Consider the following 72,089-nt stretch of genomic DNA (forward strand, 5'->3'; position numbering starts at 1 on the left):
GGCCTGGTGGAGAGGTTTAATGGAACTTTGGGGGCTATGATATGTAAATTCATAAATGAACACTCCAATGATTGGGACCTAGTATTGCAGCAGTTGCTTTTTTCCTACAGGGCTGTACCACATCCCAGTTTAGGGTTTTCACCATTCGAACTTGTGTATGGCCACGAGGTTAAGGGGCCATTACAGTTGGTGAAGCAGCAATGGGAGGGGTTTACGCCTTCTCCAGGAACTGACATTCCAGACTTTGTAAGCAACCTACAAAGCACCCTCCGACACTCTTTAGCCCTTGCTAAAGAAAACCTAAAGGACGCTCAGGAAGAGCAAAAGGCCTGGTATGATAAACATACCAGAGAGCATTCCTTCAAAGTAGGGGACCGGGTTATGGTCTTAAAGGCATAACTAGGAAGGAAAAAGTGATGGTGGCGTGGAAGAGGTGAATCTCTCCATGACCCGTGGACATCTGCAGCGACAGCAGATCAAGAAGCTGTGCACTAGCTTCGCACCAATGTTCTCAGCCACCCCAGGATGGACTGAACAGGCATACCACTCCATTGACGCAGGTAATGCTCACCCAATTAGAACACCACCCTACTGGGTGTCTCCTCATGCCCAAGCTGCTATAGAACGGGAGATCCAAAGCATGCTACAGATGGGTATAATCCGCCCCTTTACCAGTGCATGGGCATCTCCAGTGGTTCTAGTTCCCAAACCAGATGGGGAAATATGCTTTTGCGTGGACTACCGTAAGCTAAATGCTGTAACTCGTCCCGACAACTATCCAATGCCATGCACCGATGAGCTATTGGAGAAATTAGGACGTGCCCAGTTCATTTCTACATTATACTTAACTAAGGGGTACTGGCAAGTACCGCTAGATGAACCCGCCAAGGAAAGGTCAGCCTTCATCACCCATGCAGGGGTGTATGAATTTAATATGCTTCCTTTCGGGCTGCAAAATGCACCCGCCACCTTACAAAGACTTGTAGATGGTGTCCTAGCAGGATTGGGAGAATCTGCGGTTGCCTACCTCGATGATGTGGCCATTTTTTCTGATTCATGGGCAGAACACCTGGAGCACCTGGAAAAAGTCCTTGAGTGCATCAGGCAGGCAGGACTAACTGTTCAGGCTAAAAAGTGTCAAATAGGCCAAAACAGAGTGACTTACCTTGGACACCAGGTGGGTCAAGGAATAATAAATCCCCTACAGGCCAAGGTGGATGCTATCCAAAAGTGGCCTGTCCCAAGGTCAAAGAAACAGGTCCAATCCTTCTTAGGCTTGGCCGGATATTACAGGCCATTTGTACCACACTACAGCCAGATCGCTGCCCCACTAACAGACCTGACCAGAAAGACACAGCCAAATGTAGTTAAGTGGACTGATGAGTTTCAGAAGGCCTTTAACCAGCTTAAGGCGACACTCATGTCTGACCCTGTGCTAAGGGCCCCAGATTTTGACAAACCATTCCTAGTAACCACAGATGCATCTGAGCATGGTGTAGGAGCACTTTTAATGCAGGAAGGACCGGATCAAGAATTCCATCCTGTCATGTTTCTCAGCAAGAAACTGTCTGAGAGGGAAAGCCACTGGTCAATCAGTGAAAAAGTATCCCCTGGAAAAGCTATGCCCATACGTTTGGGGACGGCGTTTCCAGCTACAAACCGACCATGCTGCGCTGAAGTGGCTTCATACTGCCAAGGGAACATGCACCCGTATGCTGTCTTCATAGATCTGACAAAGGCATTTGATACCATCAACAAGGAAGCCCTTTGGACCATTCTAACATGACTTGGCTGCCCAAGAAAATTTGTCCAGATTATACGCCTTTCTCATGACAGCATGACAGGCGAAGTATTGTCTGATGGAGCCACATCAGCCCCCTTCAACATCACCAACAGCATGAAACAAGGATGTGTTCTCGCTCCTGTCCTATTTAACCTGTTCTTTGCATGTGTCCTTAACCATGCAATGAAAGATCTGGACCGAGGTATATACTTGAAATACCGGCACGGTGGTTCACTTTTTGACCTCCGTCGCCTGAATGCAAAGACTAAGACAGTACAGAAACTCCTTCTTGAGGCACTCTTTGCTGATGACTGTGCCCTCATGGCTCATACTGAAAATGATCTTCAGCACATTGTCAACAAGTTTGCTGAGGCCTCGCAACTTTTTGGACTAACTATCAGCCTTCGAAAAACAGAAGTTCTCCATCAACCTGCACCTGGATCAAATGCTTCTGTCCTGAGTATCTCCATTGACAGCACTCAGCTTAAAGTAGTGGAGAACTTTAAATACCTGGGTAGTGTCATATCCAGTGATGTATCACTGGATAATGAGATCAACGCACAAATATTCAAAGCAAGCAGGCACTTGCTTTGAACCACCACAACATCTGGATGTCAGCAAAACTGCTTGTGTACAGAGATGTTGTTCTTTCATCTCTTTTGTATGGGTGCGAAACATGGACACTATATAGGTGCCACATCAAGCAGCTTGAAGCATTCCACATGCGCTGCCTCCGCAACATCATGAAGATCCGCTGGCAAGACAAAGTGCCCAATATCGAGGTCCTCGAGAGATCCCAGATGACAAGCATCTAAATGATGATCATGAAGTCACAGCTATGTTGGACCGGTCATGTCAGCCGCATGGATGCCAACAGAATCCCCCGCCAGCTTCTGTATGGTGAGCTCTCTCAGGGCATCCGGCATATAGGTTGTCCACAGAAACGTTGCAAGGACACCATCAAAGCCAATCTGCAGTACAGCAGTATCAAACCTAGGGACCTTGAGGACAACGCAAGTGACAGAACACAGTGGTGTGCAACAATCAGGAATACCTGCATCGCCTTTGAGGAAGACCGCTGCCGGCGTCTACAAGAGGCATGCAAATGACATCACAGAGCATCAGCAGCGCACAATCCACTGACCGCGAACTTCCCATGCACCATCTGCAGCAAAATGTGCACCTCTAGAATTGGCTTTTACAGTCATCAGAGGGCACACCATGAGACCAACACTAGATGATCTGCACAGATTTGTCATCATTGGATCGAAGGACTACCAAGATACAGCACAGATGGGGACATAAGCCTGGAAAATCTGCCACCCCTGAAATTGTGATTATTGCCATCAAATCCCTCTGCAACCCCACCTTCACTGCACTCACACAGGCTGGATTCAAGCAGCCAGGCCCCAGCAGTGACCTCTGGACACTTCACCAGGAACAGCTTCATAGCTCTTATCTGGGCTAAAACCGGGTGGGACCAGCTCTGACAAAGCACGAGCCCCAGGCTCACAGGGCGCTTGGAGGCTGGGAGGTTGGGCACACAAAGAGCTAGACTCACAAGTCAGGGGCACCAATACTGTCCAGACACAGCTGGGGGGTTTCCAGGGCACATGTAGAACTGAGGCCATTCCTGGGGTTGCGTCTGTCAAACAGGCACCAAGGAGGGATTCGGCATGTGAACCTGCAGGGCAGAAGCTGCTTTGGTGCTGCCAGCTGCACAGAACAGTTCAAAGGGAGGGGACCTGTTACAATGAGTGTCCCTAAAACTGATTGCACTGAGTGCACGTCCCGAGAGGGCTAGTTCTCAGGACATGATGTCCAGACAGCACAGATGCCTTAGACAGCTCTGCTCCATTGAGGGCCCTCACCTCAGGGTGTGACGCAACCTATGGCGAGAGGAAGCGACTATAACCTACCAATGGGCAGAACTCCTGTGATGTCAAAATGGCAGTGCTGGATCAGTCACTGGGAGCATGTCAGGGCTTGGCCAGAGGCAGAGGAGCTGGGCACCAGTGAGAACTGTAGGACTTGAGCCCTGCAGAAACTGTTTTCCAGAATTAGGCACCCAAATCCCTTTGAAATGGGAGTTGGATGCTTAACTCTCTTAGATGCCTCTGAGAATCTCAGCTTCAAGAGTCAATTGGATTCTATCATGGAAGGTTCTGTCATTAAATACTTTTTGGCTGTGTGTGTGTGTGTGTGTGTGTTGTGTTGTCTCCACTCTGCACAGTCTCGGGCTCTCTCTAATACAGGTTCAATCTATGCATTTCCATTGGAAACAGACCCCACAGCAAATTAAATACACTGGATGGATGGGAAACCCCTGCTAAACCTTTGAGAGCCACTGCTATTGTTGTATGTGCTTTTGTTGCCACTAATGTTGCAATCATGCTGTTGTACAGTTTTGTTCCCAGTGGCTCTAATTTGGAACAGCGCACACCTAGCAGTAGGTAAGAAATGTGGAAAGATGTGATTATGCTCTCTCAGGTCACTAGAGGGTAGAGGAATGGGAAAGGTGCAGCAATGCTACCAAGTGGATATCAGCCAAAGTGGAAGTCATGAAAGGAGAAGTGATGTTGCCAAATGGCCAGCAAACGGAAGTGGACAGAGGTAAAGCTGTATAATCCAGATTAGATGGCATCAGTGTAAATGGTGAGGAAATAATTTTGTGACTAAATGGACCTCTATGCTATGTAATGAACTGGAAATATCTTTAGAAACCAAAGTGAGGAATGTGAGTGAGCAATGTATAAATGAAGATATTGAGGAATTCTGAAGGCTTGTATATAAGGGAATCAGAGACAGACAGCCTAGCTAGTGCTAGGTTATCAACACTAGCTAAAGATAGGAAAAGTGTACCATGGTGGAACTAGGAATGTGAAATAGTAGCAGATGTTAAGGGACTAGTAATGGGTTGTTATACTGAATAATGATCAACGGAGACACAAGAGCATCAAGGATGGAAAGAGGCGGCTACAATATCCACAGTAGTTAATTCCAGAAGAGAGCAGAGGGTAAGAACAGAGCAATAGACTATTATGCTGTGTAATCGATCCTAGGGGCAGCAGATTGAAAGAAATGAGGAAAGGTCTGTGGTATTGGCCAATATATTTCAGAAGAGGATAGAGTCCTGTAATGTGAAAAGGAAAGGTCAGTATTGCTGCAACTTGTCCACTAGAGGGCAGCACATTCAAAGCACTAGAAATTGGCAGCTATTTTCTGAAATGCCCAATAGGTGGCAGCAGATATAGGCTTAAAATTATTTATTATTCTATGGGCAGTTAACCGGCCATCACCTAGAGTTTCGTCATTATGTGAAGTATTTTCCCCTGTGCGATTTTTTTTCTCTTTTATAAGTGGAAGCAAGGTCTGCATGAATTCTCCCCTGACCACTAGTGATGAACTGGGGTAGAAGACTTCATGAACTGACCTCGTTTGCATACACACGGCTATTCTGCCTAGGCACAATGGAAATGCTTTTTCCAAATAATGACTTTTGGTGGTGTTGGATCACAAGTCACTTTGTTATTGGAGCAGGGGTAATAAAGGGTTGTGAATCCTTACTGTGGGAATCAAGGGTAGCAGAACTGTACTTGGCATACCCTGATGGAGGGACTCACCCTCAGCTAAACTGCATTTGGTAAGCAGGAGACAGAGGTGCCAACGCCCAGTGGAACTGAGAGAGGGTGGGGACAGGTAGTTTGTTGTATGGCCTTCTTTTTGACACTGTTTAATAATAAAGTTTAGTAAGACTCACTTGAAAGTCTTGTTGCAAACCAACAGAATTGAAATTGCTAATAATCAGCTCTAAGCATTAGACCTGTTTTGCAGCAGTGTCTCTGATGCCAGAGACTGTCAAGCCTGCACTAGTAGTTGGGCTTTCCCACTAGCAGCTGAAGTTACAGAGAGCTATGTTACGTTGTGGGCCCTCAAACCACTCCAGAGGATACAGGGAATGTCCAGCGGAGCAGCAGATGTCAGGGCAAGAACCTGGGCAGTGGAATTAGCAAGGTGACTTTTTCTCCCCCACCCCCTGGGTGGGAGGTGAACTCACGCAGATGCACTTCTGAACTCTGGGTCTTTACTGACCAAGGACAATAACAGTGCGTGGGGTGTGGAGAAGGGAGGAGCACCCTAAAGGAATTTTTCGTTGCTGGACTTAAGAAACTGAGGCACAAGGACACTTCCCAATGTACTCTGGGGTGGGTATTTTGCTCATGATTTTTTGTTATGAATCCTGCTTGCAGCATTTTCCCAAGTTAATGCCGGGTTACTTTCCCCCTTGTTAATAAAACTTTCTTTTCTGCACTCAGACTCTGTGCTTGTGAGAGGGGAACTGTTGCCTCTAGAGGTGCCCAAGGGGTGATGTGTAATTGTCTCAGGTTACTGGGTTGGGGCTGGAGCTGGTTTTGTGTTGTATTGTTGGAAAGGAGCCCCTAGATATTGAACCTGGTCCTTGTTGTTGCCAACTTCAACTGGCAGAAGGGTTATATAAGGAATCAATATGTCACACTGGGCAATGTTCGCAACAAAGATTTGGAGACACAAAATTAGTCAGGTGAAAGATAGGTTGAAGTGGGACCTTTATTAAAAAGTTCAAACACTATCAGCATAAAACCAAACCAACCAACCCCAAAATTGGTTGAGATGAATGTTTTCCCAATCTATTTTGCAACCAAACTAATAATAAATAAATCAAGTGGTTTGTTGCTGAAAAGATGAAACAATAATTTTATTTGGGTTCATATGAGAAAACTTGGATTAAAAAAATGAGAATGTCATGCTTATATACCAACTTCTGGAAAGGAGGTGCATGGAGACAATATAAATATATTATATGGAGACAATATAAAATTAATTTAAGGAAATGTCGGGGAGGAGGGGAGGACTGCCTTCTAGTGGATGGAGATAGATCCTGTCAAATTGCCCTCTTTGACTAGTATCTAATTCAAGTATTCCAGAACTCAGATACTGGTCTGTGCTTTGAGCAGAATGACCCCAGATTTACCTATTTTCTTTCCATAGGAACATAGGAATTTCCAGACTGGATCAGACACTAGGTCCATTTAGTCTAATATCCTGTCTGGCAGAGGCCATAACCAGATGTTTAAGAGGAAGGTGGAAGAATCCCATAGGAGGTAGAGGTGGGATAAGATGCCCCCCATATAGCTCTCACCTTGGTCTCTGTTACTTAGAGATTGGCTCAAGCCCTGAAGCAAGAGGTTTAATATCCCTTCCAGAATGTTGGTTGTCATTAATTATGATATCTCTGGACATTACTGATATCCATGTAAATATCTAGTCCCTGACATTGCAAATGGTGATGCTTTGCAGTTTAATAATAACCATGACATGCCCACAGGTTAGTGACCTTAGACCAACCCCTGTGCAGTTACTCTGTACTTAGGGTTGCTTTTCACCACCTCAGATATTTCAATAAGAATGTGAGTTCAAATACATTGTTTCTCTCCTTATCTCTTCAGTCAGTAAGACCAGGGATTGGGGAGACTAGTTAGGCATCCACCAAATGTCCAGGTTCCATTCTGTCACCAGGCAGGGGCTCAAAAAGAGTTGATTATAAAAGGATACATTTATTGAAAACCCTTTCCAATTGTCATCTCTACAATCTCTCCGACACTTTTGCAGGTACAGATTTGAGAACTCCTCAATGCCACTTGGGGTGAACATTGGCCAAATCAAAGAGATAAGAAAACCTAAGAAGTTTACTTTACAGCAGGGTTGCCCCCAGAAGTGGTCACTTTGCATAATCCCAGTAGCTTCAGGACAGAGAAGGCTGGACATTTCCTTTCCCATTTAAAACTATTTATTTTCTGTTCCTTTGGGAGAGGCAGGAACCTCTCAGAAATGAGTATCAGAGGGATAGCCGTGTTAGTCTGGATCTGTAAAAGCAGCAAAGAATCCTGTGGCACCTTATAGACTAACAGACGTTTTGCAGCATGAGCTTTCGTGGGTGAATACCCACTTCTTCGGATGAAACACGAAAAGTTAGTCTGGATCTGCTTTTACAGATCCAGACTAACACGGCTATCCCTCTGATACTTGACACCATGCAAGGCACTGCATTTAGCCGTATGCAGTGGAAATCCATCAACCTCATGAAGACACTTGCACAAATACAGACAGACATCATCTCAGAAATGAGAATCCAACAAACAGAATTTTCAGGCAACCCAAAGGGCACATACTAGGAACGACAATGGATTTATAGGGAAGTTATTGCAATTGTTATTAGGACACAGACCAGAGGGCTGTTGCATCAAAAATATGTAAACACATGATGCAACAGCATTAGAAAGAAGCACAGCAACACTTATCAGAGAGGTCATACAGAGAAGTACCCTGCCTTGCCCAGCTCCCACTCACTGGTAATGACCCAGCTTTCACCCTTAGTGTCCTAGACTGAAACTATTGTGTGGGGGGGGAAGGTCCTTGCACATTAGTCCTCCTCCTGACTTACGGTCTGATATCCCTAAAAGAGGGGAGACCCTGCTTGTTGTCTGTGGCCACCTGTTTTTCCAGGATTGGTATATATCGTGTAAACAAATGAGTTACACTAAGAGGCCACATCAGTGGATTCTTCTCCAATGGGAAACTGTGACAGTGTGTGTGGTTTCCCAGGTACAATCTGGAACTGTGAGACCTGCTCTGCCCCCTGAACACACTAGCCTGGGGTGTCTGCCACAGTGCTCTGCTAGTGACAAGAAGCAAACCCCTCCAGGTGCTGTTATCACTCAGTCCAGCAGCAGGTGGAGTTGCCTTCAATGGAACAACTGACATGACTAAAGATAACTGAGTAGAGTCAGTCTCTGCACTATCATACGCTCCATGGGCGCTGCATTAGATTTCAGCCATGCAGAGCTATGATCTCATACAGCAGAAAGGAAATTCCTCTGGGTGGGGGAGGTTGGTTGCATCGGGACAGTTGTTTGTACTGTCTGCACAATAAAAAAAAGCACTAACTCCCCAGGCTCAGCCCCTTCAGAGGAGGAATCAAGAGAGACGTAGCTTTCCGTGCAGAAGGATACAAGTATGAGGACACCCCTGCACTTTGTAAATAGAGAAGGAAGAGCATGTTCTAAAACAGATTGTGACAGTTGCTCGTCCATTCAAGGAGAGGCAGGTCTCTCTACTGAGCAAATCCAGCTTCTGCAGAAAGACAAAAGAGAAAAACCTCAGCTGAGGATCCTGAGTCCTGGCGGCCAAACACTGAAAAATAAGAACTCATCGCTTCAAGCTTGGGCTGTGCTGCGGTTACAGGTGAGCACTATCTTCCTGACTGCATTTCTATACCAACAGCAAACAGGGGAATCAATGTGCTTTGTGAGTATTAGAGGGACAAGATGGGTGAGGTAATATCTTTTATTGGATAAACTTCTGTTGGTGAACAAGAGAAGCTTTTGAGCTACACAGAGCTCTTCTTCAGGTGAATGTTTCCAGTTTTAGCCACTCCTTCCCACAACAGTGCCAGTCAGTGTTTATAGCACCATTTCACAGAGATGGAGCTTGAGATCCATGTCTTGTGACAGGTCCTCAATTGGGTATCTGCCCCACTAATACAAATGGAGATACCTTGATTTACACCAGTTGAGGATCTGGCTTAGTGTGTTCTCAAATGAGATGCCAAGTGGTGACAGAGTCTTACTAGCCGGGATCACACATGCCAGATTGTTTCTAGACTCTGAGTTCAAGGACAGCATCTTTTTTCTCCAACCCTCCAGTGCAGTTCTTGTTCTTGTATTTTCGTCACACAATCATTATGGAGTGCAGAGGTTCACTCCCCAGTTAGGGTTGCACATCAGCCTGGTTTTGACCCTTCCTAAGATCCACCCTCCAAAGAGCTGTATTTTATTACTGCTACATAGTCCACATCAGCAAACAGAAAAGGTGCTGCCAGTCCCTGACCACGTCACCATCACCACCACAGGAACTAACGGAGCATTTACTCCACTTCATAATTTACAATATAAACTGATCTCTTGTGAAGGGTTGGAAATTGTTCTTTTTCCTACAGGGCATTGAAATGCTGAATATACCAGGATATATGTTGTGAAATTATTGACACAAATTGTGACCGTATAGACTATTGTTGCAACCAAGATTCTGTAGTGGCACTAAATCTTGTACAAAGGAGGTTATGATTTGCTGGTTATGATTATGCTACCTGTTTGCATGTATCATGTTTATATTTAAAGTTAAAAGTATTGGCTCTGTTCTGTCTGTATTTCAAACTTGTGCTATGCTTCTGGGTGACACTTCACACAATTTGCATCAATCTGGCCTGCTGAATGACCCATTAAGGACCATCAGCTATACAACTGACCCATTGAGAGAAGGCAGATACAGCTTGTGACTCAGAAAGGCATACAGGGAAATGCCTATGGATAGAACTCTAAGGTTTTTCCATGCCATGTGCTGGGTAGCTTGTATTTGAGACAAAGGAAGCACAAGCCACATATCAAAAGGTTTATAAAAGGCAGGCTCATCATCTCCATTTTGTCTTCATTCCTGATTCTTAAATCTGGAAGAACTTTGCTACAAACTGGAGCTCTGAATGGAGGACTGAATGATGCATCCAAGCTGTGGATGTAGTCCAGAGACTTGATTTGAATCCACAGTTTATTCCATCACTGCTAAAATCCTGAACCGAGAACTTTGCCATTACTGTATGTAATTGATTCCACTTAACCAATTTTAGCTCTCATCTATATTTCTTTCTTTTTTATGAATAAACCTTTAGATTTTAGATTCTAAAGGTTTGGCAACAGTGTCATTTGTGGGTAAGATCTGATGTGTATATTGACCTGGGTCTGGGGCTTGGTCCTTTCGGACCGGGAGAACCTTTCTTCTTTTCCTGGGATATTGGTTTTCATAACCAGTCATCCCCATAAGGAGTGATGCTGGTGGTGATATTGGGAAACTGGAGTGTCTAAAGGAATTCCTTTTTTGACTTATGGCTAGCCAATGAGGTAAAACCAAAATCCTCTCTATTTGGCTGGTTTGACATCCCTTAATAGTAAAGGAACTCCGTCTTTGGGCTGTAACTGCCCTGCTCAGAGCAATCTTATCCTGAATTGATACTCTCAGTAGTGTCCTGCCAGAGGCTGCATCATTCCATATACTTAGATTAATGTCCATTAAATCTAACAAGAGATCAGTGTATATGGATACTAGACTGCAATGAAAAATCTGAGTCTAAGATTTGAGTTGATGTACTTATTGGTTTTGACTACTAAGACCTGGCATTATTCTGGCTATTGACAAAAGTGAAATATAGAACTTAAGCGTCATTGTTAAGCTCTGGTATGGCACGAGATGGGATATGATAGATCAGACCAATTCTCTAGCAGAGATATGGACTGTTATATTAGTCATTGCTCTGATATGGCAGAGGGAGGTCTACATGGGTACCAATGTTCTGTCCGTGGACTGACACTCCTGCCACTTTGCTCTAAAGTCTACTTTTAGCCTTAAAATTTCAGCCTGTAAACAGGAGAGGAAGGGAATATTCTGAATATTTATGGTATTAATTCACAAGACTTGATTAACTTTTAACTCTATGTTCTTCCAGTTCAATTGCCCAGCTTGTTTTTTTTGTTCCTAGACTCAAACCATGGCAGGCACAGATTGGAGAAACCAAACGACCGTCACAGAATTAATCCTTTTGGGATTCGGGGATCTACCTGACCTTCAAATTTTTCTCTTTCTAATGTTCCTAGTGATCTACATGGCAACCGTGGCTGGGAACACTCTCATTACAGTGCTTGTTATCACGGATCAGCACCTTCACACCCCCATGTACTTTTTTCTGGGCAACTTGTCCTACTTGGAGATCTGCTACATCTCCACCATCCTACCCAGGTTACTGGCCAGTCTGCTGACTGGGGACAGAACCATCTCAATCACTGGCTGCATGACACAACTGTATTTCTCTGCCTCTTTGGCAGCTTCAGAATGCTGTCTCCTAGCAGCAATGTCCTATGATCGGTATTTAGCGATATGTAAACCCCTCCACTATTTAACCCTAATGAATAACAGGTTTTGCCTCCAGTTGGCTGCTGGGTCATGGTTAAATGGTAACTTGGCCACTACCATCTTTTTATTACTCATATCACAGTTAATATTCTGTGGCCCAAATGAAATTGATCATTTCTATTGTGATCCCATACTACTGATAGAACTCTCCTGCAGTGACACACAACTGAGCAAATTGATGAATCACATATTAGTCTGCATATTCACCCTGCCTCCATTCCTACTAACCACGACGTCCTACGTGTGTATCAGCGCCACCATCCTAAGAATCCCTTCCACTACCGGGAGACAAAAGGCCTTTTCCATCTGCTCCTCTCACCTCACTGTGGTGACAATTTTCTATGGAACCATAATCATTGTCTACATGTTACCGAAACGTGATACACTCAGAGATCTGAAGAAAGTGCTCTCTCTTTGCTTCACGGTTCTAACTCCCCTGGTAAATCCCCTCATCTACAGCCTGAGAAACAGAGAGGTCAAGGAAGCCTTGAGCAAAGCAGTCAGTAAATGTGGCTTTCACAGAAACATGCAGAGACTATGAGATAATAATTTAGCCTGAAGATTTTAAAGCTCCCTGGGTGATTGAAGCAATGAGCCTGTGATGCACTGTACCTCACAGTAGCCCCCTGTAATCCCCATATCCATCTTTTTTTATGTGGTTGTGATTAAAAGCATGCCTTGTAAGGTACCATATGAAACATCATGATACGCTGAAACACATTGCTCTTGTATACGTCATTAGCAGATTTTGTTACATGGTTGTTACTGAATATGTTGGGAGTCTGGGAGTCACCCACAGTTAGTTCTCCATTGACAACAAAGGAGCTGACCCACACCCAGGCGGGCGTTAAATGACCATCACCAGCCATTGACCAGCAAGGGAATTGTAAACAAGACATTCACAATTCTGTAGGACAGGTGCACAAGCACCACGCAATGGGAATTGCTGAACTCTGACTCAGCAAGACCCACCAGAACATGTCTGGGCCAATATTTTTCAGGGACATGAACTGAGAGTATAAAATAAGGGACAGTGGCATCATGAGACCACCTCTCTCCTCCTCCACCTATTCTGGAGGCAACAAGAGAGCTGGGAAGACAAAGACTTTGAACTGGGGAGGCTGATCCCAGGCTGAGAGGGGAACTCAGCCTGTGTATTAAAAACTGTAACTTGGCTGCAGCATCCAGTGGGGTGAGAAAAGCTGGTTGAATCAAATCTTATGGAGTCTGATAAAACTTAGGATTTAGAATGTGTGTTTCTTTTTATTTCTTAGGCATAAGGGTCAGAGATAGTTACCTAACACGTATATCACTTAATCTAGCTTTCTGTAGTTTATAAACTTATTTTAATGTTTAATCTTAACCAGTGAGTTTGTGTAAAATGTTTGGGGAATCTGCTCAGATTACAAGGGCTGGTGCATGTCCACTCTCCTTTGATGAAGTGGTGAACTAATTAATGAGTTTGCATTGTTCAAGAGAAGGGCTTGAGCAGTGTAAGGTGGTACATTTCTGGGGGTGCAAGGCTGGGGGGATTTGGTGGTGTCTCTGTATAGTTCATCAGTAGCTTGGAGAGCATTCATGCAACTCCACTGAGCATCTCTGTATACTGGTGACTGAGTGATAACAGCAACTGGGGAGGGTGGGGATTGCTGCTTCTCACTGTTAAAGCATCATGAGAGATAGCCCAGGCTGGAGAAATAAGGGGGCATAGTAGTCCCACAGCTCCAGGTTGTACACCGGGGGGTCCCATTGCATAGCCCTATTAAAATTTAGATGAAAACTCCCAATGGCCATCTAAGTGGAAGGACCAGGGATGGAGGTGACCAAAACCATGTTCCCATCATGGAGTTTTCAACTGGCCACCAGGAGCTGTGCAGAAAATTTTAAACATTTTTTTTAATATTTGTAAAAAAAACCATTATTATCAAAATAAATGTTAGTATTTTTATTGTCCAAACACCTTCATTACACTCACACAGGCCAGATGCAAACAGCCAGGCCCCAGCAGTGACCTCTGGAAACTTCACCAGGAACAGCTTTATAGCTCTTATCTGAGCTAAACCTGGCTGTGGCCAACTCCAGCAAAGCAACAGCTCCAGGTTCACATTGCCTTTGGAGGTGGGGAGGTTGGGCAAACAAAGGGGTAGATTCACAAGCCAGGGCACCTCTAGAACTGAGGCCATTTCTGGGATTGAGTCTGTCAAATGGTCACCGATGAGGGACTCTGCATGCGGCTCTGCAGGGCATGAGCTGCTCTACTGCCACCAATTGCACAGAGCAGTCGAAATGGTGGGGACCTGTTACAATGAGTGTCCTCAAAACTCACTGCAATGACTTGATAGGGCTAGTTCTCAGAATACTGTGTCCAGCCTGCCCAAGGTGTCTTTTTGATCTCTGCTGCATGCATGCCCCCCTCCTCCAGGCATGACACAGCCTATGGTGAGAGAAAGTGGCTATGGCCTAGCAATTAGCAGAACTCCTGTGGTGCCAAACACACCAATGATGGCTCAGCCACTGTGAGCACGTCAGGATTTGGCAAGAGGCAGGGGTGCTGAGCACCAATGAGAACTGTAGCATTTCAGCACTGCGGAAAGGATTTTCTATGTGACTTAACAGAGTAAAGCATCCATCTCCCATTTCAAAAGGATTTAGGTGCCTAACTCACTTAGAGCCTCCTATAATCTCAGCCTGTTGAGAACCACTGGGCTGCTGTCACTGTAGCTTCTATCTATGTATTTTCACTGGAAACAGACTCCTCAGCAACAGAAATGCACTGAATTAATGTTAACCCCTGCTAAACCTTTGAGACCCACTAATCTTGAATGTGTAGTTGTGGTAACTAATGTTGCATGCTGTTGTGTGATTTGGTTCCCGATGGTTAAAATTTTGAATAGTGCACACCTAGCAATAGGTAAGAAATGAAGAACGATTCAGTTATGCTGTGTAGGACCACTAGAGGGAAGAGGAATGCAGCCCAATGGACAGCAGCTAAAGTGGAAGGTCAAGAAAGCAGAATTTATGTTGCCAAATGACCATCAGAGGGAAGTGGAAAGGGAAGTGAAGCTATAGAACACTGTATAAGTGGTGAGCAAAGAACATTGCAGAGAAAAGGAGCTCTGTGCTTTGCAATGAACCTGTTGGTGGAGGAGAGAAGCTTTTGAGCTACAAGTATCAGAGGGGTAGCCGTGTTAGTCTGGATCTGTAAAAGCAGCAAAGAATCCTGTGGCACCTTGCATCCGACAAAGAGGGTATTCACCCACGAAAGCTCATGCTGCAAAACATCTGTTAGTCTATAAGGTGCCACAGGATTCTTTTTTGAGCTACACAGAGCTCTTCTTCAGATGAATATCAGCAGTTTTAGCCTCACCTTCCCATCACAGTGCCAGTCAGCATTTATAGCACCATTTCACAGAGATGGAGCTTGAGATCCATGTCTTGTGATACGTCCTCAGTTGGGGATCTGCCCCACTGACATAAATGGAGCTACCTTGATTTACCATGAGCTGAGAATCTGGCTCTTGGTGCGACCCAACGGGGTGGAGAATGCTGATAAAGTCTTACTAGCCGGGATGACACATGCCAGATTGTTTCTAGACTCTGAGTTCAGGGACAGCATCTTCCCCCCAGTGTCTTCTTGTTCTTGTGTTGTTATCCCACAATCATTATGGCCTGGGGAGGGTCACTCCCCAGTTAGGGTTGCACATCAACCTGGTTTTGTCCGTGATTAAGATCCACTCTCCAAAGAGCTGTATTTTATTATCGCTACATAGTGAACATCAGTAAACAGAAAAGGCATTGCTAGTCTGTGACAGATTTTTGTTACCAATCTCCCTGCAGTGTCAGGTGATCAGGCTGAGGCCACAGGATCTTTTGCAGAAGAGATGACGGAACACATCAAGCATCTAAATTTTAAAGCATTATTAATAAAATAATAAAACAACACAAAGAGTGCTGGGAAGTCTCCCACATCACCCCGGGATGAGGAAGGGGGAAGAAAGTGTTAGTGCCCCAAGCCCTAACCCGCTTTCATACTCACACACGCACTACCCAAGACTGGCCAGGCCAGGGTGTAACGTCAGAAGTGTTGGGGGGTGGACAAGAGTGCTGTCCTGTGCTCAGGCCATCCAGGTCTGCTGTTGCTCTCCAAATTGCTCCAGCTCTCAGGAGTGTTTTAAGTCCTGGCTCCTCGGAGGGTGCAGGGGAGGGATGCTCCATTCGAGGACCTCTGCTCTTGGTGCCCTTTGTGCCAGTCCAAACTGGCTTTCTGTGGTTTCTTCAACATTACCCAAACACCCCGGTTCGAGGGACACGAGGCGAGGCTCCCTCTTTCGTTGTCTCATCTGTTTTTTCGATCTCTGCAGCCCCTAGACTTTGTTTTCCTTCCTGCTGGCCTTGCTGTTTTGCAGGTCTGTGCAGCTGGATATTTCTTTCTCATGGCCGCTTGGGCACATTCAAGCCCCCATCTTTTTTGGCTGTCAGCCCAGTCTCAGTTGTCAGCAGAGTCCTTGGGTGGGGGCCAGCGTCTTATCTTCGCACTGAGATAGCTACTGTGTTGAGTTAAATTGTTCTCTGTTCTTTTCTTCTTCTTCCCCCCTTCTCGGCATCTTGTAACCTACAAAGGAAACTGTCACTCCTCACTTACACCTTTAACTCTTTGCAGCATGCTTTGCAATGCTTGCAACAGTGTTAGACACATAAAATGCTGATCTGGCCTCCCCAGGAACCTACGGGAGGGAGGCAACCATTGAGGAGTGACAAGTCCCTCACCATGTCACCATTACCACCACAGGGACTAAGGGAGAATTTACTCCACTTCATCATTTATGGCATAAACTGATCTCTTATGAGGAGGGCAGAGAAATTATTCCTTCTCCTACAGGGCATTGAAATGCTGAATATAACATGGAACATTGTTAGATTAATTTCCATTAATTCTAACAGAAGATCGGTGCCTAAGGACAATAGACTGAACTGGAAATTTCATTTCAACATTTTAGTTGATGTATTTATTGATTTTGACTCCTAAGTCATGGCATGATTCTGGTCATTGTCAGAAGTGAAATACTGCATTTAAGCATCATTGTTAAGCTTCAGTATGTCACTAGTTGGTATACAATAGTAGATAAAGAAAGAGTCTGATCTGTCATATCAGTACTTGGCTACCAGAGAAATGGACTGTTATATTAGTCATTGCTCTGATATGGCAGAGGATGGTCTACATGGATACAAAGATCTGCTCTCGAACTGAGACTCCTTTCACTTTTACTGCAGTCAACATTTAGCCAGGAGAGGGAGGGGAGTTTTTAATATTTATGGAATTAATTCACGACACTTGATTAACTTTCAGCTCTATGTTCCTCCAAATCAATTGCACAGTTTGCTTTATTGTTCCTAGACTCAGTTCATGGCAGACACAAACTGGAGAAATCAAACACGGTCACAGAATTCTTCCTCCTGGGATTTGGGGATTTTTCTTGACCTGCAAATTCTTCTCTCCCTGATGTCTATGTGGCAACTGTGGCTGGGAACACCGTCATTGTGGTGCAAGTTGTGGCCGATCAGCACCTTCACACCCCCATGTACTTCTTCATGGGGAACATAGAGACCTGCTACACCTCAACTATCCTACCCAGGTTGCTGGCCAGTTTCCTCACTGGGGACAAAACTATCTAATTCAATGGCTGCTTCATACAAATGTATTTCTTTTGTGCTCTGGCAGCTACAGAATGCTGTCTCCTAGCACCGATGTCTTATGATCGGTATTTAGCAATATTTAAACCCTTGCACTATTCAGCTCTTACAAATACCAGATTTTGCCTCCACTTGGCGGCTGGGTCATGGTTAAAGGGTTGTTTCGTTACTGACATCTTTGTAGTATTCATGTCACAGTTAATATTCTGGGGCCCGAATGAAATTGATCATTTCTATTACTCTCTTTGGGGACACATGCCTGATTATATTGTTGAATTTCATACTAGCCTGTGTATTCACCCTGCCTCCATTCCTACTAACTTTGACATCCTACATGTGCATCCTCACCACCATCCTGAGAATCCCTTCCACCACCGGGAGGCAAAAGGCCTTTTCCACCTGCTCCTCTCACCTCATTGTGGTGACAATTTACTATGGAACTCTAATGATTGTGTACTTGCTAGGGACATAAGACACTAAGTGTCCTAAACAAAATGCTCTCTCTTTGCTACGCAGTCCTGACTCCCCTGGTAAACCCTGTCGGAGAAAAACTCAGTTCTCACTTTTTGTTTGGGTGCAGCAAAATCAAATACTTTATTATTTCTCCAGTAATTACAATGGAGGGAGAGAGTGCCATAGGACACAGGGTCACCCCAGTCCCAGACAGGTCTCTCCACTGGTAAACAATTACATCAAGCCTTTATACCTTTGTTACAGACAATAGCTAGCAATCCTGGAGACAGTAAAAAGAAAACATTTGCATTTGTTTATACATAAGCCTCTTTGCTATCTTGTTTATCTCACTACTAAGAAAAAAGCAAGACTGCACATTGCTTACACAGTTCACTCTGTCTTACATTATCTTGCTTCTACAAATCTCACGTCATTAGGGTCACAGTATGGCCTGACTCTTGCTAACTGACTAACATGCATTAAAATCCCCTTCAAATCCTTATTAATTCTTTCCTTGCTTCCACAACCCCCTTATCTACAGCCTCAGAAACAGAGAAGTCAAGGAAGCCTTGAGCAAAGCAGTCAGTAAATATGTGGCTTTCAGAAAAAACATGCAGAGACTCCTAGATAACAACTTTGCCTAAATCAGCCAGGCAGATGTGAAAACATCAGGCTATCAGTCCCCATTGAAATTGAAAGGAGGGAGTTGAAAACCCCCATTAAAAATCTCACCACTAATGTGAAAAAAAAAATGGAGATGATCTGTATGGAGTTACTGAGACAGTGTATACAGTTCCATGCTGTCTCCATGTAACATATCATATAGGAAAATGAAGTTATGGACAGCTCTATCACTCTCTCATGTTCAGCACTGATATATGCAGTATGATGGTATTTTTGTCCATGGTATTGGTTAAATATTCACCTTACGTGAGGAGTGTGTACGACGTTTGAATATGCACAGAGCTCACATTGTGTAAGGCACAAAATCCACTAATGATCCAAGTAAATCCCTATTTATATCCGCTGTTCATTGTTTCTCTATGTTAGATAATAAAGTTTTGTAATCTAATTTGGACCGTCAAATAGAAATAAAACACAGTGCGTGACATCATGTTCTTTGCTGCAGTTCTTGTGCCCCTAAGGACACAATGGACAATCCAGCCGGAACGCCGGTCAGTATTGTCAATCTAGTGGAAGGACCAAGGAGGGAGGTGGCCATAACCATGTTTCCATCATAGAGTTTAACTGGGCACCAGGCAGAGTGGAGACAATTTTAAGCAATTTTTTATTTCCATAAAAAAAAGTTTTTTAGCAAAATTATTTTTTTGGCAATAAAAATACTAACTCCAGGTGCAGCATAGATGGGAACACAAGCCTGGAAAATCTGCCACCCATGAAATTGAGATTATTGTCATCAGACGCCTCTGCAACCCCACCTTCACTGCACTCACACAGGCTGGATTCAAGCAGCCAGGCCCCAGCAGTGACCTCTGGACACTTCACCAGGAATAGCTTCATAGGCCTTATCTGGGCTAAAACCGGGTGGGACCAGCTCCGACAAAGCACCAGCCCCAGACTCACAGGGCAATTGGAGGCTGGGAGGTTGGGCACACAAAGAGCTAAACTCACAAGTCAGGGCACCAATACTGTCCAGACACAGGTGGGGGTTTTCCAGGGCACATGTAGAACTGAGGCCATTCCTTGGGTTGCATCTGTCAAACGGGCACCGAGGAGGGATTCGGCATGTGACCCTGCAGGGCAGAAGCTGCTTTGGTGCTGCTAGCTGCACAGAACAGTTCAAAGGGAGGGGACCTGTTACAATGAGTGTCCCTAAAACTGATTGCACTGAGTGCATGTCCCGAGAGGGCTTCTTCTCAGGGCACCGTGTCCAGACAGCACGAGTGCCTGAGATAGCTCTGCTCCATCGAGGGCCCTCCCCTCGGGGAGCGAGGCAACCTTTGGTGAGAGGAAGTGGCTACAACCAGTGATGAGCTGCCAAAATCTAAAGTTCTGATTTAGCAGCAGGACGACTCAGGAGCTCTGCTGAGCTGCCCAGCTGGTGCCGGAATCCTGGGAGCAACAGGATGGTTTAACAACCGGCTCTCCACAGAGGTCTAATTTTAGCAACTGGTTCTTGGGAACCTGTGGGAACCTGCTCCAGCTCACCACTGGCTACAACTTACCAATGGGCAGAACTCCTGTGATGTCAAAATGGCAGTGCTGGCTCAGTTACTGGGAGCACGTCAGAGATTGGCCAGAGGCAGAGGAGCTGGGCACCAATGAGAATGGTAGGATTTGAGCCCTACAGAAACCATTTTCCAGGCACCTAAATCCCTTTGAAATGGGAGTTGGATGCTTAACTCTCTTAGATGCCTCTGAGAATCTCGACTTCAAGAATCACTTGGATTCTGTCATGGTAGGTTTTGTTGTTAAATGCTCTTTGGCTGCGTGCTTATATGTTGTGTTGTCTCCACTCTGCACAGTCTCAGGCTCTCTTTAATACAGGTTCAATCTATGCATTTCCATTGGAAACAGACCCACAGCAACAGAAATGCACTGGATGGATGGGAAACCCTTGCTAAACCTTTGAGAGCCACTGCTATTGTTGTATGTGCTTTTGTTGCCACTAATGTTGCAATCATGCTGTTGTACAGTTTTGTTCCCATTGGCTCTAATTTGGAGCAGCGCACACCTAGCAGTAGGTAGGAAAAGAGGAAAGATGTGATTATGCTCTCTAGGGTCACTAGAGGGTAGAGATATGGGAAAGGTGCAGCGGTGTTACCCAGTGGATAGCAGCCAAAGGGGAAGTCATGAAAGGAAAAGTGATGTTGCCAAATGACCAGCAAACGGAAGTGGACAGAGGTAAAGCTGTATAATCCAGATTAGATGGCATCAGTGTAAATGGTGAGGAAATAATTTTGTGACTCAATGGACCTCTATGCTATGTAATGAACTGGAAATATCTTTAGAAACCAAAGTGAGGAATGTGAGTGAACAATGTATAAATGAAGATATTGAGGAATTCTGAAGGTATGTTAATAAGGGAATCAGAGACAGACAGCCTAGCTAGTGCTAGGTTACCAACACTACCTAAAGATCGGAAAAATGTGTCATGGTGGAATAAGGAATGTGAAATGGTAGCAGATGTTAAGGGACAAGAAATGGGCTGTTATACTGAATAATGATCAACGGAGACACAAGAGCATCAAGGATGGAAAGAGGCAGCTACAGCACCCACTGTAGTTAACTCCAGAAGTGAGCAGAGGGTAAGAACAGAGCAATAGACTATTATGCTGTGTAATCGATCCTAGGGGCAGCAGATTGAAAGAAATGAGGAAAGGTCTGTCATATTGGTCACTATATTTCAGAACAGGATAAAGTCCTGTAATGTGAAAGGGAAAGGTCAGTGATGCTGCAACTTGTCCACTAGAGGGCAACACATTTAAAACAGGAGAAATGGACAGCTATTTTCTGAAATGCCTAGTAGGTGGCAGCAGATATAGTCTTAATACAGTGGTCCCCAACCTTTTTCGTCTGGCAGGTACCGGACGAAGGACTGTGGCGGCAGTCAAGCATCCGCCAAAATCTGGCGGCATTTCAGCGGCGACACCTCTGGATGATGATGCTTGTTGGCAGCTTTTGTGGGCGAATACCCACTTTGTCAGATGCATGAGAAGTGGGTATTCACACACGAAAGCTTATGCTCCAATACATCTGTTTGTCTATAAGGAGCCACAGGACTCTTTGTTGCTTTTTACAGAGCCAGAGTAACACGGCTACCCCTCTGAGTCTTAATATTATTATTCTATGAACAGTAAGTTTTAACAGGCCATCACCTAGTGTTTCATCATTATGTGAAGTATTTTTCCCTGTGCAATTTTTTTTCCTTTTTTTAAGTGTAAGCAAAGTCTGCATGAACTCTCCCTTGATTTCTAGTGATGAACTGGGGTAGAAGACTTCATGAACTGACCTCGTTTGCATAGACACAGCTATTCTGCCTAGGCACAATGGAAATGCTTTGCCCAAATAATGACTTTTGGTGGTGTTGGATCACAAGTCACTTTGTTATTGGAGCAGGGGTAATAAAGGGTTGTGAATTCTTACTGTGGGGCTCAAGGGAAGCAGAACTATACTTTGCATACACTGATGGAGGGACTCACCCTCAGCTTAACTGAATTTGCTAAGCAGGAGACATGGGTGCCAAAGCCCAGTGGAATTGAGACAGGGTTGGGACAGGTAGTTTGTGGTGTGGGCTTTGCTGAAGGTTACCAAACCCTTCTTTCCTCCACTGTTTAATAATTGACTTTATAAAGACTCAATTGAGAGTCTTGTTGCAAACCAACAGATTTGAAATCACTAATAACCAGCTCTAAGCATTAGACTTGTTTTGCGGCAGTGTCTCTGATGCCAGAGACTGTCCAGCCTGCACTAGTAGTGGGGCTTGCCCACTAACAGCTGAAATTGCAGAGAGTTGTGTTAAATTGTGGGCCCTTAAACCACTCCAGAGGGTAGAGGGAGCAGATGGTAGAGTAGCAGATGTCAGGGCAAGAACCTGGGCAGCGAAATGAGCAAGGTGCTTTCTTCCCCACCAGCCCTGCCAGGTGGGAGTGAAATCATGCAGATGCACTTCTGAACTCTGGGTCTTTACTGACCAAGGACAATAACAGTGAGTGGGGTGTGGTGAAGGGAGGGGCACCCTAAAGGAACTTTTGGCTGCTGGACTTAAGAACTAGAGGTACAAGGACACTGCCCAATATATTCTGCGGTGCGTTTTTTTGCTCATGGTTTTATGTTATGAATCCTGCTTGCACCGTTTTCCCAAGTTAATTCCAGGTTACTTTCCTCCTTTTTATTAAAACTGTCTTTTCTACAGTCAGACACTGTGCTTCTGAGAGGGGAACTGTTGCCTCTAGAGCTGCCCAAGGGGTCCCAGGTTACTGGGTTGGGGCTCGAGATGGTTTTATGTTGCATTGTTGGAAAGGAGCTCCCAGATATTACACTTGGCCCCTGTTGCTGACGACTCCAACTGGAAGAAGGGTTCCATAAGAAATCAATACGTTACTTTGGGCAATGTTCACAATAAAGATTTGGAGACACAAAATTAGTCAGCTGAATGATAGGTTGAAGTGGGATCCTTTTTAAAAAGTTCACACACTATCACCTTAAAAACAAACCAACCAATCCAAAAATTGGTTTCCCAATCTATTTTGCTACCAAACTAATAATAAATAAATCAAGCGGTTTGTTGCTGAAAAGCTGAAACAATAATTTTATTTGGGTTCATATGATAAAACTTGGGTTAAAAAAATGAGAATGTCATGCTTGTATACCAACTTCTCAAAAGCAGATATATGGAGATTTGTGTGATGCAGAAACGGAATGGATCTATAGACTATATCAAAATAATTTAAGGAAATGTAGGGAGGACTGCCCTCTAGTGGATGGAGCTAGATCCTATAAAATGTGCCCTCTTCAACTAGTATCTAGTTCAAGTATTCCAGAACTCAGATACTGGTCTGTGCTTTGAGCAGAATGACCCCAGATTTACCTATTCTCTTTTCATAGGAACATAGGAATTGCCAGACTGGATCAGACACTAGGTCCATCTAGTCTAATATCCTGCCTGACACAGGCCATACCCAGATGTTTAAGAGGAAGGTGGAAGAATCCCATAGGAGGTAGAGGTGGGATAATCTGCCCCCCGTATAGCTCCTACCTTGGTCTCTGTACATAGAGATTGGCTCAAGCCCTGAAACATGAGGTTTAATATCCCTTCCAGAATGTTGGTTGTCATTAATTATGATAACTTTGGACATTACTGATATCCATGTAAATATCCAATCCCTGACATTCCATAAGTGATCTCTCTCCTGCCATCCATCTCCACCCTCTGACAAACAGAGGCCAGGGACACCATTCCTTACCCATCCTGGCTAGTCCATTAATTGCCCATTAATGGACTTAACCTCCATGAATTTATCCAGTTCTCTTTTAAACCCTGTGATAGTCCTAGCCTTCACAACCTCCTCAGGTAAGGAGTTCCATACGTTGACTGTGCACTGTGTGAAGAACTTCTTTTTATTTGTTTTAAACCTGCTGCCCATTAATTTCATTTGGTGGCCTCTAGTTCTTATATTATGGGAACAACTAAATAACTTTTCCTTATTTATTTTCTCCACATCACTCATGATTTTATATACCTCTATCATATCCCCCCTTAGTCTCCTCTTTTCCAACCTGAAAAGTCCTAGCCTCTTTAATCTCTCCTCATACAGGACCCATTCCAAACTCAGAATCATTTTAGTTGCCCTTCTCTCAACCTTTTCTAATGCCAGTATATCTTTTTTGAGATGAGGAGACCACATCTGTATGCAATATTCAAGATGTGAGCGTACCATGGATTTATATAAGGGCAATAAGATATTCTCCATCTTATTCTCTATGCCCTTTTTAATGATCCTTAACATCCTGTTTGCTTTTTTGACCACTGCTGTACACTGCATAGACGTCATCAGGCAACTATCCACGATGACTCCAAGATATTTTTCCTGATTAGCTGTAGCTAAATTAGCCCCCATCATGTTGTAGGTATATTTAGGGTTATTTTTTTCCAATGTGCATTACTTTACATTTATCCACATTACATTTTATTTGCCATTTTGTTGCTCTATCACTTAGTTTTGTGAGAAATTTTGAAGTTCTTCACAGTCTGCTTTGGTCTTAACTATCCTGAGTAGTTTAGTATCATCTGCAAACTTTGCCACTTCACTGTTTACCGCTTTCTCCAGATCATTTATAAATAAGTTGAATAGGACTGATCCTTGGGGAACACCACTAGTTACCCCTCTCCATTCTGAGAATTTACCATTTATACCTACCCTTTGTTCCCTGTCTTTTAACCAGTTCTCAATCCATGGAAGGACCTTCCCTCTTATCCCATGACTATATAATTTATCCCTTTGGTGAGGGATCTTGTCAAAGGTTTTCTGGAAATCAAAGAACACTACATCCACTGGATCCCCCTTGTCCACATGTTTGTTGACCCCTTCAAAGAACTCTAATAGATTAGTACGACATGATTTCCCATTAGAGAAACCATATTGACTTTTGCCCAACAATTTATGTTCTTGTATGTCTCTGAAAATTTTATTCTTTACTATTTTTTCAACTAATTTACTCGGTACTGACATTAGACTTACTGGTCTGTAATTGCTGGTATCAACTCTAGAGCTCTTTTTAAATATTGGCGTTACATTAGCTAACTTCCAGTCATTGGGTACAGAAACCGATTTAAAGGACAGGTTACAAACCATAGTTAATAGTTCTGCAACTTCTCATTTGAGTTCTTTCAGAACTTTTGGGTGAATGCCATCTGGTCTTATTACTGTTAAGTTTATCAATTAATTCCAAAACCTCCTCTAGTGACACCTCAATCTGTGACAATTCCTCAGAGTTGCTGCTTACAAAAGCCGGCTCAGATTTGGGAATCTCCCTAACATCCTCAGCCATGAAGATTGAAGCAAAGAATTCATTGAGTTTCTCCACAATGACTTTATCTTCTTTAAACACTCCTTTTGTATCTCGATCGTCCAGGGGCCCCACTGGTTGTTTAGCAGGCTTCCTGCTTCTGATGTACTTAAAAAACATTTTGTTATTACCTTTTGAATTTTTGGCTCAAATGGTGATGCTTTGAAATTTAATAATAACCATGACATGCCCACAGGTTAGTTACCTTAGAACAAACCCTATGCAGTGACTCGGTATTTAGTGCTGCTTTTCACAACTCAGATATTTCAGTTAGGATGTGAGTTTGAATACACTGTCTCTCTTCATCTCTCTTGAGTCAGTAAGACCAGGGATTGGGGAGACTAGTTAGGCAGCCTCCAAATGCCCAAGTTCCAGTCTGTAACCAGGCAGGGGCTCTAAAATCTGAATATAAAAAGGACACATTTATGGAAAACCCTTTCTAAACTGTCATCTCTACAATCTCTCTGGCACTTTTGCAGGTACAGTTTTGAGAACTCCTCAGTGCCGCTTGGGATGAACATTAGCCAAATATAAGAAGTTTATTTTAAAACAACCCTGTCCCAAAAAGTGGGCAAACTGCATCACCCCAGTAGCTTCAGGACAGAGAAGACTGGACATTTCCTTTCCCATTTCAAACTATTTATTTTCTGTTCCTTTGGGAGAGGCAGGAACCTCTCAGAAATGAGAATTCAATACACAGAATGGTCAGGCAACCCATAAGGCATATACTAGGAACGACAATGGATCTATACAAAAGTTATTGCAATTGTTATTAGGATACAGACCAGAGGACTGATGCATCAAAAATATGTAAACACATGATGCAACAGCATTAGAAAGAAGCACAGCAACACTCGTCAGAGAGGTCATACATAGAAGTACCCTGCCTTGCCCAGCTCCCATTCACTGGTAATGACCCAGCTTTCACCCTTAGTGTCCTAGACTGAAAGTATTGTGTGGGGAAAGGTCCTTGCACACTAGTCCTCCTCCTAGCTTACGGTCTGACATCCCTAAAAGAGGGGAGACATTGCTTGTTGTCTGTGGCCACCTGTTTTTCCAGGATTGGTGTATATAGTGCAAACAAATGAGTTACACTAAGAGGCCACATCACTGGATTCTCCTCTAATGGGAAACTGTGATGGTCTAGGTGGTTTCCCCAGGTACAACCTGGAACTGTGAGACCTGCTCTGCCCCCTGAACACACTAACCTGGGGTGTCTGTCACAATGCTCTGCTAGTAACAAGCAGCAAACCCCTCCAGGTGCTGTTATCACTCAGTCCAGCAGCAGGTGGAGCCCCACACCCCACTACATTGCATGAGTGCTCCCACAGCCACTCATGAATCTCAGAGAGATCCCGGATCCCACCAGCTCCCAGCCTTGTACCTCAGGGATATACCGTCTTGGACAGAATAATGCCAGTTTATTAAGTGATTCATCACTTACTTCAAGGGAAAGTAGACATGCACAGCCTTTGCCACCTGAGCAGGTTTACCAAACACTTCAGACAAACTCACAGGTGAGGATAAACATAAAAGTAAGTTTACTGGCCACAAAAGATAGATTTTAAGTGGTTATAGATTCATAGATTCTAGGACTGGAAGGAACCTCGAGAGGTCATCGAGTCCAGTCCCCTGCCCTCATGGCAGGTCCAAATACCGTCTACACCATCCCTGATAGACATTTATCTAACCTACTCTTAAATATCTCCAGAGATGGAGATTCCACAACCTCTCTAGGCAATTTATTCCAGTGTTTAACCACCCTGACAGTTAGGAACTTTTTCCTAATGTCTAACCTAAACCTCCATTGCTGCAGGTTAAGCCTATTGCTTCTTGTTCTATCCTTAGAGGCTAAGGTGAACAAGTTTTCTCCCTCCTCCTTATGACACCCTTTTAGATACCTGAAAACTGCTTTCATATCCCCTCTCAGTCTTCTCTTTTCCAAACTAAACAAACCCAGTTCTTTCAGCCTTCCTTCATAGGCCATGTTCTCTAGAACTTTAATCATTCTTGTTGCTCTTCTCTGGACCCTCTCCAATTTCGCCACATCTTTCTTGAAGTGGGGTGCCCAGAACTGGACACAATACTACAGTTGAGGTCTAACCAGCACAGAGTAGAGCGGAAGAATGACTTCTTGTCTCTTGCTCACAACACACCTGTTAATGCATTCCAGAATCATGTTTGCTTTTTTTGCAACAGCATCACATTGTTGACTCATATTTAGCTTGTGGTCCACTATAACGCCTATATCCTTTTCTGCCGTACTCCTTCCTAGACAATGTCTTCCCATTCTGTATGTGTGAAACTGATTGTTCCTTCCTAAGTGGAGCACTTTACATTTGTCTTTATTAAACTTCATCCTGTTTACCTCAGACCATTTCTCCAATTTGTCCAGATCATTTTGAATTATGACCCTATCCTCCAAAGCAGTTGCAATCCCTCCCAGTTTGGTATTGTCTGCAAACTTTCTATGCCAATAGCTAAGTCGTTGATGAAGATATTGAACAGAGCCGGTCCCAAAACAGAACCCAGGGGAACCCCACTTGTTATACCTTTCCAGCAGGATTGGAAACCATTTATAACTACTCTCTGAGTGCAGTTATCCATACAGTTATGCAGCCACCTTATAGTAGCCCCATCTAAGCTGTATTTGCCTAGTTTATTGATAAGAATATCATGTGAGACCGTATCAAATGCCTTACTAAAGTCTAGCTATACCACATCCACCACTTCTCCCTTATCCACAAGACTCGTTATCCTATCAAAGAAAACTACCAGATTGGTTTGACGTGATTTGTTCTTTACAAATCCATGCTGGCTATTCCCTATTTCCACCTTCCAAGTGTTTGCAGGTGATTTCCTTAACCACTTGCTCCATTATCTTCCCAGGCACAGAAGTTAAACTAACTGTTCTGTAGTTTCCTGGGTTGTTTTTATTTCCCTTTTTATAGATGGGCATTATATTTGTCCTTTTCCAGTCTTCTGGAATCTCTCTTTTCTCCCATGATTTTCCAAAGATAATAACTAGAGGCTCAGATACCTCCTCTATTTTCTCCTTGAGTATTCTAGGATACATTTCATCAGGCCCTGGTGACTTGCAGGCATCTAACTTTTCTAAGTGATTTTTAACTTGTTCTTTTTTTATTTTATCTTCTAAACCTACCCCCTTTCCATTAGCATTCACTATGTTAGGCATTCCTTCAGACTTCTCTGTGAATACCGAAACAAAGAAGTCATTAAGCATCTCTGCCATTTCCAAGTTTCCTGTTACTGTTTCTCCCTCCTCACTGAACAGTGGACCCACCCTGTCCTTGGTCTTCCTCTTGCTTCTAATGTATTGATTAAAAAGTCTTCTTGTTTCCCTTTATTCCTGTGGCTAGTTTGAGCTCATTTTGTTCCTTTGTCTTTCTAATCTTTCCTCTACATTCCTGTGTTGTTTACCTATATTCATCTTTCATAATTTGTCCTAGTTTCCATTTTTTATATTACTCCTTTTAATTTTTTAGATCATGCAAGATGTCATGGTTAAGCCAAGGTGGTCTTTTGCCACATTTTCTATCTTTCCTACCCAGTGGAATAGCTTGCTTTCGGGCCCTTAATCGTGTCCCTTTGAAAAACTGCCAACTCTCCTCAGTTGTTTTTCCTCTCAGTCCTGATTCCCATGGGACCTTACCTATCAGCTCTCTGAGCTTACCAAAATCCGCCTTCCTGAAATCCATTGTCTCTATTTTACTGTAGTCCTTCTACCCTTCCTTAGAATTGTGAACTCTGTCATTTCATAATCACTTTCACCCAAGAGGCCTTCCACTTTCAAATTCTCAACAAGTTCTTCCCCATTTGTTAAAATCAAATCTAGAACAGCTTCCCCACAGTAGCTTTTTCAACCTTCTGCAATAAAAAGTTGTCTGCAATGCAGTCCAAGATCTTATTGGATAGTCTGTGCCCCACTGTGTTATTTTCCGAACATATATCTGGATAGTTGAAGTCCCCCATCACCACCAAATCTTGGGCTTTGGATGATTTTGTTAGTTGTTTAAAAAAAAGCCTCATCCACCTCCTCCACCTGCTTAGGTGGCCTGTAGTAGACTCTTAGCATGACATCTCCCTTGTTTTTTTCCCCTTTTAGCCTAACCCAGAGACTCTCAACACCTCCGTCTTCTATGTCCATCTCCACCTCAGTCCAAGTGTGTACATTTTTAATATATAAGGCAACACCTCCTCCCATTTCCCCCTGTCTATCCTTCCTGAGCAAGCTGTACCCATCCACACCAACATTCCAATCGTGTATTATCCCACCAAGTTTCGGTGATGCCAATAATGTCATAGTTGTATTTATTTATTAGTACTTCCAGTTCTTCCTGCTTATTACCCATACTTCTCACATTTGTATATGTGCATCTAAGATACTGGTTTGATCTTGCCTCCCAGTTTTGCCCTGACCCTCCTTTCTCTCTGCCATTATAGCCCATGCTCCCTCCTATTTCTGACCCATCTTCCAGGTCTCCATGGTCTCCGCTGACCTGTGGGCTTTGCTCACCTGTCCCCGTCAAACCTAGTTTAAAGCCCTCCTCACTAGGTTAGCCAGTCTGTGTCCAAATAGGGTCTTTCCCCTCCTCGAAAGGTGAATGCCATCTCTGCGTAGCAGTCCTTCCTGGAATATCATCCAGTGAGCGAGGAACCCAAAGCCCCCTGGCGACACCATCTTCGCAGCCAGTCATTCACCTCCACGATGCACCTGTCTCTGCTTAAGCCCGTACCTTTGACATGAAGGATCAAAGAGAACACCACCTGTGCTCCAAACTCCTTCACCCGTACTCCCAGAGCCCTGTAGTCACTCTTGATCCATTCAGTGTCACACCTCGCAATATCGTTTGTGCCCACATGGATGAGTAGCATAGGGTAGCAAGATGCTGAGTTCCACTACTGCTCAGAAGAAGGGTGAGAGTATTGTCAAATAAACATTTGTAATTAAGAATAACAAAAGTTCCTTGGGAGAAATATGACCATGGGGAGGAGGGAGAGTCTTTCATCCAAATCTTTCATTTGCAAACGATGGATTAAATCTACTTTACATTTTGTTTCCTATGTGCATCCAGTCTGGCAGGCCTGACCTTCTTAGCCATTGTTACTCATGTAGTTGCCTTCAATGGAACTGACATGACTAAAGATGACTGAGTAGAGTCAGTCTCTGGACAGTCATGCCCTCCAAGGATGCTGCATTAGATTTCAGCCATGCAGAGTAATGATCTCATGCAGCGGAAAGGCTGGGTGGAGGAGGTGGTTGCAACAGGACAACTGTTTGCACTGTCTGCACACAAAAAAACACTAATTCCCCAGGCTCAGCCTCTCCAGAGGATGAATCAAGGGATAGGCAGCTTTCCATGGAGAAGGATACAAGTATCAGCAGACATCTGCACTTTGTAAATAAAGCAGGAAGAGCATGTTCTAAAACAAAGTGCGGCAGCTGCTCGTCCATTCAAGGAGATGCAGTTCTCTCTACTGAGAAAATCTAGCTTCTGCAGAAAGACAAAAGAGAAAAACCTCAGCTGAGGATCCTGAGTCCTGGTGGCCAAACACTGAGAAATAAGAGTTCATTGCTTCAAGCTTGGGCTGTGCTGCGGTTACAGGTGAGCACCATCTTCCTGACTGCATTTCTATACCAACAGCAAACAGGGGAATCAATGTGCTTTGTGAGTATTAGAGGGACAAGATGGGTGAGGTAATATCTTTTATTGGATAAACTTCTGTTGGTGAACAAGAGAAGCTTTTGAGCTACACAGAGCTCTTCTTCAGGTGAATGTTTAGTTTTAGCCACTCCTTCCCACAACAGTGCCAGTCAGTGTTTATAGCACCATTTCACAGAGATGGAGCTTGAGATCCATGTCCTGTGACAGGTCCGCAGTTGGGGATCTGCCCCACTGATACAAATGGAGATACCTTGATTTACACCAGTTGAGGATCTGGCTTAATGTGTTCTCAAATGAGATGCCAAGTGGTGATAGAGTCTTACTAGCCTGGATCACACATGCCAGATTGTTTCTAGACTCTGAGTTCAGGGACAGCATCTTTTTTCTCCAACTCTCCAGTGCAGTTCTTTTTCTTATGTTATCATCACACAATCATTATGGAGTGCAGAGGTTCACTCCCCAGTTAGGGTTGCACATCAGCCTGGTTTTGACCCTTCCTAAGATACACCGTCCAAAGAGCTGTATTTTATTACTGCTACATAGTCCACATCAGGAAACAGTAAAGGTGCTGCCAGTCCCTGACCACGTCACCATCACCACCACAGTAACTAAGGGAGAATTTACTCCACTTCATAATTTACAAGATAAACCGATCTGTTGTGAGGGGATAAAAATTGTTCCTTTTCCTACAGGGCATAGAAATGCTGAATATACCAGGATATATGTTGTGACGTTATTGACACGAAGTGTGACTGTATAAACCACTGTTGTAACCAAGATTCTGTAGTACCACTAAATCTTGTACAAAGGAGATTAAGTGGGTGTCTATGAGGAGGTTATGATTTGCTGGTTATGATTATGCTACCTGTTTGCATGTATCATGTTTATATTTAAAGTTATAAGTATTGGCTCTGTACTGACTGTATTTCAAACTTGCTTCTGGGTGACACCCCACACAATTTGCATCAGCCTGGCCTGCTTGATGACCCATTAAGGACCATCAACTGTACAACTGACCCATTGAGAGAAGGCAGATACACCTTATGACTCAGAAAGGAATACAAGGAGATTCCTATGGACAGAACTCTAAGATTTTTCCATGCCATGTGCTGGATAGCTTGTATCTGAGACAAAGGAAGCACAAGCCACATATCAACAGGTTTATAAAAGGCAGGCTCATCATCTCCATTTTGTCTTCATTCCTGCTTCTTACCTCTGGAAGAACTTTGCTACAAACTGAAGCTCTGAATGGAAGACTGAATGACCCATCCAAGCTGTGGATGTACTCCAGAGACTTAATTTGAATATGCAGTTTATTCCATCACTGCTAAAAGCCTGAACCAAGAACTTTGCCATTACTGTATGTCACTGATCCCATTTAACCAATTTTAGCTCTTATCTATATTTCTTTCTTTCTATGAATAAACAGATTGATTTTAGATTCTAAAGGATTGGCAACAGTATCATTTGTGGGTAAGATCTGATGTGTATATTGACCTGGGTCTGAGGCTTGGTCCTTTCGGACTGGGAGAACCTTTCTTGTTTTACTGGGATATTGGTTTTCATAACCAGTCATCCCCATAAGAAGTGATGCTGTTAGGGAAACTGGAGTGTCTAAAGGAATTCCTTTTTTGACTTATGGCTAGCCAGTGAGGTAAAACCAAAGTCCTCTCTATTTGGCTGGTTTGGCATCCCTTAATAGTAAAGAAACTCCGTCTTTGGGCTGTAACTGCCCTGCTCAAAGCAATCTTATCCTGAATTGTTTTAGCATGAGTTTTCGTGAGCTGCAGCTCACTTCTTCGGATGCACGAAAGCTCATGCTAAAATAAATTTGTTAGTCTTTAAGGTGCCACAAATACTCCTGTTCTTTTTGCAGATACAGACTAACACGGCTGCTACTCTGAAACCTGTCATTATCCTGAATTGATACTCTCAGTAGTGTCCTACCAGAGGCTGCATTATTCCATATACTTAGATTAATTTCCATTAAATCTAACAAGGGATCAGTGTATATGGACACTAGACTGCAATGAAAAATCTGAATCCAAGATTTGAATTGTTGTACTTATTGGTTTTGACTCCTAAGACCTGGCATGATTCTGGCTATTGACAGAAGTGAAATAAAGAACTTAAGCATCATTCTTAAGCTCTGATATGTCACAGAATGGGATATGATAGATAGCCAAGTTCTGATATGACAGATCAGACCAATTGTCTATCAGAGATATGGGCTGTTATATTAGTCATTGCTCTCATATGGCAGAGGGAGGTCTACACGGGTACCTGTCCAGGGAATATTATGTCCAGGGAATATTCTGAATCTTTATGGTATTAATTCACAAGATTTAATTAACATTTTATGCTATGTTCTTTCAATTCAATTGCCCAGCTTTTTAATTTTTTTTGTTCCTAGACTCAACCCATGGAAGGCACAGATTGGAGAAACCAAACGACCGTCACAGAATTAATCCTCCTGGGATTCGGGGAGCTCCCTGACCTGAAAATTCTTCTCTTTCTAATGTTCCTAGTGATCTACATGGCAACCGTGGCTGGGAACACTCTCATTGTGATGCTTGTTGTGACTGATCAGCACCTTCACACCCCCATGTACCTGTTTCTGGTTAACTTGTCCTACTTGGAGATCTGCTACACCTCAACCTTCCTCCCCAGGTTACTGGCCAGTCTGCTGACTGGGGACAGAACCATCTCAGTCGCTGGCTGCATCACACAACTGTATTTCTCAGGCTCTCTGGCAGCTACGGAATGCTATCTTCTAGCAGCAATGTCCTATGATCGGTATTTAGCGATATGTAAACCTCTGCACTATGCAACTCTTATGAATAACCGGTTTTGCCTCCAGTTGGCTGCTGGATCATGGTTAAATGGTTTCTTGGCTATTACAATCTTTGTCTTATTCCTATCACAGTTAATATTCTGTGGCCCAAATGAAATTAACCATTTCTATTGTGATCCCATCCCACTGATAGAACTCTCCTGCAGCGACACACACCTAAGCATATTGGTGGATTTCATTCTAGCCTGTGTATTCACCTTGCCTCCATTCCTACTAACCCTGACATCCTATCTGTTTATCCTTGATAGTATCCTGATAATCCCTTCCATTACCGGGAGACAAAAGGTCTTTTCCACCTTCTCCTCTCACCTCACTGTGGTGACAATTTTCTATGGAACCATAATCATTGTCTACATGCTTCCAAAACGTGATACACTCAGAGATCTGAAGAAAGTGCTCTCTCTTTGCTTCACGGTCCTAACTCCCCTGGTAAACCCCCTCATTTACAGCCTGAGAAACAGAGAGGTCAAGGAAGCCTTAAGCAAAGCAGTCAGTAAATGTGGCTTTCACAAAAACATGCAGAGACTATGAGACAATAATTTAGCCTGAGGTTTGAAAGCTGCCTGGGTGATTGAAGCAATGAGCCTGTGATGCACTGTACCTCAAAGTAGCACCCCTATATTCATCTTTTGTATTTGGTTGTGATATTTAATAAAAAGAATGCCTTGTAAGGTATCATATGTAAGGTCATGATCTGCTGAAACTCAACCTTCTGTTAAAATATGTATATCATTGTATATGGCAGTATGAGATTTTGTTATATGGTTGTTATTAAAATATGTTGGGAGTCTGGGAGTCCCCCACTGTTAGTTCTCTAGTGACAACAAAGGAGCTGACCCACACCCAGGTGAGCGTTAAACGACCATCAGCAGCCCACCAGGGGAATTGACCAGCAGGGGAATTGTAAACAAGACATTCACAAATCTGTAAGACAGTTGTGCAAGCACCACACAATGGGAATTGCTGAACTCTATTACTTAGCAAGGCCCACCAGGACATGTCTGGGCCAGTATTTTTCCAGAGTATAAAATAAGGGACAGTGGCATCATGAGACCACCTCTGTCCTCCCCCACCTCTTCTGGAGGCAACAAGAATACTGGGAAGAGAAAGACTTTGAACTGAGGAGGTTGATCCCAGACTGAGAGGGGAACTCAGCCTGTGTATTAAAAACTGTAACTTGGCTGCAGCATCCAGTGGGGTGAGAAAAGCTGTTTGAATCAAATCTTACTGAGTCTGATAAAGTTTAGGATTTAGAAGGTGTTTTTAATTTTTTTTATTTATTTTAATATTTAATCTTAACCAGTGAGTTTGTCTAAAATGCTTGGGGAATCTGCTCAGATTACAAGGGCTGATGCATGTCCACTCTCCTTTGAAGAAGTGGTGAACTAATTAATGAGCTTGCATTGTTCCAGAGAAGGTCTTGAGCAGTGTAAGATGGTACATTTCTGGGGCTGCAAGGCTTGGGGCATTTGCTGGTGTCTCCGAGCATTCATGCAACTCAATTGAGTGTGTCTGTGTATGCTTGTGTGAGTGATAAAGCAATGCGGGGGAGGGGCGGTTGCTGCTTCTCACTCTTAAAGCATCATGACAGACAGCTGAGGCTGGAGAGATAAGGGGCACAGCGGTCTCACAGCTCCAGGCTGTACACCGGGGATCCTGTTGCATAGCCCCTTTAAAATTAAGTTGAAAACTCCCATTGTCCATCTAAGTGGAAGGGCCAGAGAGGGACGTGGCCAAAATCATGTTCTCATCATGAAGTTTTCAACTGGACACCAGGAGCAGTGGAGTCAATCTTAACCTATATATATATATCTGTAAAAAAGCCATTATTATCAAAATAAATGTTGGCATTTTTGTTGTCCAAACTCTTGGTGCAGCCTTTGTGGAGTCATAAGCTTAGGAAATCTGCCACCTGTGAAATTGTGCCTATTTCCATCCCCATCATACCTCCTGCAAACCAACCACCTTCATTACACTCACACAGGCCAGATACAAACAGCCAGGCCCCAGCAGTGACATCTGAACACTTCGCCAGGAACAGCTTCATAGCTCTTAACTGGGCTACGCGTGGCTGTGACCAGCTCCAGCAAAGCAATAAATCCAGGCTCACCGGGCCCTTGGAGGCGGGGAGGTTGGGCAAACAAAGAGGTAGACTCACAAGCCAGGGCACCTCTAGAACTGAGGCCATTTCTGGGATGGAGTCTGTCAAATGGTCACTGACGAGGGACTCTGCATGCGGCCCTGCAGGGCACAAGCTGCTCTGCTGCCACCAATTGCAAAGAGCAGTCGAAAGGGTGGGGACCTGTTACAATGAGTGTCCCCAAAACTCACTGCAACGAATGCATGTCCCAAAAGGGCTAGTTCTCAGGACATGGTGTCCAGCCAGCCCCAGATGTCTTGGACATCTCTACTACATTCAGGGTCCGGTCTTTGGGCCATGACACAGCCTATGACAAGAGGAAGCAGCTATCGCCTAGCAAGGAGCAGAACTCCTGTGGTGCCAAACACGGCAGTGCTGGCTCAGCCACTCTGAGCATGTCAGGGTTTGGCCAGGGGCAGGGTAGCTGGGCAGCTGCAGGACTTTAGCATTGTGGAAAGGATTTTCCAAGTGACCTAACGGAGTTAAGCATTCATCTCCCATTGCAAAAGGCTTTAGGTGCCTATCTCACTTAGATGCCTTCTAGAATCTCAGCCTGGAGAACCACTGGGCTGCTGTCTCTGTATTTTCTATCTATGTATTTCCACTGGAAACAGACTCCCCAGAAACAGAAATGCACTGAATTAATGGTAAACCCCGATAAACCTTTGAGATCCACTAATGTTGTATGTGTAGTTGTGGCCGCTATTGTTGCAAACATGCTGTTGTGTGATTTGGTTCCCAATGGTTAAAATTTTGAACTGGGCACACCTAGCAATAGGTAAGAAATGAGGGAAGATGCAGTTATGCTGTGTGGGACCACTAGAGGGAAGAAGAATGGGAAAGGTGCAGCCCAGTGGACAGCAGCTAAAGTGGAAGGGCAAGAAAGCAAAATTTATGTAGTCAAATGACCAAGGGAGGGAAGTGGAAAGGGATGTGAAGCTGTATAACACTGTATAAGTGGTGAGCAAAGAGCACTGAAGAGAAAAGGAACTCTGTGCTTTGTAATGAACAGGGGACAGTGAAATGGGCTGTTATATTAAATAATGTCCACCAGGTAACAGAGTCAAAAATGGGAAAGAGGCAGCTATAGTAAGAAGAATCCACTAGAGGAGAGCAGAGTAACAGACTGTCATGCTGGGAAATTGACATAAGATAGCAGCAGATTAGAGGAAATGGAGGGGGGGGTGACTAGTGACCTATGGATTTCAGTAGCCAACAAAATCATGGGAAAGTTATACTGTAAAATGGCCAATAGGTGGCAGCATAGAATCATTGGGTTAGAAGGGACCTCAAGGGTCATTTAGTCTAACGCCCTACCAAGATGCAGGACTTGTTGAGTCTCAGCCATCCAAGACTCATAGCTGTCCAGCCTCCTTTTGAAAACTTCCAGTGAAGGAGATTCCATGACTTCCCTAGGTGGTCTGTTCCATTCTCCTACTGTTCTTACACCTAGGAAGTTTTTCCTGAGATTTAATCTAAATCTGCTATGCTGCAGTTTGAACCCATTGCCTCTTGTCCTGCCCTCTGCAGCAAGAGAGAACAACTTTTCTCCTCTTTTTTATGGCAGCTTTTCAAGTATTTGAAGAGCGTTATCATGTCCCCCATTAATCTCTTCTTTTCCAATTTAAACATACCCAGTTCCTTCAGCCTTTGCTCATATGGCTGCATTCCATCCCTTTGATCATCTTTGTCGCTCACCTCTGGATTCTTTCCAGTTTCTCTACATCCTTTCTATACACTGGTGACCAAAATTGGACATAGCCTCCAGCTGAGGCCTAACCAGAGCCAAGCAGCTTGGTACTATCACCTCCTGAGACTTGCATGTTATGCCTCTGTCAATGAAACCTTAAATTGCATTTCCTTTTTTTTTTCAGCAGCAGCAGCAGCAGTATCGCATTGCTGAAACATGTTGAACTTGTGATGTACCATAACTCCTAGATCCTTCTCAGGAGTGCTGCTGCCAAGCCATTTATCCCCCATTCTCTAGTTGTGCATTTAGTTTTTCTTCCCTAAGTGAAAGCATGTTGTAAGGGTGATATAATCTACTTACACCATCCCTTTAATAGAAGCAAAGAATCCTGTGGCACCTTATAGACTAACAGACGTTTTGCAGCATGAGCTTTCGTAGGTGAATGCATCCGACGAAGTGGGCATTCACCCACGAAAGCTCATGCTGCAAAACGTCTGTTAGTCTATAAGTTGCCACAGGATTCTTTGCTGCTTTTACAGAACCAGACTAACACGGCTACCTCTCTGATAATTGATATCCCTTTAATAATAGTCAATATATGCTGCCATCTAGTTGGCAATTCTGAAAATAGCTGCACTTATAACAGGCCATCACCTTGGATGGGCATCTCCCAAAGATGAAAGCTGGTGTTTGTTCATTATTTTACACATAGATTCATTAGATTTTAAAACTGTTGCAATTATAGAAGTCATGCTGTACAAGTCCCATTGGGCATTGTTAGCTACAAACCTGTGGAGACACAAAATGAACCAAGTGGGAGAAACGCTGAAGTGGAACCATATTAAAAAGTGTGAAAACTGAATACAAATATGAGGAAGCATTTAACCTTAGTAAATCAAAGGGAAAAATCATTTTCTAAAGGTAGATAAAAATGCACATGCTCATCCCTTCAGGTAATTGCAGGTGTCTTCAATGAGAAAATGCAATTTCTTCAAAAAGAGAAGAGACAAGAACCTTAGCCGATGAACCTACGTCCTGGTGGCAAGCCCTGAAAAATAAGAGCTCATCGCTTCAAGCCTGGGCTGTGCTGTGGTTACAGGTGAGCACCATTTTCCTGACTATATTCGTATACCACCACCAAACAGAGGCATGAATGTGCTTTGTGAATATTAGATGGACAAGGTAGTGAGGTAATAACTTATATTGCCCTAACTCCTGTTGGTGGAGGAGAGAAGCTTTTGAGCTTCACAGAGCTCTTCTTCAGGTGAATATTAGCAGTTTTAGCCTCACTTTCCCATAGCAGTGCCAGTCAGCGTTCATAGCACCATTTCACAGAGATGGAGCGTGAGATCCATGTCTTGTGACAGGTCCTCAGTTGGGGATCTGCCCCAATGACACAAACAGAGCTACCTTGATTTACATGAGTTGAGAATCTGGCTCACAGTGTGCCCCAATGGGGTGGAAAATGCTGATAGAGTCTTACTAGCCAGAATGACACATGCCAGATTGTTTCTAGACTCTGAATTCAGGGACAGCATCTTCTCACCCCCCAGTGCTTTTCTTGTTCTTGTGTTATCAACCCACAATCATTATGGCATGGGGAAGGTCACTCCCCAGTTAGGGTTTTACATCAGCCTAGTTTTGTCCCTTCCTTACATCCACCTTCCAAAGAGATGTATTTTATTCACAGCGGCCCAGGAGCCGGCCAACAGGGCGGCTAACAGGGGAGTTTTGAGTGGGAGTTCCCATTGGAGGAGCCAGGTATCTTGTGTTTGCGTCTGTCTTTGGGGTGCTTGTGTCTCTCTCTGTCGGGGCAGACTGCTGAGCCCTGATTAGGGGGCGGAGCTAGGCGGAGGAGGGGGCCTATAAAAGCGGCCGCCCAGCCAGGCAGTGGCACAGCTGATCGCAGCGGCCCAGAAGCCGGCCAACAGGGCAGCTAACAGGGGAGCTTTGAGTGGGAGTTTGGAGGGGGAGGTGGAAGGGGGCGGCACCGTGTCCCCTGTGCTCCCCAGGTAAGAACACCAAGCGAGGCCGAGACAGCAGCAGCCAGCAGCCATGAGCCAAGCAGCAGAGGACACACTGAGGATGAGAGCATGCAGCAGCTGCGGTATGTACCTGGTCCTAGCGGGGGACCCAGAACAGTACTATGTATGCATGAAGTGCCGCCTAATAGAGCTGCTGGAGGAAAAGATCCAGGGCCTAGAGCTGCAGGTAGAAACCCTGATAGAGAATAGAAGGGGGTTCGAGCAGCTGATGGAGCAATGGCAAGCAGTAACTGAGGGGGAACGCCCAGGGGCACAGGGGGGAGCAGGGGCTGAGGCCACTGAGGGGGGACCACCAGATGAGGAAGATGGGCGGTGGAAGCATGTGACCGTGAGAAGCAGGCCAAGGAAAAGGAGAGCCAGTGAGGGGGAAATTGAGCTAAGGAACAGGTTTGAAGGTTTGGAGAATGAGGAAGGGGTAAAGCAGATGGTCACTGACAGTGGGAGGCCAAGAAAAAAGAGACGAGCGGCCAGTCCCATAGAAAAAGGGGAGGAGTCTATGGAAGTAGCACCAAGTTTGGGCCCAGGGAGGATGCAGGATGGCTTAAGGGGAACCACAAGGGATGATAGGAATGGAAGGAGCTTGCAACCAGGGGGGATGGAGGATAGGTTAGAGGACCGCACTGTCCCCAGGCGAAGGCAGGTCTACGTGATTGGGGATTCCATACTGAGAAGGTTGGACAGGCCTGTGACCAGGGCCGATCCGGAGAACAGAAGGGTGTGCTGTCTACCGGGTGCTAAAATACGGGATGTGGACCTGAGGTTGAAAAGGATCCTAAGAGGAGCAGGTAAGAACCCTTTGGTCATCCTTCATGTGGGAACGAATGACACTGCTAGATTCTCGCTAGAAAGGATCAAGGGAGACTATGCTAGGTTGGGTAAGACGCTCAAGGAAATTGAGGCTCAGGTGATCTTCAGTGGGATCCTACCTGTCCCTATTGAAGGGCGCCAAAGGGGTGACAGGATCGTGATGATTAATAGTTGGCTGAGGGAGTGGTGTTACAAGGAGGGCTTTGGGATGTATGGGCACTGGGAGGCTTTTGGGGACAGACAACTGTTCTCACGGGATGGGCTCCACCTAAGTAGGGAAGGAAGTAGACTTCTAGGAGGGAGGCTGGCTCATCTGATTAAAAGAGCTTTAAACTAGACACTGGGGGGAGACGGTTGGGAGAGGTCCTGGTGCTCTCCACGCCAAATTTATACATTGGGAGTGAGAACAACAAGATAACAACAGATATAGCCAGAGGGGGACGGTTAGGTGTAAGGAAGAGGGGGGGGGACGGATACTAGATCTACAAGTCATACTGGAAGTACTGTGTCCCTACCGAGTTGGGTGAAAAGAGTGAGAGGAGCCCACCAGGAAACTGAGGATGTTTGTTCACCAATGCAAGAAGCTTAGGTAACAAAATGGAGGAACTGGAGCTCCTGGTCCGAGAATTGAAACCGGATATCGTAGGAATAACCGAAACATGGTGGAACGGTAGCCATGACTGGAGTACAGGTATGGAAGGGTATGTGCTGTTTAGGAAAGACCGATGCAAAGGTAAAGGTGGGGGAGTAGCATTGTATATCAATAATGAGGTGAAATGTAATGAGATAACTAGCAATGCAATGGATAATACAGAGTCTGTCTGGGCAATGGTCACATTGGGGAAAAAAACTACCAGAGCCTCACCCGGGATAGTGATTGGGGTGTGCTATAGACCGCCGGGGTCTAGCTTGGAGACAGATAGAGAGCTCTTTAATGTTTTTAAGGAGGTAAATACTAATAGGAACTGCTTGATCATGGGGGACTTTAACTTCCCGGATATAGATTGGGAAACAAATGCTAGTAATAATAATAGGGCTCAGCTTTTCCTAGACGTGATAGCTAATGAATTCCTTCATCAAGTGGTTGCTGAACCGACGAGGGGGGATGCCATTTTAGATTTGATTTTGGTGAGTAACGAGGACCTTGTTGAGGAAATTATTGTAGGGGACAACCTTGGCTCGAGTGATCATGAGCTAATTCGTTTCAAAATAAATGGGAGGATAATCAATAGTGCATCTGAGACTAGGGTTTACGATTAAGGCGACTAGTTAGGGAAGTGGACTGGACTAACATATTTAGGGATCTAAAGGCAGATGATGCCTGGGGTTACTTCAGGTTGAAGTTGCAAGAGTTGTCAGAGGCATGTATCCCGAGAAGGGGAAAACGGCTCGTAGGTAGCAGTTTTAGACCGAGCTGGATGAGCAAGCGTCTTAGAGGGGTTATTAAGAAAAAACAGAAAGCGTACCAGGAATGGAAAATGGGAGGGATCAGCAAAGAAACCTACCTTATTGAGGTCAGAGGGTGTAGGGAAGCAGTGAGAAAGGCAAAGCGACGGGTGGAGATGGACCTAGCGAAGGGGATTAAAACCAATAGCAAACGGTTTTTTAGCCATATAAATAGGAAGAAAACCAAGAAAGAAGAAGTGGGACCACTTAAAACTTTAAACGGAGTGGAGATTAGGGATAATCTTGGAATGGCACAATATCTAAATGAATATTTTGCCTCGGTCTTTAATGAGGCTAATGAAGGGCTAAGGAATAGTGATAGAGGGACCGATGGGAATGAAGATATGGGGGTAGACATTACGGTATCTGAGGTAGAAGCCAAACTTGAACAACTTAACGGAAGTAAATTGGGGGGCCCGGATAATCTTCATCCTAGAATATTAAGGGAATTGGCGAGTGATATTGCTAGCCCGTTAGCGATAATTTTTAATAAGTCTCTAAATTCGGGGGTTGTACCGTTTGACTGGAGATTAGCTAATGTAGTTCCTATATTCAAGAAGGGGAAAAAGTGACCTGGTAACTACAGGCCTGTTAGTTTAACATCTGTAGTATGCAAAGTCATGGAAAAAATCTTAAAAGAGAGAGCGGTTCCGGAGCATGAGGCCGATGGCAACTGGGATAGATTACAGCATGGATTTACGAAAGGTAGATCGTGCCAAACCAACCTGATCTCCTTCTTTGAGAAAGTAACAGATTTTTTAGACAAGGGAAATGCGGTGGATCTAATATATCTGGATTTCAGTAAGGCGTTTGATACGGTACCGCATGAAGAATTACTGGTTAAATTGGAAAAGATGGGGATCGAAATGAAAATCCAAAGGTGGATAAGGAGCTGGTTAAATGGGAGACTTCAGAGGGTAGTATTGAAGGGGGAACTGTCAGGTTGGAGGGGGGTTACCAGTGGAGTTCCTCAAGGTTCGGTTTTGGGTCCGATTTTATTTAATCTATTTATTGCTGACCTGGGAACCAAGAGTAGGAGTGGGCTGATAAAGTTTGCGGATGACACCAAGTTGGGAGGTATTGCCAATTCGGAAAAGGATTGGGATATCCTCCAGGGAGATTTGGATGACCTTGTAAACTGGAGTATTAGTAACAGGATGAAATTCAATATTGAGAAGTGTAAGTTTATGCATTTAGGGATGACTAACAAGAATTTTAGTTATAAGCTGGGGACGCACCAGTTGGAAGTAACGGAGGAGGAGAAGGACCTAGGAGTCCTGGTTGATCGTAGGATGACTATGAGTAGGCAATGTGATGTGGCTGTTAAAAAAGCTAATGCGATCTTGGGATGCATTAGGCGAGGTATTTCTAGTAGGGATAAGGAGGTGCTAGTCCCATTATATAAGGCGTTGGTGAGACCTCATTTGGAGTATTGTGTGCAGTTTTGGTCTCCCATGTTTAAGAAGGATGAATTCAAACTGGAACGGGTACAAAGAAGGGCCACTAGAATGATCCGAGGAATGGAAGGCCTGTCGTATGAAAGTAGACTTGAGGAGCTCGGTTTGTTTTCCTTAACCAAAAGAAGGATAAGAGGAGATATGATTGCACTCTTTAAATATATCAGAGGATAAATACCAGGAAGGAGAGGAATTATTTCAGCTCAGTGCTAATGTGGACACGAGGACAAACGGATATAAATTGTCAGTCAGGAAATTCAGGCTTGAAATTAGACGAAGGTTTCTAACTATCAGGGGAGTGCAATACTGGAACAGCCTACCGAGGGAAACAGTGGGGGCGAAGGACCTCCACGACTTTAAGATTAAGCTAGATAAGTTTATGGAGGAGATGGTATGATAGGATAACGGGCTTAGTCAATAGGTCAATTAAGTGCCACACTGGTAAATAGTACAATGGGTCAATGATATGATATAACCTTTTTCCAGAGGGTATGGCTGGAGAGTCTTGCCCGCATGCTCGGGGTTCAGCTGACCGCCATATTTGGGGTCGGGAAGGAATTTTCCTCCAGGGAAGATTGGCAGTGGCCCTGGAGGTTTTTCGCCTTCCTCCGAAGCATGGGGCAGGGGTCGCTTGCTAAAGGAGTGGGTGGATCGGCTTATGTGGCCTGCATCTAGCAGGAGGTCAGACTAGATGATCATAATGGTCCCTTCTGATCTTGAATTCTATGATTCTATGATACTGCTACATAGTGAACGTCGGGGAACAGAAAAGGCATTGCCAGTTCCTGACCATGTCACCATCACCACCACAGGAACTAAGGGAGAATTTACTCCACTTCATAAATTTATGGCATAAACTGATTTCTTGTCAGATGGGCGGGAATTATTCCTTCTCTTACAGGACATTGAAATATTGAATATACCAGGAAACATTGTTAATTTCCATTAATTAACAGAAAATCGATGCCTAAGGAAAATAGGCTGCACTGGAAATCTGTTCAACATTTTAGTTGATGTATTTACTGATTTTGATTCCTAAGTCATAGTATGATTCTGGGGGGGAAATAGCTCAGTGGTTTAAGCATTGGTCTGCTAATGCTAAACCCAGGGTTGTGAGTTCAATCCTTAAGGGGACCACTTAGAGATCTGGGGCAATAATCAGTACTTGGTCCTGCTAGTGAAGGCAGAGGCTGGACTCAATGACCTTTTAAGGTCCTTTCCAGTTCTAGGAGATTAGTATATCTCCTGTTAGTTATAAGTGAAATACTGCATTTAAGCATCATTGTTAATCTTCAGTATGTCACTAGATGGGATACAGTAGTAGCTAAAGAAAGAGACTGATCTGTTTATCAGTATTCAGCTACCAGAGAAATGAAATGTTATATTAGTCATTGCTCTGATATGGCAGAGGGTGGTCCACATGGATACAAAAGACTTGTTGTTGAATTAAGACTCCTTGCACTTTGACTGAAGTCTGTGATTAGCCTTAAAATTTCAGCTGATAACCAGAAGAGGGAGGGGAGTTTCTGACTATTTATTGAATTACTTCATGACTCTTGATTACCTTTTAGCTCTGTGTTTTTCCAATTCAATTGCACAGTTTGCTTTATTGTTCCTAGACTCAACACATGGCAGACGCAGACCGGAGAAATCAAACAACGGTCACAGAATTTATCCTCCTGGGATTCAGGGATCTCCCTGACATGAAAATTGTTCTCTTCCTGATGTTCCTAATGATCTATGTGGCAACTGTGGCTGGGAACACCCTCATTGTGGTGCTTGTTGTGGCTGATCAGCACCTTCACACCCCCATGTACTTTTTTCTGGGCAACTTGTCCTGCTTGGAGACGTGCTACACTTCCACCATCCTGCCCAGGATGCTGGCCAGTCTCCTGACTGGGGACAAAACCATCTCATTCAGTAGTTGCTTCACACAAATGTATTTCTTTTGTGCTCTGGCAGCTACAGAATGCTGTCTCCTAGCAGCAATGTCTTATGATCGATATTTAGCAATATGTAAACCCCTGCACTATTCAGCTCTTACAAATACCAGATTTTCCCTCCACTTGGGTGCTGGGTCATGGTTTAATGGTTGTTTGGTTACTGATCTCTTTGTATTATTCATGTCACAGTTAATATTCTGTGGCCCAAATGAAATTGACCATTTCTATTGTGATATCATCCCATTGATAAAACTCTTCTGTGGGGACACACGCCTGATCGTATTGTTGAATTTCATACTAGCCTGTGTATTCACCCTGCCTCCATTTCTCCTAACCCTGACATCCTATGTTTGTATCATCACCACCATCCTGAGAATCCCTTCCACCACCGGGAGGCAAAAGGCATTTTCCACCTGCTCTTCTCACCTCATTGTGGTGACAGTTTACTATGGAACCCTAATGATTGTGTACCTGCTACCGAAACGCGACACATTAAGTTTCCTAAACAAAATGCTCTCTCTTTGCTATACAGTCCTGACTCCCCTGGTAAATCCCCTCATCTACAGCCTGAGAAACAGAGAGGTCAAGGAAGCCTTGAGCAAAGCAGTCAGTAAATATGTGGCTTTCACAAAAACATGCAGACACTCATAGATAACAACTTTGCCTAAATCAGCCAGGCAGCTGTGAAAACCTCAGGCTATCAGCCCCATTGAAATTGAGTTGAAACCCCCCATGAAAAATCTCACCAGTAATGTGAAAAAAAATGGAGATAATCTTTAGGGAGTTATTGAGACAGTGTTTACAGTTCCATGCTGTCTCCATGTAACACATCATATAGGAAAATGAAGTTGTGGACAGATCTGTTACTCTCTAACGTTCAGAACTGATACATGGAATATGAAGGGTTTTTTTGTCCATGGTCTTGACTAAACATTCACCCTATGTGAGGAGTGTGTACGACGTTTGGAACTGCACAGAGCTGACATTGTGTAAGGCATAAAATCCACTAACGCTCAAAGTAAATCCCTATGTATGTCCCCTGTTCATTGTTTCTCTATATTAGATAATAAAGATTTGTAATCTAATTCAGTCAAATAGAAATAAAACACAATGGGTGACACCATGTTTTTTGCTGCATTTCTTATACCCCTAAGGACACAATGAACAATCCAGCCAGAACACGGGTCAGTGTTGTCCATCTAAGTGGAAAAACCAGGGAGGGAAGTGGCCATAACCATCTTTCCAATATGGAGTTTAATGGGCACCAGGCAGAATGGAGACAATTTTCACCAATTTTTTTATTTCCATAAAAAAAGCTGGTTTTGATCAACATTTCTTTTTGGACAATAAAAATACTAACTCCTGGTGCAGCATAGATGGGGACACAAGCATGGGAAATCTGCCACCCATGAAATTGTGATTATTGCCATCATACCCCTCTGCAACACCACCTTCACTGCAGTCACACAGGCCGGATGCAAACAGCCAGGCCCCAGCAGTGCCCTCTGGACACTTCACCAGAAACAGAGTCATAGCTCTTATCTGAGCTAAACCCAGGTGGGAGCATGTCATAAACATATAGTTAAGGGTTACTTTCTCTTTTACCTGTAAAGGGTTAAGAAGTTCACATAACCTAGCTGACACCTGACTAGAAGACCAATAAGGGGACAAGATACTTTCAAATCTGGGAGGGGTGGGGGAAAGTCTTTATTATTGTTGGGTGTGTGTGCTTTTGCCAGAGAAGATCCAGGAGGCAGTCATCTAACTCCCTTGTAATAAGTAATAACAGAAGAAATGTGTCAGGTTACTTTTATTTTTGTTTGTGATTTCCTTTGCAAGAAGAGGGAGACTATTCCTGAGTTGTACCTTTGAAGTTTGCCTAGAGGAGAGATCTTCTATGTTCTAAATTCTTTCACTTTTTTTCTTTAATTATAATTCTTCTTTTAAGAACCTGCTTGATTGTTCATTGTTTTAAGATCCAAGGGTTTGGGTCTTGGTTCACCAGGACTAATTGGTGAGGATATATTCTCAAGCCTGCCCAGGAAGAGGGGTGTAGGGGTTTGAGGCATTATTTAGGGACAGTAGAGCTCCAAGTGGCTCTCCCTAAATATTTGTTTAAATGACCTGGTGGTGGCAGTGTTACTTAATGTAAGACATAAGAGGGAAATTGTGCCTTGAGAAGTTTTTAACCTAAGCTGGAAAAAAAAAAGCTTAAGGGGTCTTCATGCAGCTCCCCACATCTGTACCCTAGAGTTCAGAGTGGTGAAGGAACTCTGACAGACCAGCTCTGACAAAGCACCAGCCCCAGGCTCACAGGGCGCTTGGAGGCTGGGAGGTTGGGCACACAAAGAGCTAGACTCACAAGTCAGGGGCACTAAGACTGTCCAGACCCAGGTGGGGGTTTTCCAGGGCACATGTAGAACTGAGGCCATTCCTGGAGTTGTCTCTGTTAAACGGGCGCCGAGGAGGGATTTGGCATGTGACCCTGCAGGGCAGAAGCTGCTTTGGTGCTGCCAGCTGCACAGAGCAGTTCAAAGGGAAGGGACCTGTTACAATGAGTGTCCCTAAAACTGATTGCAATGAGTACACGTCCCGAGAGGGCTAGTTCTCAGGGCACCGTGTGCAGCCGGCCCGGGTGCCTTAGACAGCTTTGCTCCATGGATGGCCCTCCCCTCGGGGCGTGAGACAACCTACGGTGAGAGGAAGTGGCTACAACCTACCAACGGGAAGAACTCCTGTGATGTCAAAATGGCAGTGCTAGCTCAGTCACTGGGAGCACGCCAGGGGTAGGGGAGCTGGGCACTAGTGAGAATGGTAGGATTTGAGCCCTACAGAAACCATTTTCCAAGGGACCTAACAGAATTAGGCACCCAAATCCCTTTGAAATAGTCTGTGGGGTTCTGTCATGGTTGGTTCTCTCATCAAATGTTTTTTGGCTGTGTGTGTTGTGTTGTCTCTCCTCTGCACAGTCACAGACTCTCTCTAATACAGGTTCAATCTATGCATTTCCATTGGAAACAAACCCCACAGCAACAGAAATGCACTGGATGGATGGGAAACCCCTGCTAAACCTTTGAGAGCCGCTGCTATTGTTAAAGCAGCGAAGAGTCCTATGGCACCTTATAGACTAACAGGCAAATAATGAGCTTTCGTGGGTGAATACCCACTTTGTTGGATGCACATCGGATACAACTGCTATTATTGTATGTGCTTTTGTAGCCACTAATGTTGCAATCATGCTGTTGTACTGTTCTGTTCCCAGTGGCTCTAATTTGGAGCAGTGCACACCTAGCAGTAGGTAAGAAAGGAGGAAAGATGTGATTATGCTCTCTCGGGTCACTAGAAGGTACAGATATTGGAAAGCTGCAGCAGTGCTGTCTAGTGGATAGCAGACAAAGTGGAAGTCATGAAAGGAAAAGTGATGTTGCCAAATGACCGGCAAAGGGAAATGGACAGAGGTAAAGCTGTATCATACAGATTAGATGGCATCAGTGCAAATGGTCAGGAAAGAATTGTGTGGATCATTGAGCCTCTATGCTATGCAATGAACTGGAAATATCTTTAGAAACCAAAGTGAGGAATGTGAGTGAGCAATGTATAAATGAAGAAATTCTGAAGCCGTGTTAATAAAGGAATGTGAAACAGTGAGCCTAGCTAGGTAACCAACACTACCTAAAGATGGGAAAAGTGCACCATTGTAGAACAATGGCCAACGGGGACACAAGAGCATCAAGGATGGAAAGAGGCAGCTACAACATCCACTGTAGTCAACTCCAGAAGAGAGCAGAGGCTAAGAACAGAGCAATAGACTGTCATGCTGTGTAATCGACCCTAGGGGCAGCAGACTGAAAGAAATGAGGAAAGGTCCGCCTTATTGGCCAATATATTTCAGAAGAGGATAGAGTCCTGTATGTGAAAAGGAAAGGTCAGTGATGCTGCAAAGTGTCCACTAGATGGCAGCACATTCAAAGCAGGAGAAATGGACAGGTATTTTCTGAAATGCCCAGTAGGTGGCAGCAGACATAGACTTAATATTATGTATTATTCTATGGGCAGTAGGTTTTAACAGGACTTCGCCTAGTGTTTCATCAACTTGTGAAATATTTCTCCCTGTGGGATCTTCTCCTTTTTATAATTCTAAGCAAGGTCTGCATGAATTCTCCCCTGACTTCTAGTGATGAACTAGGAAAGATGATTTCATGAACTGACCTTGTTTGCATAGACATGCCAGTTCTGCCTAGGCGCAATGGAAATGCTTTGCCCAAATAATGACTTTTGGTGGTGTTGGATCACAAGTCACTTTGTTATTGGAGCAGAGGTCATAAAAGAGTTTTGTATCCTTATGTGGGGATCAAGGGCAGCAGAACTGTACTGGACATATTCTGATGGAGGGACTCACCCTCAGCTAAACTGCATTCGGTAAGCAGGATATAGGGGTGCCAAAGGCCAGTGGAAATGAGAGAGGGCGGGGACAGGTAGTTTGTGGTGTGGCCTTTTTTTTCATTACTGTTTAATAATAGAGTTTAGTAAGAGTCACTTGAAAAGTCTTGTTACAAACCAACAGAATTGAAATCACCAATAACCAGCTCTAAGCATTAGACCTGTTTTGGGAAAGTATCTCTGATTCCAGAGACTGGCCAGCCTGCACTAGTAGTTGGGCTTGCTCGCTAACAGCTGAAATCACAGAGAGCTGTGTTAAGTTGTGGGCCCTCAAACCACTCAGAGGGTACAGGGACTGGCCAGTGGAGCCGCAGATGTCAGGACAAGAACCTGGACAGCGGAGCGAACAAAGTGATTTTTTTTCTCCCCAACACCCCACCCCCCCTGGGTGGGAGGTGAACTCATACAGATGCACTTCTGAACTCTGGGTCTTTATTGACCAAGGACAATAACTGTGAGTGGGGTGTGGTGAAGGGAGGGGCACCCTAAAGGAACTTTTGGTTGTTGGACTTAAGAAACTGAGGCACAAGGACACTGCCCTACATACTGTGGGGTGGCTGTTTTGCTCATGATTTTATGTTATGAATCCTGCTTGTAGTGTTTTCCCGAGTTATTGTCAGGTTACTTTCCCCCTTTTTATTAAAACTTTTTTTCTGCACTCAGACTCTGTGCTTGTGAAAGGGGAACTTTTGCCTCTGGGTTGGGGCTGTTTCCGGTTTTGTGTTGTATTGTTGGAAAGGAACCCTAAGATATTGAACCTGGCCCCTTTTGCTGCCGACTCCAATTGGAAGAATGGTTACATAAGGAATCAATACGTCACATTGGGCAATGTTCGCAACAAAGATTTGGAGACACAAAATTATTCAGCTGAAAGATAGGTTGAAGTGGGACCCTTATTTAAAGGTTCAAACACCATCACCATAAAAACAAACCAACCAACCCAAAAATGGGTTGAGACTAATGTTTTCCCAGTCTATTTTGCTACCTAACTAATGATACATAAATCAAGTGGTTTGTTGCCAAAAAGCTGAAACAATAATTTTATTTGGGTTCATCTGAGAAAACTTGGGTTAAAAAAATGAGAACTTCATGCTTGTATACGAATTTCTCAAAAGTAGGTGTATGGAGATTTGTGTGATGCAGAAATGGAATGGATCTATAGACAATAGAAATATGTTGTATGGAGACAATATCAAAATAATTTAAGGAAATGGGGGGATGGGGACTGCCCTCTAGTGGATGAAGATATATCCTGTCAAATGTGCCCTCTTCAACTAGTATCTAAAGCAAGTATTCCAGAACCCAGATACTGGTCTGTGCTTTGAGCAGAATGACCCCAGATTTACCTGTTCTCTTTTCATAGGAAAATAGGAACTGCCAGACTGGATCAGACACTAGGTCAATCTAGTCTAATATCCTGTCTGACAGAGGCCAAAACCAGATGTTTAAGAGGAAGGTGGAAGAATCCCATAGCAGGTAGAGGTGGGATAATCTGCCCCCCATATAGCTCTCACCATGGTCTGTGTTACATAGAGATTGGCTCAAGCCCATGAGGTTTAATATCCCTTCCAGAATGTTGGTTGTCATTCATTATAACTCTGGACATTACTGATATCCATGTAAATATCCAGTCCCTGACATTGCAAATGGTGATGTTTTGCAGTTTAATAATAACCATGACATGCCCACAGGTTAGTTACCTTAGAACAACCCCTGTGCAGTTACTCTGTACTTAGGGCTGCTTTTCACCACCTCAGGTATTTCAATTAGGATGCAAGTTCGAATACATTGTCTCTCTCCTTGTCAGGGATTGGGGAGACTAGTTAGGCAGCCTCCAAATGTCCAGGTTCCATTCTGTCACCAGGGAGGGGCTCAAAAAGTGATGACTATAAAAGGACACATTTATGGAAAACCCTTTCCAATTGTCATCTCTACAATTTCTCTGACACTTTTGCAGGTACAGTTTTGAGAACTCCCCAGTGCCACTTGGGATGAACATTTGCCAAATAAAAGAGATCAGTAAACCTAAGAAGTTTACTTTAAAGCAGGGTGACCCCAAAAACTGGGCACCGTGCATAATCCCAGGGGCCTCAGGGTTGAGAAGGCTGGACATTTCTTTTCCCATTTCAAACAATATATTTTCAGTTCCTTTGGGAGAGGCAGAAACCTCTCAGAAATGAGCATCCAACACACAGAATGGTCAGGCAACCCATACAGCACATACTAGGAACGACAATGGATCTATACGAAAGTTATTGCAATAGTTATTAGGATACAGACCAGCGGGCTGTTGCATCAAAAATATGTAAATACATGATGCAATAGCATTAGAAAGAAGCACAGCAACACTCGTCAGAGAGGTCATACGGAGAAGTATCCTGCCTTGCCCAGCTACCACTCACTGGTGAAGACCAGCCTTCACCCTCAGTGTCCTAGACTGAAACTATTGTGTGGGGGAAAGGTGCTTGCACACTAGTCTTCCTCCTGGCTTATGGTCTGAGATCCCTTAAAAAGGGGAGACCCTGCGTGTTGTCTTTGGCCACCTCTGTTCCAGGATTTGTGTATATAGTGTAAACAAATGAGTTACACTAAGAGGCCACATCACTGGATTCTCCTCCAGTGGGAAACTGTGACGGTCTAGGTGGTTTCCCTAGGTACAACTGGAACTGTGAGACCTGCTCTGCCCCCTGAACACACTAACCTGGGGTGTCTGTCACAATGCTCTGCTAGTGACAAGCAGCAAACTCCTCCAGGTGCTGTTATAACTCAGTCCAGCAGCAGATGGAGCCCCACACCCAGCTAGATTGCATGAATGCTCCCACAGCCACTCATGAATCTCACAGAGAAAGGCACCAACTGGATCCCACCAGCTCCCAGCCTTGTACCTCAGGGATATACCACCTTGGACAGAACAATGCCAATTTATTAATTGATTCACCACTTACTTCAAGGGAAAATGGACATGCACAGCCTTTGCCACCTGAGCAGATTTACTAAACGCTTCAGACAAACTCACGGGTGAGGATAAACATAAAAGTAAATTTATTGGATACAAAAGGTAGATTTTAAGTGATTACAAGTGATAGGCAAAAAGTTCAGATAAGTTACCAAAAGAAATAAAAACAAAACAGATTCTGATTAATGTTAACACCCAGTACCCTTACAACTTAGATGCTTCTCACCACAGGCTAACTGGTTGCCCTTCACCCAGGCTCTGCCCTTTGATCAGCACTTTAGTCACTTGGTGGTGGTATTTGTAGATGGAGGTGGAAGAGAGAGAGTATGGCAAATGTCTCTCACTTTTGTAAGGTTCTACAGGACAGTTGAGTAACAGGCTGTCATTCTGAGAAATTGACATTAGATGGCAGCAGAGTAGAGGAAATGAAAGGGGGGTCAAAAATACTGACAAGTGACCAATAGATTTCAGTGGCCAATAAAATAATTAGAAAGTCATACTGTTAAATGGCCACTAGTTGGCAGCATAGAACCATTGGGTTAGAAGGGACCTCAAGGGTCATTTAGTCTAACCCCCTGCCAAGATGCAGGACTTGTTTGTTCTCAGCCTTCCAAGACTGATGGTTGTCCAGCGCCTTTTGAAAACTTCCAGTGAAGGAGATTCCATGACTTCTCTAGGAGGTCTGTTCCATTGTCCTACTGTTCTTGCATTTAGGAAGTTTTTCCTGAGATTAATCTGCTATGCTGCAGTTTGAACCCATTGCTTCCTGTCCTGCTCTCTGTGCAAGAGAGAACAAAATTTCTCCTTTTTTTTTTCAATCTTCCATGTATTTGAAAAAGCAGCAAAGAATCCTGTGGCACCTTATAGACCATTATCATGTCCCCCCTTAATCTCCTCTTTTCCAAACAAAACATAATCAATTCCTTCAGCCTTTCCTCATATGGCTCGCCTCTAGATCCTCCGGATCCTTTCCAGTTCTCTACATCCTTTCTATACGTTGGTGATCAAAATTGGACACAGTCTCCAGCCGAGGCCTAACCAGAGCGGAGGAGAGCTGGACTATCACCTCCCGTGACTTGCATGATATGCCTCTGTTAATGCAACCTAAAATTGCATTTGCTTTTTTTGAAACAACATCACATTGCTGACCCATGTTGAGGTTGTGATCAACCACAACTCCCAGATCTTTCTCAGCAGTGCTGCTGCCAAGCTATTCATCCCCCATTCTGTACTTGTGCATTTGGTTTTTCTTCCTTAAGTGAAAGCATGTGTAAGGGTGATATATGGCCAGCTATTTTCAGAAACCCAGTAGTTTGCAGCATATATTGAATATTAATAAAGGTGTGGTGTAAGTACATTATAACAGGCTATCACCTTGGACAGGTATGTCCCAAAACTGTAAGCTGATATGATTGTTCATGATGTCAAATATTTTACAGAAAGGATCATTAGACTTAAAAGAAAGTTTCAGTTATACAAGTCATGCTGTACAAGTCCCATGGGGCATTATTAGCTATAAAGCTTTGGAGACACAAAATGAACCAAGTGGGAGAAAGGTTGAAGTGGGATCATATTAAAAAGTGTGAAGACCAAATGCAAATATGATGCAGCATTTACACTTTGTAAATCGAAGGAGAAGCTCATTATACAAAGGTAGATCAAACGCACCTGCTCAACACTTCAGGTAACTGCATGTCTCTTCAATGAGAAAATCCCGTTTCTGCAGAAAGAGGAGAGACAAGAACCTCAGCTAACAAACCTATGTCCTAGTGGCCAGGCCCTGAGAAATAAGAGCTCATTGCTTAAAGCTTGGGCTGTGCTGTGCTTACAGGTGAGCACCATTTTCCTGACTATATTCGTATACCACCACCAAACTGAGGGATGAATGTGCTTTGTGAATAGTAGATGGACAAGGTGGTGAGATAATATCTTTTATGCACTAACTCCTGTTGATGGAGGAGAGAAGCTTTTTTGCTACACAGAGCTCTTCTTCAGGTGAATATTAGCAGTTTTAGCCTCACCTTCCCAACACAGTGCCAGTCAGCATTCATAGCACCATTTCACAGAAATGGAGCGTGAGATCCATGTCTTGTGACAGGTCCTCAGTTGTGGATCTGCCCCACTGAAACAAATGGAGCTACCTTGATTTACATCAGCTGAGAATCTGGCTCAACATGTGCCCAATGGGGTGGCAAATGCTGATAGTCTTACCAGCCCAGATGACCCATGCCAGATTGTTTCTAGACTCTGAGTTCAAGGACAGCATCTCCCCGCTCCTTTCTCCCCATGCCTTTCTTGTTCTTATATTATCATCTCACAATCAGTATGGAGTGGGGTGGGGTCACTCCCCTGTTAGTGTTGCACATGAGCCCGGTTTTGCCCCTTCCTAAGATCCACCCTCCAAAGAGCTGTATTTTATTACTGCTACATATTCCACATCAGGAAACAGAAAAGGTGCTGCCAGTCCCTGAGCACGTCACCATCACCAACACAGGAACGAAGGGAGAATTTACTCCACTTCATCATTTACAATGTAAACTGATCTCTTGTGAGGGGATGAAATTTGTTCCTTTTCCTACAGGGCATTGAAATGTTGAATATACCAGGATATATGTTGTGACATTATTGACACAAAGTGCGACTGTATAGACCATTGTTGCAACTAAGATTCTGTAGTAGCACCAAATCTTGTACAAGGGAGATTAAGTAAGGTGTCTATGAGGAGGTTATGATTTGCTGGTTATGATTATGCTACCTGTTTGCATGTGTCATGTTTATATTTAAAGTTATTAGTATTGGCTCTGTACTGTCTGTATTTCAAACTTGTGCTATGATTCTGGGTGACACCTCACACAATTTGCATCATCCTGGCCTGCTTGATGACCCATTAAGGACCATCAGCTATACAACTGACCCATTCAGAGAAGGCAGATACAGCTTGTGACTCAGAAAGGCATACAGGGAAATGCCTATGGATAGAACTCTAAGGTTTTTCCATGCCATGTGCTGGGTAGCTTGTATTTGAGACAAAGGAAGCACAAGCCACATATCAAAAGGTTTATAAAAGGCAGGCTCATCATCTCCATTTTGTCTTCATTCCTGCTTCTTACCTCTGGAAGAACTTTGCTACAAACTGAAGCTCTGAACGGAGGAATGAATGTCGCATCCAAGCTGTGGATGTACTACAGAGACTTGATTTGAATCTGCAGTTTATTCCATCACTGCTAAAATCCTGAACCACGAACTTTGCCATTACTGTATGTAATTGATTCCACTTAACCAATTTTAGCTCTCATCTATATTTCTTTCTTTTTTATGAATAAACCTTTAGATTTTAGATTCTAAAGGATTGGCAACAGTGTGATTTGTGGGTAAGATCTGATATGTATATTGACCTGGGTCAGGGGCTTGGTCCTTTGGGGTCAGGAGAACCTTTCTTCTTTTACTGGGATATTGGTTTTCATAACCAGTCATCACCATAAGGAGTGATGCTGGTGGGGAAACAGGAGTATCTAAGGGAATTCCTTTTTTGACTTATGGATCGCCAGTGAGGTAAAACCAAAGTCCTCTCTGTTTGGCTAGTTTGCCGTGCCTTAATAGTAAAGGAACTCCAGTTTTGGGCTGTAACTGCCCTGCTCAAAGCAATCTTATCCTGAATTGATACTCTCAGTAGTGTCCCGCCAGAGGCTGCATCGTTCCATATAGATTAATTTCCATTAATTCTAACAAGAGATCAGTGTATTTGGACACTAGACTGCAATGAAAAATCTGAGTCTAAGATTTTAGTTGATGTACATATTGGTTTTGACTCCTAAGACCTGGCATGATTCTGGCTATTGACAGAAGTGAAATACAGAACTTAAGCATCATTGTTAAGCTCTGGTATGTCTTGGGATGGGATATGATAGATAGCCAAGTTCTAATATGACAGATCAGAACAATTGTCTACCAGAGAAATAGGCTGTTATATTTGTCATTGCTCTGATATGGCAGAGGGAGGTCTACATGGGTACCAATGTTCTGTCCTCGGACTGAAACTACTGACACTTTGCTCTGAAGTCTACATTTAGCCTTTAGGAAGGGAATATTCTAAATATTTTTGGTATTCATTCACGAGATTTGATTAACATTTCATGCTACATTCTTCCAATTCAATTGCTCACCTTGGTTTTTTTTGTTCCTAGACTCAACCCATGGCAGGCACAGATTGGAGAAACCAAACAACCGTCACAGAATTTATCCTTCTGGGATTCAGGGATCTCGCTAAGCAGAAAATTCTTCTCTTTCTAATGTTCCTAGTGATCTATATTGCAACCGTGGCTTGGAACACTCTCATTGTGGTGCTTGTTGTGACTGATCAGCACCTTCACACCCCCATGTACTTCTTCCTGGGCAACTTGTCCTACTTGGAGATCTGCTACACCTCCACCATCCTACCCAGGTTACTGGCCAGTCTGCTGACTGGGGACAAAACCATCTCAGTCGGCGGCTGCATCACGCAACTGTATTTCTCTGGCTATCTGGCAGCTACGGAATGCTGTCTCCTAACAGCAATGTCTTATGATCGGTATCTAGCGATATGTAAACCTCTGCACTATTCAACTCTTATGAATAACAGGTTTTGCATCCAGTTGGCTACTGGGTCATGGTTAAGTGGTTGTTTGGCTATTACAATCCTTATCTCATTCCTATCACAGTTAGTATTCTGTGGCCCGAATGAAATTGACCATTTCTATTGTGATCCCGTCCCACTGATAGAACTCTCCTGCAGTGACACACACCTGAGCATATTGGGGGATTTCATAATAGTCTCCGTATTCACCCTGCCTCCATTCCTACTAACCCTGACCTCCTATGTGTGTATCATCGCCACCATCCTGAAAATCCCTTCCAGCACCGGGAGACAAAAGGCCTTTTCCACGTGCTCCTCTCACCTCACTGTGGTGACAATTTTCTATAACACCATAATCATTGTCCACATACTACCGAAACGTAATACACTCAGAGATCTAAAGACAGTGCTCTCTCTTTGCTTCACGGTCCTAACTCCCCTGATAAACCCCCTTATCTACAGCCTGAGAAACAGAGAGGTCAAGGAAGCCTTGAGCAAAGCAGTCAGTAAATGTGTCTTTCACAAAAACATGCAGAGACTATGAGATAATAATTTAGCTTGAGGTTTTGAAAGCTGCCTGAGTGATTGAAGCAATAAGCCTGTGATGCACTGTACCTCAAAGTAGCCCCCTGCAACTTCTATATTCATCTTTTGTATTTGGTTGTGATATTTTATAAAAAACATGCCTTGTGAGGTATCATATGTAAGGTCATGATCTGCTGAAACTTATTCTTCTGTTACAATATGTATATCATCATTGTATATGGCAGTATGAGATTTTGTTATGTGGTTATTATTGAAATATGTTGGGAGTCTGGGAGCCACCCACTGTTAGTTCTCCAGTGACAACAAAGGAGCTGGCCCACACCTAGGTGGGTGTTAAACGATCATCAGCAGCCATTGACCAGCAGGGGAATTGTAAACAAGAGATTCACAATTCTATAAGACAGTTGTGCAAGCACCACACAATGGGAATTGCTGAACTCTGTGATTCAGCAAGGCCCACCAGGACATGTCTGGGCTAGTTTTTTTCCAGGGACATGAATTGAGAGTAAAAAATAAGGGACAGTGGCATCATGAGACCAACTCTTTCTTCCCCCACCTATTCTGGAGGCAACAAGAAAGCTGGGAAGACAAAGACTTTGAACTGGAGAGGTTCATCCGAGGCTGAGAGGGGAATTCAGCCTGTGTATTAAGAACTGTAACCTGCCTGTGACATTCAGTGTGGTGAGAAAAGCTGTTTGAATCAAGTATTACTAAGTCTGATAAAGTTTAGGATTTAGAATGCGTTTTTAATGTTTTTTTTTCTTAGGCATAAAAGTCAGAGATAGTTACCCAACACTTGGATCACTTAATCTATCTTTGTGTAGTTAATAAACTTATTTTAATGTTTAATCTTAACCGGTGAGTTTGTCTAAGTGCTTGGGGAATCTGCTCAGATTACAAGGGCTGGTGCATGTCCGCTCTCGTTTGATGAACAGCCAGGTGCCAGCAATGACCTCTGGACACTTCACCAAAAATAGCTTTATACCTCTTATCTGAACTAAACCTGGCTTTGACAAGCTCCAGCAAAGCAACAGCACCAGGCTCACAGACTCACAAGCCAGGGACGCTGGGACTGTACAGACCCAGCTAGGAATTGGCTAGGGGACCCGTAGAACGGAGGCCATTTCTGGGGCCAGGTCTGTCAAACGATCACTGATGAGGGACTCTGCATGTGGCCCTGCAGAGCACCAGCTGCGCTGCTGCCACCAACTGCATAGAACAGTTCAAAGGGAGGAGACCTGTTACAATGATTGTCTCCAAAACTCACTGCAATGAGTGCATGTCCCGAGAGGGCTCGTTCTCAGAACACGGTGTCAAGCCAGCCCCATGGTTTTATGTTATGAATCCTGCTTGCAGCGTTTTCCCAAGTTAATGCCAGGTTACTTTCCCCCTTTTTATTAAAACTTTCTTTTCTACACTCAGACACTGTGCTTGTGAGAGGGGGACTGTTGCCTCTAGAGGTGCCCAAGGGGTAATGTGTAATTGTCTCAGGTTACTGGGTGGGAGCTCGAGCCCGTTTTGTGTTGTATTATTGGAAAGGAACCCTTAGATATTGAACCTGGCCCCTGTTGCTGCTGACTCCAACTGGAAGAAGGGTTATATAAGGAATCACTTTGGGCAATGTTCACAACTAAGATTTGGAGACACAAAGTTAGTCAGCTGAATGACAGGTTGAAGTGGGACCCTTTTTAGAAAGGTCACACACCATCACCATAAAAACAAACAAACCAATCAGCCCCCAAATGGGGTGAGAATAATGTTTTCCCAATCAATTTGGCAACCAAACTAATAATAAATAAATCAAGTGGTTTGTTGCCAAAAAGCTGAAACAATAATTTTATTTGGGTTCATCTGAGAAAACTTGGGTTAAAAAAATGAGAACTTCATGTTTGTATATGAATTTCTCAAAAGCAGGTGTATGGAGATTTGTGTGATGCAGAAATGGAACGGATCTATAGACAATAGAAATATATTGTATGGAGACAATATCAAAATAATTTAAGGAAATGTGTGTTGGAGGGATGGGGGACTGCCCTCTAGTGGATGGAAATAGATCCTGTCAAATTTGCCAGAACTCAGATACTGGTCTGTGCTTTGAAGAGAATGATCCCAGATTTACCTATGCTCTTTTCATAGGAACATGGGAACTGCCAGACTGGATCAGACACTAGGTCCATCTAGTCTAATATCCTGTCTGACAGAGGCCATAACCAGATGTTTAAGAAGAAGGTGGAAGAATCCCATAGGAGGTAGAGGTGGGATAATCTGCCCCCCATATAGTTCTCAACTTGGTCTCTGTTACTTAGAGATTGGCTCAAGCCCTGAAGCATGAGGTTTAATATCCCTTCCAGAAGCTTGATTTCCATTAATTATGATAGCTCTGGACATTACCGATATCCATGTAAATATCCAATCCCTGACATTCCATATGTTATCTCTCTCCTGCCATCCCTCTCCACCCACTGAAACACAGAAGCTAATGACACCATTCCTTACCCATCCTGGCTAAAAGTCATTAATGCACTTAACCTCTATGAATTTATCCAGTTCTCTTTTAAATCCTGTTATCATAGAATATCAGGGTTGGAAGGGACCTCAGGAGGTCATCTAGTCCAACCCCCTGCTCAAAGCAGGACCAATTCCCAACAAAATCATCCCAGCCAGGGTTTGTCAAGCCTAACCTTAAAAACCTCTAAGGAAGGAGATTCCACCACCTTCCTAGGTAACCCATTCCAGTGCATAGTCCTAGCCTTCACAACCTCCTCAGGCAAAGAGTTCCATACGTTGACTGTGCGCTGTGTGAAGAACTTCCTTTTATTTGTTTTAAACCTGCTGCCCATCAATTTCATTTGGTGGCCCCTAGTTCTTATATTATGGGAACAACTACATAACTTTTCCTTATTCACTTTCTCCACATCACTCATGATTTTATATACCTCTATCATAATCCGATTAGTCTCCTCCTTTCCAAACTGAAAAGTCCTAACCTCTTTAATCTCTCCTCATACAGGACCCATTCCAAACTCCGAATCATTTTAGTTGCCCTTCTCTGAACCTTTTCTAATGAAAGTATATCTTTTTTGAGATGAGGAGACCACATCAGTACACAGTACTCGAGATGTGGGTGTACCATCGATTTATATAAGGGCAATAAGATATTATCCATCTTATTCTCTATCCCCTTTTTAATGATTCCTAACATCCTGTTTGCTTTTTTGATTGTCACTGCACACTGTGTGGATGTCTTCAGAGAACTATCCATGATGACTCCAAGATCTTTTTCCTGATTAGTTGTAGCTAAATTAGTCCTCATCATGTTTTATGTATATTTGGTTATTTTTTTTCCAATGTGCGTTACTTTACATTTAGCCACATTAAATTTCATTTGCCATTTTTTTGCATAATCACTTAGTTTTGTGAGAGCTTTTTGAAATTCTTCACAGTCTGCTTTTGTCTTAACTATCTTGAGCAGTTTAGTATCATCTACAAACTTTTCCACCTCACTTTTTACCCCTTTCTCCAGATCATTTATAAATAAGTTGAATAGGACTGGTCCTAGGACTGACCTTTGGGGAACACCACTAGTTACCCCTCTCCATTCTGAGAATTTACCATTTATTCCTACCCTTTGTTCCCTGTCTTTTAACCAGTTCTCATTCCATGCAAGGACCTTCCCTCTTATCCCATAACAATGTAATTTACGTAAGAGCCTTTTTGTGAGGGACTTGTCAAAGGCTTTTTGGAAATCTTGTCCACATATTTGTTGACCCCTTCAAAGAACGCTAATAGATTAGTAAAACATGATTTACCTTTACAGAAATCATGTTGACTTTTGCCCAACTATTTATGTTTTTCTATGTATCTGACAATTTTATTCTTTACTGCTGTTTCGACTAATGTGCCCAGTATTGACGTTAGACTTACTGGTCTGTAATTGCTGGTATCCCTCTATAGCCCTTTTTAAATATTGGCATTACATTAGCTATCTTCCAGTCATTGAGTACAGAAGCCCATTTAAAGGACAGGTGACAAACCATAGTTAATAGTTCTGCAACTTCTCATTTGAGTTCTTTCAGAACTTTTGGGTGAATGCCATCTGGTCCCGGTGACTTATTACTGTTAAGTTTATCAATTAATTCCAAAACCTCCTCTAGTGACACCTCAATCTGTGACAATTCCTCAGATTTATCACCTACAAAAGCCGGCTCAGGTTTGGGAATCTCCCTAACATCCTCAGCCTTTAAGACTAAAGCAAAGAATTCATTGAGTTTCTCCACAATGACTTTATTGTCTTTAAGTGCTCCTTTTGTATCTTGATCGTTTAGGGGCCTCACTGGTTGTTTAGCAGGCTTCCTGCTTCTGATGTACTTAAAAAAACATGTTGTTATTACCTTTTGAATTTTTGGCTCAAACAGTGATGCTTTGAAGTTTAATAATAACCATGACATGCCCACAGGTTAGTTACCTTAGAAAAACCCCTGTGCAGTGTCTCGATACTTAGTGCTGCTTTTCACACCTCAGATATTTCAATTAGGATGCAAGTTCGAATACATTCTCCCGCCGCATCTCTCTTGAGTCAGTAAGACCAAGGATTGAGGAGACTAGTTAGGAAGCCTCCAAATATCCAGGTTCCATTCTGTAACCAGGAAAGGGCTCAAAAAAGAACTGAATTTAAAAAGGACACATTTATGGAAAACCACTTCCAAACTGTCATCTCGACAATCTCCCTGGCACTTTTGCAGGTACAGTTTTGAGAACTCCTCAGTGCCGCTTGGGATGAACATTGGCCAAAATCAAAAGAGATCAGGAAACCTAAGAAGTTTACTTTAAAACAGGATTACCCCAAAAAGTTGGCACCGTGCATCACCCCAGTAGCCTCAGGGCTGAGAAGACAGGACATTTCCTTTCCCATTTCAAACTATTTATTTTCTGTTCCTTTGGGAGAGGCAGGAACCTCTCAGAAATGAGAACCCAACACACAGAATGGTCAGGCAATCCATACAGCACATACTGGTTATGACAATGGATCTATACGAAAGTTATTGCAATAGTTATTAGGATACAGACCAGAGGGCTGTTGCATCAAAACTATGTAAATACATGATGCAATACCTTTAGAAAGAAGCACAGCAACACTCATCAGAGAGGTCATACAGAGAAGTATCCTGCCTTGCCCAGCTCCCACTCACTGGTGAAGACCAGCCTTCACCCTCAGTGTCCTAGACTGAAAGTATTGTGTGGGGGGAAAGGTCCTTGCACACTAGTCTTCCTCCTGGCTTATGGTCTGAGATCCCTAAAAGAGGGAAGACCCTGCGTGTTGTCTTTGGCCACCTCTGTTCCAGGATTTGTGTATATAGTGTAAACAAATGAGTTACACTAAGAGGCCACATCACTGGATTCTCCTCCAGTGGGAAACTGTGACGGTCTGTGTGATTTTCCAGGGTACAACCTGGAACTATGAGACCTGCTCTGCCCCCTGAACACACAGTAGCCTGGGGTGTCTGTCACATTGCTCTGCTAGTGACAAGAAGCAAACTCCTCCAGGTGCTGTTATCACTCAGTCCAGCAGCAGGTGGAGCCCCTGACTCAGCTAGATTGCATGAATACTCCCACAGCCACTCATGAATCTCACAGATAAAGACACCAAATGGATCCCACCAGATCCCTCCAGTTCCCAGCCTTGTACCTCAGGGATATACCACCTTGGACAGAACAGTGCCAATTTATTAATTGATTCTCCACTTACTTCCAGGGAAAGTAGACATGCACAGCCTTTGCCACCTGAGTAGATTTACCAAACACTTCAGACAAACTCTCTGCTGAGGATAAACATAAAAGATAGATTTTAAGTGATTATAAGTGATAGCCAAAAAGTTCAGTTAAGTTACAAAAAGAAATAACAGCAAAATGCATTCTAAGCTCATCTTAACACTCTCAAGACCCTTACAACTTAGATGCTTCTCACCACAGGCTGGCTATTTGCCCTTAAGCCAGGCTCTTCTCTTTCATCAGCACTTTAATCGCTTGATGGTGGTGTGTGTAGATGAAGGTGGAAAAAATAATATAAATAATATATGGAGATATACCTATCTCGTAGAACTGGAAGGGACCCTGTCAAGGATTGACCTCACAACCCTGGGTTTTGCAGGCCAATGCTCAAACCACTGAGAGAGAGAGCATGGCAAACATCTCTCCCTTTTATAAGGTTCTTTCTCCCTCTTGGATCCCCCCACCCCCTTCAGAGTCAGGTAGTCTTAGGCTGGGGTAGGTTTGTCCCATACACAACCTGATGAGCTGTGAACTGCCCCTTTGCTCCCAGAGCATTTTGTCTGGATTTGTTTTAAGCACATTTTAGCCTCATAACTATACACATGAAATTACAGCCAGTAAATTATTATAACAATGATGATCAGTGACTCATGAGCCTTCCAAAGACACCAGACATGACAAACTTTGAGTTGGATGCCACTCAATTATATTATAAGGATGAACATGAAGGTGCCGGGTGTTCCCCCGAGCTGTCACATAAACCAATTTGCAAGATGCTTTGTTCCACTATGGCTCAGCAGAAGGGTGAGAGTATTGTTAAATAAACATTTCTAATTAGCATTTATAAAGACCCTTGGGAGAAATATTTCCGGGGCCGGGGTGGGGCTAGTGGGGGTGAAGGGAGATTCTTTTATCCAAATCTTTCATTTGTAAGCTATGGATTAAATCTATTTTACATTCAGTTTCCTCTGTGTGTGTTTAACTGCATGGCTTCAGAACCCAATCTGGCAGGCCTGATCATTTTAGCCATTTTTACTCTTGTATTTGCCTTCAGTAGAACAACTGACATGAGAAAAGATGACCATGTAGAGTCAGTCTCTGCACAGTCATGCACTCCATGGGCCCCGCTTTAGATTTCAGCCATGCAGAGCTATGATCTCATGCAGCAGAAAGGAAATTCCTCTGGATGGGGGAGGTTGGTTAGTGCTTTTTTTTTTATTGTGCAGACAGTACAAATTCCCCAGGCTCAGCCCCTTCAGAAGAGGAATCAAGGGAGACGTAGCTTTCCATGGAGAAGGATACAAGTATGAGGACACCCCTGCACTTTATAAATAGAGAAGGAAGAGCATGTTCTAAAACAGATTGTGACAGTTGCTTGTCCATTCAAGGAGATGCAGGTCTCTCTGCAGAAAAAGGAGAGAGAAAAACCCCAGCTGAGGATCCTGAGTCCTGGTGGCCAAGCACTGATGAATAAGAACTCATCGCTTCAAGCTTGGGCTGTGCTGTGATTACAGGTGAGCACCATCCTCCTGACTGCATTTCTATACCACCTTCCAAACAGGGGCACGAATGTGCTTTGTGAATATTAGAGGGACATGATGGGTGAGGTAATCGCTTCTATTGGATAAACATCTGTTGGTGAATGAGAGAAGGTTCTGAGCTATACAGAGCTTTTCTGCGGGTGAATATTTACTGTTTTAGCTTCTCCTTCCCAGAGCAATGTCAGTCGGCATTTATAGCACCATATAATAGAGATGGAGCGTGAGATCCACATTTTGTGACAGGCCCTCAGTTGGGGATCTGCCCCACTGACACAAATGGAGTTACTTTGATTTACATCAGCTGAGTATCTGGCACAGTGTGCCCCAATGGGGTGGGAAGTGGTGACAGAGTGTTACTAGCCCAGATCACACAGGCCAGATTGTTTCTAGACTCCGGGTTCAGGGACAGCATCTGCCCCCGCCCCCATCCAGTGCCTCTCTTGTTCCTGTATTATCATCACACACTCATTATGGAGTGTGGAGGGTCAATCCCAGTTAGGTTTGCACATCCGCCTGGTTTTGCTTATGGGGGGCTCTACCCCAGTCTCCAAGCAATTGTCTGTGAACAGCCCTGTGTGCTGGGACAAGGGAAATTAAAACCCAAGCTGTGTGTCTGTTAAAGTGGAGGTTTCAGAGTAGCAGCCGTGTTAGTCTGTATCCGCAAAAAGAACAGGAGCACTTGTGGCACCTTAGAGACTAACAAATTTATTTCAGCATAAGCTTTCATGGGCTACAGCTCACTTCTTCGGATGCATAGAATGGAACACACAGACAGAAGATATTCATACATACAGAGAACATGAAAAGGTGGAAGTACGCTTCTGCAGCTCTTCTTTGTCTGTGGAGCAGACAGAAGGTGCCTTTCAGCCTGTGATGGTTGAGGGTACTGCCAGGGGCGGCTCCAGGCACCAGCGCTCTAAGCGCGTGCCTGGGGCAGCAAGCCGCAGGGGGCGCTCTGCTGGTCGCCGCTAGGGTGGCAGGCAGGGTGCCTTCGGCGGCTTGCCTGCAGAGGGTCCGCTGATTCCGCGGCTTCGGCGGACCTCCCGCAGACCCTCCGTGCTTGGGGTGGCAAAATGTCTAGAGCCGCCCCTGGGTACTGCAGTTGTCTCAGAGTTGATCCTAGATTCAACTAAAGCCCAGGAAGGGAATGGTCCTAAATTTGTTTCTGCTAGGAAGAAGGGCACTGTAACTAGGTTGTATCCAGTTAGTGTCCTAGCAAAATCCCAGAGACCAGACAATGTTGGTGCTTGTATTTTGCCTGTTGCTAATGTGTGGCTGGAAAAGGGTGTAGCAACTCTGTTTGATCAGGGTGATACCCTAGCTGGGACACCAGGAGAGCATAAAGGTGCTTTGATTGTGTTACTAACAGACAGTTTGAAAACTTGTAGGAAGAAGGAAAAGATTCCTGAACTTGTGTGTGGCAAAGGGAAGGACAATGCTTCTAACCTTTTGACTATGAAATCTAGCAGTTTGCCTGAAAGAGGATTGGGTAGGAATCCACATGATGAGCCAAAGGTAATTCTGGACGTAAGTAAAACTCAGGAGTTGGCAGTGGCTCGGCAGAGCAATGCTTCTGTGGAGCAAGGTAAAGATAAACTGGTGCTTAGGAAGATTCCTGAAGAGAAAAAAATTCATGATAGTCTTTGCAAGCAGTTTGCTGCAACTGAAGGGTGTGGGAGTAATTTAATCAAGAAAGTTTCAGTTCCTAACAGCCAGAAAATTTCTATTGGGAATGGATCCACTGACTTTCCTTTTGAAAGATCGAGTGTGGCTCGCTTAGAGAAGGTCTCAGATGAAATGAAAAAATGTCAGGAAATTTAAACAGCACTATGACCAAGTGGCTGTGTTTGGCCAGCTTGTTGGGAAGACAATGATGTTGAAGCAGGAATGTCTCCCTGCTGAATCTGTAAGTGAGCAGACTCTGCTTCAGGGTCTGAGGACAGATTTGGTTACTGGTGTTTCAGAGCAGAACCATTTTATGGCTGAACGCTTAAGGATGCAGGGGAGAGCAAGCAAACTCTCATGTTCAGCGGATTTGGATTTGTGAGGTATCTCTTTAAGACAGAGTCCAGCCTTGGAATTGGTAGCGGGAGGGGTGGTGGATCTGAAAACTGGTGAACAGGCTCCTGTCTCTGTTGATGCAAATTACCTGGCTGGCAGGAAGATGAAAGACTTGCTAATAGCTGTTAGCAAAGAGAGCACACCCAAACAGCCAGTGAATTATGTTAAGTAAGAAAGCTCAGAATTTGACCCCTCAGAACAGGGGGAAAAAAAATATCATGCTGATGGTATTAAACAGAAGGCACGGCATAACAAAAATGCTTGTACATATACACTTGCAATGGATTTGTTGTTATTGCTAATGGTGATTTTTGTAACTAATGTGTTGCTAATACCAAACATTGTAAGAACATACAATGTGTCTAATCTTTTGGAAAATCTCTTGAACATGTTAAAAATTATGCATAAGAACGCACTTTATGTTAAAAGACCTTGTAATGCTGATGTTGCACAGTATAGTCTTGGAACTTTTCACAGGAGAAAAGACATTCCAGATCTTATGTGCTGAATGAAAATGGAAACTGAGGCACACTAACATTGCTTTTATAGCTAAATTCCAATATTCCTATACTATGGACAACATTAATATCTACATTAACTTAATGTTAATTGAGTTTCATACATTTGCCAGAGCTTGTATGGATATAGTAGCTATATTCTTTAGCTCTTGGCAAGATCACACGAGACATACAGGAACAAGAGCAGATCCAATACACTATTGTTCTAACCAAGTTTTACCTCGAGTTTGTAAAGAGATTCAATCATGTTATTCGACATGATTTTGATAAATCATTTCTGTTCTATACTGATACGACTTCTAACCCAATACTAGCTATAGTAAAACAGAACCAAGGATGGGGAGCTCTCGGGATGCAGTCAATGATGTTTGTGTCATTCCTTCCTGCATCAATTTTGCGTTGGGGGTGTGACTTTATTGACACAAACTGTGACTGTATAGACCATTATTGCAACCAAGATCCTGTAGTGGCACCAAATCTTCTGAAAATGAGACTAAGTACGGTGTTTCTGAGGAGCTTATGATTTGCTGGTTATGATTATGCTATCTGTATGCATGTATCATTTTTTGTATTTAAAGTTATACGTACTGTCTCTATACTGTCTGTATTTCAAACTTGTGCTATGCTTCTGGGTGACACCCCAGACAATTTGGCATCGGCACTGCCTAGCCTGCTTGATGGCCCATTAGAGACCATCAGCTGTACAATTGACTCACTGAGAGAAGGCAGATACATCTTGTGACTCAGCAAGGCATGCAGGGACATGCCTATGAACAGAACTCTTAGGTTCTTCCATGACATGTGCTGGGTAGCTTGTATTTGAGACAAAGGAAGCACAAGCCAATAGCAAAAGGACTATAAAAGGCAGCAGCAGCATCTACATTTTGTTTTCAATCCTGCTTCTAACCTCTGGAGCAGGAGTCTCAAACTCAATTTACCTTAGGACCAGTGCCAGTCCTCAAATCCTTCATGCCTCTCATAACGAGGCATCCCCATGATGAGCGATGCTGGTGTTGATACTGGGAAACTGGAGTAATATAATATAAAAGTTTTGTTTTCTGAACACCATCTTCAGTGACATTATTGGCCACAAATTATTCCAGTGGCCAACAATTTCACTGAAGATGGTGTTCAGAAAACTAAACTTTTATATTATAATTTTTATTTCAAATTTCTCATAAATAATAAAACTGTCATACAACTTTATACAATTCTTCGCCTCCCAGAGAGTTTTTAGTGTTTGCCAGACACCTGGCAATGCTTCAGTTCTATCAGTTTGTTGACGTTTGGCCTCAGTGACGGAACAGTTGAAACCTTCAGGAATGCAGCAAGACATGCATCAGATAGTTGTGTTTGGTATTTTTACTTGTATTCTTTGTGGGAAAAAGGGATGCTTCCTCTGCGCCAGGGGATCTCAAACTGGGGGTCAGGTTATTACATGGGGGGTTGCGAGCTGTCAGCCTCCACCCCAAACCCCGCTTTGCCTCCAGCATTTATAATGGTGTTCAATATATTAAAACATGTTTTTAATTTCTAGTGGAGTGCAGTCACACTCAGAGGCTTGCTGTATGAAAAGGGTCACCAGTACAAAAGTTTGAGAACCCCTGTTCTACGCTGACTCTGCCTGGTAACTAATGATGTTGCCTCCATGGCTGACTCTGCCTGCAACTAGTGATGGTTTCTCTGTCCCTCTCCCCCAGACAATGGGAGCTCCAGGGGGGGTGGTGCCTGTAGTTGAGATTCTTGGCAATGTGTCTGCCTGGGTCTCTCCTCCGTCTCTCCTCTGCGGGCAGAAGTGGGGAGGTTCTCTAGCCACAGATAGCCAGTGGACCGGGACTTTGAGACCCCTGCTCTGGAGGAACTTTGCTACAAATTGAAGCTCTGAACAAAGGACTGAATGACCCATCCAAGCTGTGGATGTACTCGAGAGACTTGATTTGAATCTGCAGTTTATTCCATCATTGCTAAAAGCCTGAACCAAGAAGTTTACCATTAGATTTTAGATTCTAAAGGATTGGCAACAACGTGATTTGTGGGTAGGATCTGATTTGTATATTGGCCTGGGTCTGGGGCTTGGTCCTTTGGGACTGGGACAACCATTCTTCTTTTACTGGAATATTGATTCTCATAACGAAGCATCCCCATGATGAGCGATGCTGGTGTTGATACTGGGAAACTGGAGTGTCTAAGGGAATTGCTTGTGTGACTTATGGTTAGCCAGTGGGGTAAAACCAAAGTTTTCTCTGTTTGGCTCATTTGTTGTGCCTTAGTAAAGTAACTCCAGTTTTGGGCTGTAATTGCCCTGCTCTAAGCAATTTATCATGAATTGATACTCTCAGTTGTGTCCCACCAGAGGACTCATCATTACATATGGTTAGATTAATTTCCATTAATTCTAACGAGACCGGTGCCTATTGACACTAGACTGCATTGAAAAATCTGAGTAGAAGATTTTAGTTGTTGAGCTCTGGTATATCACGAGGTGGGATATAATAGATAACCCAATATTGATATGACAGATCAGACCAGTTCTCTACCAGAGATATGGGTTGTTATATTAGTCATTGCTCTGATATGGCAGAGGGAGGTCTACATGGGTACCAATCTTCTGTCCTCCGATGGAGACTCCTGGTACTTTCCTCTAAAGTCTACATCTAGCCTTAAAATTTCAACCTGTAACCGTGAGAGGAAGGGAATATTCTGAATATTTATGGTATTAATTCACAAGACTTGATTAACTTTTCATGCTGTGTTCTTCCATTTCAATAGCTCAGCTTGTTTTTTTGTTCCTAGACTCAACCCATGACAGACACCGAATGGAGAAACCAAACAACCATCACAGAATTTATCCTCCTGGGATTCGGGGATCTCCCTGACCTTCAAATTCTTCTTTTTCTAATGTTCCTAGTGATCTACATGGCAACAGTGGTTGGAAACACTCTCATCGTGGTGCTTGTTGTGACAGATCAGCACCTTCACACCCCCATGTACTTCTTCCTGGGCAACTTGTCCTACTTGGAGACCTGCTACACCTCGACCTTCCTGCCCAGGTTACTGGCCAGTCTGCTGACTGGGGACAGAACCATCTCACTCAGTGGCTGCTTCACACAAATGTATTTCTTTGGGTTTCTGGTAGCTACGGAATGCTATCTCCTAGCAGCGATGTCTTATGATCGGTATTTAGCAATATGTAAACCCCTGCACTATTCAACTCTTATGAATACCAGGTTTTTCCTCCAGTTGGCTGCTGGGTCATGGTTAAATGGTTGTTTGGCTAGTACCATCCTTATATTATTCATGTCACCATTAATATTCTGTGGCCCGAATGAAATTGACCATTTCTATTGTGACCCCATCCCACTGATAAAACTCTCCTGCAGTGACACACACCTGATCATATTGATGGATTTCATGCTAGCCTGTGTATTCACCCTGCCTCCATTCCTACTAACCCTGACCTCCTATGTGTGTATCATTGCCACCATCCTGAAAATCCCTTCCACCACCGGGAGGCAGAAGGCATTTTCCACCTGCTCCTCTCACCTCATCGTGGTGACAATTTTCTATGGCACAATAATGATTGTCTACATGCTACCAAAACGTGATAAATTTAGAGACCTGAAAAAAGTGTTTTCTCTTTGCTACACAGTCCTGACTCCCCTGGTAAACCCCGTCATCTATAGCCTGAGAAACAGAGAGGTCAAGGAAGCCTTGTGCAAAGCAGTCAGTAAATGTGGCTTTCACAAAAACATGCAGAGACTCAGAGATAATAACTTAGCCTGACGTTTTCAAAGCTGCCGGGGTGATTTAAGCAATCAGCCCCCATTAAAATTAAATTGAAAAGTCCCATTGAAAAATCTGAGCACTAAAATGAAAAAGAATTGGAGATGATCTGCATAGAGTTACTAAGACAGTTTTTGTGGTCCCTCGCTGTGTCCATGTAACACAACTTATAGGAAATTGCCATTGTGGACAGCTCTGTCACTCTCTCATGTTCAGCACTGACACACACTGTATTATGGTATTTTTCTCCATGGTGTTGGCAGTTCACCCTATGTGAAAAG

General features: G+C 43.7%; 4 protein-coding genes across 4 annotated transcripts; all 4 read left to right on the forward strand.

Annotated features, from left to right (window-relative positions):
* Positions 1–11,417: 11,417 nt before the first annotated feature.
* Positions 11,418–12,380, forward strand: LOC120383635 (olfactory receptor 6N1-like). Its single transcript, XM_039501802.1, has one exon. It carries the CDS (start codon positions 11,418–11,420, stop codon positions 12,378–12,380), a length of 963 nt encoding a protein of 320 aa, XP_039357736.1.
* A 21,242-nt stretch (positions 12,381–33,622) lies between these two features.
* Positions 33,623–34,585, forward strand: LOC120383636 (olfactory receptor 6N1-like). The gene has a single exon (XM_039501803.1). It carries the CDS (start codon positions 33,623–33,625, stop codon positions 34,583–34,585), a length of 963 nt encoding a protein of 320 aa, XP_039357737.1.
* A 22,586-nt stretch (positions 34,586–57,171) lies between these two features.
* Positions 57,172–58,050, forward strand: LOC120383193 (olfactory receptor 6N1-like; the record flags this gene model as incomplete). Its single annotated transcript, XM_039500959.1, has 1 exon — positions 57,172–58,050. A coding segment is annotated over exon 1 (879 nt), but the record flags the coding sequence as incomplete, so codon positions are not given.
* Positions 58,051–70,827: 12,777 nt separating this feature from the next.
* Positions 70,828–71,808, forward strand: LOC120383637 (olfactory receptor 2AP1-like). Its single transcript, XM_039501805.1, has one exon. The coding sequence runs from the start codon at positions 70,828–70,830 to the stop codon at positions 71,806–71,808; it is 981 nt and encodes a 326-aa protein (XP_039357739.1).
* The last annotated feature ends 281 nt before the right edge of the window (positions 71,809–72,089 follow it).

Source organism: Mauremys reevesii, linkage group 15 (assembly GCF_016161935.1).
Source record: "Mauremys reevesii isolate NIE-2019 linkage group 15, ASM1616193v1, whole genome shotgun sequence".
NCBI lineage: Eukaryota > Metazoa > Chordata > Testudines > Geoemydidae > Mauremys > Mauremys reevesii.

What these genes read in the sequence shown, in the direction of transcription:
- LOC120383635 (XM_039501802.1), top strand. Translation starts at nt 11,418, where the DNA reads ATGGCAGGCACAGATTGGAGAAACCAAACGACCGTCACAGAATTAATC.
- LOC120383636 (XM_039501803.1), top strand. Translation starts at nt 33,623, where the DNA reads ATGGAAGGCACAGATTGGAGAAACCAAACGACCGTCACAGAATTAATC.
- LOC120383637 (XM_039501805.1), top strand. Translation starts at nt 70,828, where the DNA reads ATGACAGACACCGAATGGAGAAACCAAACAACCATCACAGAATTTATC.